Source organism: Emydura macquarii, unplaced genomic scaffold, assembly GCF_026122565.2.
Source record: "Emydura macquarii macquarii isolate MOO-44397 ecotype Brisbane River unplaced genomic scaffold, CSIRO-AGI_Emac_v2 contig_2890, whole genome shotgun sequence".
NCBI lineage: Eukaryota > Metazoa > Chordata > Testudines > Chelidae > Emydura > Emydura macquarii.
Window position 1 is genome coordinate 2,388,323 of NW_027133027.1, and position 72,089 is coordinate 2,460,411.

General features: G+C 41.0%; 1 protein-coding gene across 2 annotated transcripts; it reads left to right on the forward strand.

Annotated features, from left to right (window-relative positions):
• Positions 1-28,545: 28,545 nt before the first annotated feature.
• Positions 28,546-56,142, forward strand: TMEM170B (transmembrane protein 170B). Of its 2 annotated transcripts, XR_010923728.1 has the most exons (4): positions 28,546-29,216; positions 43,921-44,091; positions 51,873-52,281; positions 52,830-56,142. XR_010923728.1 is itself a non-coding variant. In XM_067568337.1 (3 exons), exons 1-3 carry the CDS (start codon positions 29,120-29,122, stop codon positions 52,001-52,003), a joined length of 399 nt encoding a protein of 132 aa, XP_067424438.1. In that variant the 5' UTR covers positions 28,546-29,119; the 3' UTR covers positions 52,004-56,142. The 2 variants fall into 2 exon arrangements, 1 of the variants encoding a protein (XP_067424438.1); XM_067568337.1 differs by having other exon boundaries at positions 51,873-56,142.
• Positions 56,143-72,089: the final 15,947 nt, after the last annotated feature.

Below are 72,089 nucleotides of genomic sequence, written 5' to 3' on the forward strand. Positions count from 1 at the left end.
TAGTGAGTTAGAATTTCAAAAGCACTAAAACCTAGGGACACAACTGATGTTGCATGTGTAAATTCTAACACCTATGTGCACAAATTCACATGCAAGAGTTTAGGTTTGAATAATGGGCTGAGACCTCCGACCCCAAATTAGCAAGTCAGAAAGGTCTTTTTTTCCCCAAATTCTCAATGCCATTACAAAAATATCCTAACTTAGTTCACAAATTATGTTGGTGAAGATTTCAGCTAGCACTTTAACATCTGCAATCACAAACTAATCCTGACAGCAACCCTGGACCTGAGGTATGTTACAGATGGGAACCAGACAGTTTAAGTCACTTGTCCAAGGCCACACAGTGAGTCAGTGGCAGGCCAGGAACTGATTCCATGAGTTCCTTGATCCCAATCTCATATCTATTATGAGCAATCCATGACTTGTCACCATAAAAATAATTCTCTTCTCTACAGTCTGCTTTTAAAATTCAAGGCTTGATGATCGACTGGCTCACCCTGTGGTGACTGGAGTCCATCATGCATGTGTTTTCCTTCACAATCTTTATACTGGTAGTCTGGGAATATAAAAATATTCTAGAGGTTAAAATCTTCCATGGTAGCATTATCCATGAAGTTCACACTTTACAAAGGAGAATTAGGAAGAGAGTGTGTGAGTGAGGCCTGGTCTACACTTACCATGAAATTTTGTGGCAGTCAACAGTAGAAACACAAGCTACATAGAGTAGCTTGTGTATCTCCCATTGAGTTCCTAAATTCTAAATAGCGTGGCGTCCCCACCACGCTGTGCTGACAGGAAATGCCTTCTCGTCGACGCAGTGTTACTCTTTTTCCGGGGGTGGATTTATTCGGTCAACTTCTGGATTGACTGAGTGGGTCTCCACTTCCGCTCAATCGATCCTGGAGAATCGATCTGGCGGCATCAAATTTGCCGCCGTAAGTATAGACATAGCCTGAATGTGAGCTGTATAAAAATTAGAGATACAGGGCTCTTCCTTTTTCTCCATAGATGAGCATGTGACATGTGGAAGCCATCAAATAGATTTTATGTTTGCACTACCTCATCCCTTGTCAGTCTCCTACCATCCCAAACTTTTACATTCAACTCCTCTGATAGTTAAGCTGCCTTGCACAGCATTGTGTGATTTTCCCCACCGCCATCACCACCTCTCCCTCTCACCCGCCCCACACATAGAAGTAAGAACAATGTACAAGAGCTGTCTTTGAGGAGAAGCATTTACTTAACTAGTCCTTTTGATTGTGAGGTTCTTTTAATCTCCTTAGCCACTTACAGAGGCTACCTCCCTGGGTTTTTTTTCCCCTTGAAGTGTTGAACGATGTGACCCATGATGGAAATCACAGACGTAGGTTGGTTTAACAACCTCTTTCCCCCAGGTATATGGTTACTTCAGTTAGGAAGTTGTTTTGTCACTTTAATGTAACAGGTGGTGAGTGCCAATAACCTTGATTTAAAAAAGTGATGTTGGCTTTAAACATGATTTAATTTACTGGATTTTGTTTAGTAAAAGATTAGATGTGTATATTCCCTTCTGAATCAACCATAATTTAACTGAAAGCTGGAGTTTTAATATCCAGCTACTAGAACCTGAGGGGAGATCCAAAAACAAAAGGTTGACACTCTGAATTTCCCACCTGCCGCTGAGTCTCCTGGTGTATTTTTCTATGTGATCTTTAACTAAGTTCTTAGATTAGATTCCTCGGCTGTGGGTCTTCCTTTCGACTGGCTTTTGATATTTTTACTCACACTGAGCAGAACATAGCTCTGAGAGCAGTCCCAGTGGAGTCAATGAAATAATAGAAGTCAATGGGGCTCACTGCAGAGTAAGGCATTACTCCATGTGAACAAGGATTGCAGAATCAAGCCCTATATGTCTGAAACAGGGCTAAGCATATAGCTGATGTTTAACAAATAATAGTGATCTGTCAGTCAAAATTAGGAAAAAAATATGGGGAAGTACCGTTACAGGGCTCAGCTGATGTGATTAGTTCTCATTCACATGAATAGCCCCACTGACTCCATTTCAGACTCTCTTTGACTTCAATGGGACTAAACCAGTGAGTAAATGTGTAATCACTTGAGTTAGGGGACTTGTAGGTTATGGCCTTTAGGTTCAAGAAGAAGCCCATGCTCAAATGCCTATGACCCTCTTCCTCATCCAAAACTAAGACTTTCATTGAGCAGTGCATATCTAAAATGCTGATTAATTAGTATGCTAATGAGTTAAATTAAGTCTATATCTAATTTATTTATTGAACTTTTTTTGCTGGTGAAAGTAGGCAATACTTCACTGAAGTCAGTGTACTTGCATCTTTTGACACCAGCAGAAAAACTGACCATTTCTCTTTCAAATACTGCACCTGATTTGCCTCTCATTTGCCTTGTATTTATGCAGGTGTAACTCCAATGTCTTCAGTGGAGTTCCCTCTGATTTACTCTATATAAAGAGAATTGCTTCCATTGTGTATGTTTTACTTGAGTAGCTTTCAGAAGTTAGTCAATGGGCCTCATTTGCCAATCGCACCAATGTAAACTGAGGTGACATCAAAGGAGTTACACTGAGGTAAAAATGATGAGTGGTGAACCAGGCCCTGCTTTCATGGCCTGATCATATCCTCCCTTACACTGGTGCAAATCCATTGAAATCAGTAGAGTTACCCTTACTTTAAAGCAGGGTCACTGTGAGACTAGAATCAGGCCCTTCAGCCGCTTTCTGAATAGAACAAAAACAGGGGAGAAAGGTGGTTGGGAGGGAGGGGGAGGTGTAAGCAACACCCTATGGTTGGAGCAGAAAGTGCAGCAGCAGCTGCAGTACATCACAGAGATTGGCTGCTGACAGAGCAAAGAACTGACACGTTCTTTAGATCAAAGGATCAATCACAGGAGAATTTACTCAGGCCCGGGGGCCACCATCGCAGTTTGTTTCCATTGTGCAGCTTAGATGATATTTTTAAACAGCAGAGTTTGGACAGGAGTTTTATAGGGGTTGGGAGGAAGGGCAGGAGTGAGTTGGGTATTTGAGCATGGACTCCTTCTTTGACCCCAACCAAAGATTCTCATCTCTTGAAACTTGAATACTCAATCTATTCATTCAATATTATGCTATTCAGAGTGGGCAAAAACATCATCCAACCTCTTCATTGCAGTTTCTCTTGCTAAAGATCCCTAACCCCACACACCAGCAGCTGCTGTGTTACTGTACATTAGCCCCATGGCTAAAAGAATTTGACAGCCTCTGCTCGGAGTATAATCCCAGTGCACTGATGGCCGGTGGTGTGGTAGGTATCCCCTCAATATTACCAGGGGGTTATAGCACCTCTTAGCAGCACACCTGGAGCTTGGAATATGAAAGTCCTTAAGATGGTTTCAAATCTTGATTTCTGGGTATCATTGACTCATAGACTTTAAGGTCAGAAGGGACCATTGTGATCATCTAGTCTGACCTCCTGCACAATGCAGGCCACAGAACCTCACCCACCTACTCCTGTAATAGACCCCCTAACCTATGCCTGAGTTACTGAAATCCTCAAATAATGGTTTAAAGACTTCAAGGTACAGAGAATGCACCAGAGAATTCACCAGCAAGTGACCTGTGCCCTATGCTGCAGAGGAAGGCGAAACCCTCCCAGGATCTCTGCCAATCTGCCTTGAGGGAAAATTCCTTCCTGACCCCAAATATGGTGATCAGCTAAACCCTGAGCATGTGGGCAAGACTCACCAGGAAGCCAGAGTTGCTACAGAGAATTATTTCCGGGTTTCTGCCTGGGGTATCATTGGGTTGTGAATTTCAGGGGAAATATGTTGTTTGCTTCCCAAAATCCATTCCAGATGACAGTTCCGGCCTCATATCCCCTGCTTTTAGAAGAATTGCAAAGATCACTTTGAGAGATCCAATTTCTTAATTTCCTCCCTTCCCAAAGATACCCTTACCACTCTTTCCCCTTCTCTTCATTCTTTTGAAGCGTTCAGTTCTGTGAGGTGCTGAGCTTCATCAACTCCCATGGGAGTTGAGAGCACTTAGCTCTGTGTAGGAAGTGCTTAGCAACTTTGAAGATCAGCCCCTAAAAAATAAAAGACCTACACTATTATCACCATTTCCAGCCTCATCACATGGCAAGTGGGTATTATATTTGAACATCTCTAGAACCATCTCACCAGCCAGACATTTGGATGAATAGTGGGAGTTTGGATGTTGGAATAACTTCAGTGTGCTCTTCATGCGGTGGACCTTAAACTAGGTCTGATAGGGAAAAGAAACAAAAGCCACAGGTAAGTCCAGAAAAATGGAGACCTGGATGAACAGTCAGAATCTGGAGGGAACATGGGCAATCATAGCAGGGACAAAGGAGAGATGAGGAAATACAGAGGGGAAATCTAATGAACATCTTAGATGTCTATATACTAATGCAAGAAGTATGGGGAATAAACAGGAAGAATTAGAAATGTTAGTGAATGTGGTGGGGCATCTGCCCCACACAGGCCACTAAGGGGTTAATAGAGCTCCAGAGAGGCTGTGCAGAAGGCAGCCAATTAGAGATGGGCTGAGAGGAGTAGCCAATCAGGGCCCAGCAGACCCATATAAGAATTGCTGCAGTGGACAGCAAAGCAGACAATCACTTCCTGGAGCTTGAGGAGAGAGGCCTACTTGTCTTGCAGGCTGAAGATAGCTGGCACCTGGGACAGAGCAATACTGCAGGCAGGGATGCTAAAAACAACTCCTGCATAGCTGCAAGGATTTTCAGGCTGAAGCCCTGAGGCCAGGGTGGAGAAGATGATGAGGGCTACAGGGAGGTAGCCCAGGGAAATGGACTGAGGAAATGGAGGAGACACAGCAAGTGGCTGCTTTCTGTAGGGTTGCTGGGTCAGGGCCTGGAGTAGTGGATGGCCCTGGGTCTCCCTCCTACCCTGCCACTGGGGAAGCGTCCAGACAATAGACTGCAGTTGCTACTGAGGTAAGTGGCTGGACAAGGCTTGCAGAAGCAGCCCCTGGAAGGGGAGAGCACAGATTGATTCTAAGGAATGGTAGGAGGGAAAAGAGCAGAACAAAGACAAGACTTCAAGAAAGCAGTTTAAGGGAAAAAAAGACTCTAGAAAAGTTGGCATTTTTAAGGCACAAGAGCAAACTCTACCAATGGAAATCTAAGAAGTCTGGTAAGAGACTACCCTGGCTTAACCAAGAGATTTTCAATGAATTGAAATGCAAAAAAATTGCACAAAAAAGTGGAAACTAGTTCAAATTTTGAAGGGCAAATACTATTTAAAAAAAAAAAAAAGCAGCATTTAGGGACAAAGTTCAAAAGCCAAGACTAAAATGAGATTAAACTTGCTAGGAAAATTAAAAGTAACAATAAAACATTTCATAAATATATTGGAAGCAAGAGGAAGACGAAGGTCAGAATAGGCTCATTACACAGTGAGGCGGGAAAGACAATAACAGAAAACTCATCAATGGCTGAAGGATTATTTGCCTTTTTTGTTTGTTTTCATCAAAAAGGTTAGCAGTGATCAGACAACTATCATGGTGAACATCAATGTAAATGATGGCTGGGACTATGCAAGGCTAAAGTAGGGAAAGAATGAGAGTTACCTTGACAAGTTTAGATGTCTTCAAGTTGGCAAGGCCTGATGAAATACATCCTAGAATACTTAAGGAACTGGCTGAAGACATCTCTGAGCCATTAGCAATTATCTTTGAGAACTCGTAGAGGATGGGAGAGATCCCAGAAAACTGGAAAAGGGCAAATATAGCCCTTACCTATAAAAAGGGGAATAAGAACAATCCATGGAATTATAGACCAGTCAGTTGATCTTTGGTACCCAGATGGAGCAAATAATAAACTTGTAAGCACTTAGAAGATAAGGTGATAAGCAGTCAACATGGATTTGTCAAGAATAAATCATGTCAAACCAACCTAATAACCTTCTTTAACAGGGTAACAAGCTTTATGAATAGGGGGAAGTAGTAGATGTGACGTATCTCCACTTTAAAAAGATTTTGATACTGTCTCACATGACCTTCTCCTAAGCAAACAAGGGAAATATAGCCTAGATGAACCTGCTACAAGATGGTGTGCACAACTAGTTGGAAAGCCATATTTAGTAGTCATCAATGGTTCACAGTCAAGCTGGAAGGGCATGTTGAGTGAGGTCCCTCAGATCTGTCCTGGGTCCAGTTCTAGTCAATGTTGTCATAAATGAGTTGGATAATAGCACAGAGAGTACACTTATAAAGTTTGTGGATGATACCAAGCTGAGAGAGGTTGCAAGAGCTTTGGAGGACAGGATTAGAGTTCAAAATGATCGTGACAAATTAGAAAAATGGTCTGAAATAAAGAGAGAGGATAAGGACAAGTGCAAAGTACTGCACTTAGAAAGGAATAATCAATTACACGAATACAAAATGAGAGACTGCCTACGGAAGGTTATAGTGGATCACAAATTAAATATGAATCAATGTAATATTCTTGCAAAGAAAGCAAACATCGTTCTGAGATGTATTAGCAAGAGTGTTGTAAACAAGACATGAGAAGTAATTCATCCACTCTACTCAGTACTGATAAGGCCTCAGCTGGAGTATTGTGTCCAGGTCTGGGCACCACACTTCAGGAAAGATGTGGACAAATTGGAGAAAGTCCAGAGGAGAAAAACAAAAGTGATTAAATGTCTAGAAAACATGACCTATACGGAAAGATTGAAAACAAAAAATTACATTTTAGTCTGTAGAAGAGAAGACTGAGGGGGTACACATGAAAACAGTTTTTAACAACATTTTACATATTTATAAAGAGGAGGGTGATAAATTGTTCTCCTTATCTACTGAGGCCAAGACAAGAAGTAATAAGTTTAAATTGCAACCAGGGAGATTTAGGTTGGACATTAGGAAAAACTGCTTAACTGGAAGGGTAGTTAAGCACCCGGACAAGTTACCTAGGGATGTTTTGGAATCTCCGTCACTGGAGGTTTTTAAGAACAAGTTAGACAAACACTTGTCAGGGATGTTCTAGATCAGGGGTTCTCAAACTGGGGGTTGTGAGGTTCTTATGGTTGTGACTGACAGCCAGAGCCCTTAAGAGCTGGGTGGCTGGAGAGCAGCAGCTGCTGCCTGGGTGCTCTGAAGGCAGAACTGCCTCCAGCAGCAGAGCAGAAGTAAGGGTGGCATGACATGAGGGGGTCATCACTTTTTTGGGGGGAGGGGTCATCACAGCCTGAAATATTTTCAAAGGGGGTCCCAGCAAAAAAAATTTGAGAACCCCTGTTCAAGATAATACTTAGTCCTGCTTCAATGCAGGGGACTGGACTAGATAACCTATAAAGTACCTTCCAGTCCTACATTTCTATGACTCTACAATTCATAATTACTATACCAGTTAAATGGTTGCATCTGAACATGTAAATATTCCAATTGCTCTAAAGTATAAATCTTTGGAATAAAATATCCCATCTGTAGTTTTTGTAGGTCAGTTAGATACATTTATAAAGAGCTTTGATAGTCTTTGTGATTGAAAAGTACTGTACAAAATGGGAGGTAGGTACATAGTAGTAGTAGCATTTATTTTAATTAGAGTAACACTCTCCACTTAGGCTTTGTGGGAGACATTGCAGGACAGAAAGCAATCTGACCTCCAAGTGAATTTACATGTCAGAAATGGGTGTTCTTAGAAAGCAGCAGTCAGCAATGCCTAAGATATCCAGGAGATCAGATGTTACTGGTCTGTGAAATCAAGTCACACTGGACCCACCCAGCGAGTTGAAAATATTAGTGGCATTCCCAACTAAAACACTGCATTGTGAACCAACTGCTGGCACTAACACATGAAGATAACCCACTACTTTCCCAGCAAGCACATTTTAACTATATCTGCATCAATACATTGCTAATCAATTAAAGGCATTGTTTCTTTAACAGCATTTACAGTGGACTGCTCTTCTAGAAAAGTATGGAGAGAGTTGCTCAAATATATTTCTGTCCATGTCTTGTTACTTTATTCACAGAGGTTCCTGTAAAAGTTTCATTGATATCTGCAGTGACAAATTAAAATGCAAAATAAAATTGTTCCTTAGCCAAAGTCCAAGCTGCTGTAAGTGGGTGCAGTCTAAATGCCCTTCTGAGTAGTAACACAGAATACATAAGGCAGCAAGTATACATTTCTTAACCCACCAATTGTCTCTGCAGCAAAATGTGTGCCTTAAAATGGAGATTTCCTAGTTCTGAGGTTGTACATGCTAAGGTCAAGAAAGGAGCCAAAAGGAGTCAGTCAGATTAAAAAATGGTTTGGAATAGACACACCACTGCACTCTGTGGCATCACCTGAGAAATGGACATCATGGAACAAATCTGGAGTGCAAGTTGAAGGTGCCGTCAGGTCATTCAGAAGTTACAGCTTTGCAGGGGACAAGGGGAAAATGGGTTGCTGTTGGGCAAATATATTTTTGTCCCGTTGTTAATCAGACTACTGCTAAAATGCAGAGTACAGATACTATGTTACCAGTAACCATTTCAGTGCTAATTCTGTCATAGAACTGTTACTCAATCTTGCTGACACCTCCCCCCAGCAAAGAGTACTACTTTTATGTGAAGTTATTTTGGAGCTTGCCAACAGCCCTTCTACATGTTCCTAAATTTGCTATAGTGAAACCCATGCAAATGTACAACCTGGCCCCAAGAGTAACTATGCTCGTATATAATAGAGCAGTTTCATTTTTCTTCAAGCAGTTTTCACGTACCGTGATATTCACCCTCTCCAGAGAATACACCTGAAACCTATGCACCACTTATGTGTCATTTCAGCCCTATCCTGAAGGCTTGCCTGGAACTTATGAGATGCATACCCCTGAGGTGGGCGCTCTGTCTGAGGTGAATTTCACACTTCGTGTTTACACGACAGTGTTTTATTTAGAAATACAAACAAGGTGATGAAAATTGACTTTGAACATGACCAGACCCTCAAACAGATATCAGTAAGGTCAGTTTTATATTTCTTACCTGGCTACATTCAAAGCAACCAACTCTATAGAAAATAATTACTTCCATCCATTTAAAAGGGGAGCCCAAAGCACTTATGAGCATCCTGTAGAAAGAAAAGGGGGTCACTAAAACCTCTCTGCCTACCTGTTCAGACAGAATCTACATGTGCCGATGTTCTCTTTTGTTGAGTGCACTCATCTGGCAGCCCAGGAAAAACTGATGTAGAAATAAAAACAGACACTGGCAAATTAATAGCCAGATTCTGCCACATTTACTTACATTGAGCAGTTCCTTACTTCACAAGTACTGTCACTGAATCTAATGGGACTCTTTACACGGTGAGGTATAAATGGGGGCAAGATCTGGCCCTTCCTCTTAAACAATAGTCTTGTGTTTCATTTTGCCACACAGGGCATTTAGGCTGCTACCCACAAGAGATCAAACTAAATACATACAGAGATGCTCATAACTATAACAAACCTGAAGCTCGTACTGAACAAAGCTTACGGTGACTTCCTGGTAAATTCCATTAGTTCAAGTGTTGAAGTAAGTTGCTGCTTGGCTCAGAAGAGTGTAGAGTTCCTAATCCTAGAGAGAGATCTTCAGCTAGTGTAAATTGTTCTAGCACCACATGGAGCTCCAGTCTCCCTGTTTTCACCAGCTGAGGATCTATCACTATATCTCTGTTAAGTATCTACCTAATATTTTGTTCTTACCATGTTTGGGTCTGGTTAGTGCATGACTTTAGCAAATACTTCCTCAAGTCTGGGGCAGTAATAGTCAGTGCGGTATATTAAAAAGAAGCATGAAGAGGTCAGAGTTTAAACATTTCTAAATGAAATTCTAATACAGCATTATTATAATCCTCATTCTCATAAAATACTGCATATGAAAACTGAAAAGCCTCATAACTTTTAAGACTGGCCTAGCACCAAAAGTCAGGCGATTCTTTCATTAAATGCTACTTAATGTTCACAGTGTTTGGTACGCCGGACATCCATACAGCAGTGTTAGTTCAACCAAGATCATGCTGTTATTCTAAGTGAAGGGTGAAAAAATTAAGCTTGACCTGGATTATAAAACATTGACTTTAAAGGTCTGTTGCTTCCTGTAAAGAGAGTGTTTTTGTAATTTAAAGAAATCTAATCTACTGAAGGTGCCCTGCTGGGTCTGCAGCTGACATGTTTGTCTGAGCTTTAACAGATTCAACAGGGCTAGCATGATTAAAGTAACTTACAACCAACTGTCTTTTTGGAATACAACTGTGGAAAGGACTCATGGAGGTGAAGATCACAGCTCTGTGGGGATTTTGGTCTTGCAAGCTTTGTCAGAATTAAAATAAAAGTACAAATGTTTGTTAAATTATAGCTGAAAAGATAAGTGCTAAACAGATTGCATTTTCAATAATTTTGTTACCTGTGAAATCATACAGCTATGTGCCTTAAGAGTGGTACTTTCAGAAGAGGGTTGAGACTCATCAGCAAAGCAGTGTGAGGAAGTTTGATCATGATCTGCTGATGAACAGATACCAAAATCCCCACTCCTAAATTGTCATTGTGTTGCTGTCACACTTTTTTAGATAAAGAAACTCCTGGTCCATGTGGCAATATGTGGGGGAATTATAATGATTTCACATGCTAATTGAGCAATTGCACAAGCAAATTGATAGGTGCTTACATTTCCATTTGCACCCACTATCACCTCCTTTTGACACAGAAGGGAAGTTGTGCGCTTGCAAATGTAGTCATGCATATTTTTGCCCATAGATCTTGGGGTTATTTTATTTTTTAAAGGAACTCTTAAAAAGAAAAAGAATGCAAAATATATCTCCATGTTTTTCAAGAAATTGTTTGGTCTTGGAAAATTATCTCTTTTCTTATTATCGATAACTCAACGATTCACTCCCCACCCCCAGTGAGTGAAATTCACCACTGCTCACAGTGCCAGCACAAGTCTGTGCCATAAACCACTAAAATCCAAATACAGCTCTCAAAACAAGGGTTAAATGAAGAATTAAGGGGTGCATGGCTAGCACAGTGCTCAAGGGTGAATTTCACCCAGCATGAATACATTCAAACTGCAGAATTAGTGCAGGCCCATTAATGTGAAAACCATACTCCCGTAAGAATGAACACTTGAAAAAGTATTGAAATTGAAAAGCATGGATAAAAGTATAGCCAGATCAGAAGAGTCATTAGAAATCTGTAGAAACATCATAAGGTACCCACTAAATTATGTTTAACTTTGTTTTAACTATCGCACAGGAATACTCATGTTTCGCTAAACTTTCTTTTTTAAAAATATGCCTGTTTAAATACTCATGATGTATTTTGGGGAAACTTTTGTCCCTGAACATCTAGGGCCAGATTAACTGAAGCTGGCCCAGACAATTGTTTAAAAAAGTTCAGCACAGTCCAGGGCCAACGCAGGTGGTGTCACTTTGCAGTTATCAAGTTACCAGTGTTGGAGGAGGAGTACCCATCTTTAAATTATAGCCAGTGCTTCACGAAAGCCCTGGCAGAGGAGGCTGTGAAGATAGGGCAGAATCAACGCACCTTGGCCACAACCCCTTTGAACAGCACTGGCTTTGCTTGGTAGATGGAGGGTTGTAGCCATTTCCTGTCTTTGTAACTTCCTCCCCAGATAGGTATTTTGCCTAGCAGGCTCTGTGCCTGACTTTATGTTGGCATAACCCAGACTGAATTCAGGCCCCAGCCAGTAAACTCTTAGTATTATTTACCAATGTGCTACTCACATCATCTATTAAAATATCTATTTTTATGGGAGCTTCACTGGCCTTCCACCATATTATAATTTGAGAGGGGAAAAAAGATATTTTAGATAATGGAATGACATTAGAGTACAATAATAATAATAATTAATAATTCTCTTCCCAAAGCATTCCAGTATACCACAGTACACCCACTAAAAAGGTAACCATTATGAAAAAAACTGACTCTTGCATCATTCTCGTTTGTGTTGCAAAGCCATCAAATTCTTTTTTTAAGCCTTAAGGTGAACAGAGGAATATGTACAGAGACTGAAAGATCAATCCATTATGTAATTGCCGGCTCGGGACTCAGTCTGACAAGGGATAAGTGGTGAGACGTTTTCTCTTTGTAATCTGTTTAAGTAAATGAAATTTAATCTGTTCTTGGCCAGTTTGTGGTTTTAAGATGAAGTAATGAAATCCTGGGAGAGACCAGTTGTATATATTCCTTGGAAAATATCTGCTTCTATTCTTCTCTTGTGTTAGCCCTCCACTATCAAATGGCTTATTCCCTTCTTTAGTTAATCTTTTTCAGATCTGCAATGCACATACACATGCATTCCTGTTATCTCAACTCTCAGAAATGATTTGAGGGTAAGACTGCAAATATCTAGTCTCCACCAATCGCACTGCAACTGATGTCATAACTATTCTAGAGGAAAATTTACTTGGTGAGTTTCAGCCTTATTTTCTATTCTTAAGTTGTTCATGGCCACTTCATTTTTTACAAATGTATTTGTTATTGAAAATTATTCAACAAACACTTTATGCAAACATATTTCAGCCAATGATTTGTTTGTGAACTGTTGTACTCTTCATGTGTTATTACCTTAATCACATGGTGGTGTTTTTGTTCCCTGACTGAATGAGCATAATGTAAGAAAGTGTGTGTGGGATGGTCATGGTCACGTTACTAAGCCTAGGATTCTCTCTGGTACAGGGTCAAAGCACTTTGTGGAGTTAAGAAGAACTGAAATAGCTGGATTATGGAATTTTTGGACATTTTAAGCCTTTTCTTTTCCAGGCCACTTTGAGTCAGACCTTACCTGAGATGACATTGCCAGAAAAATCAGGCTATTGTAATGTTACAGGCTGTGGTCTAAAATATAATTTGGTCTCTTCTGTTACATTTATACAAAGTAATTGCTTGTGCAGTTCCAATCATGAAAGGTGAGAACTGATCCTTGTCTGATTTATTTAATTGCCTCTGGGGCCAGGGATCTTAGCAGTGAAAGATAAAGTCACTAACTTGTCCATCTCATTTAGTTGAAGTAATAATCTACACAAAGAAGTTACTGTGAAAAGCTCAACAACTATTCTGTGTTAACACCCAGATTCTCAAAGGAAATCCATGGAAGTTGGAAGCCTAAATTCCTTTGAAGATCTGGGCCTAACTCCCAATGTGGACACTCTTGCATACTAACAGTGCCTTTGTGTGCAACAAGCGTGGTCTTAGTGCAAAATAAGAGTGGATAGTTAATGCAGAGTATCTATTCCACAATAACCATTTCACGCTAACTATTCCTGGTTTTTGCCTTTCATGTAGACAAGCCCTGAGTTAATGCCAAGGCTCGGACCTGCAGATCTTTTCTGCAAAGTAAGGTGGTGATTTCTTGCTGCAGGTCATGTTATGTTCTAGGGCTGAGTGGAGGCTGTCTGGGTTTAGTGAGCAGTTCATTGTCTGGAGGAGTTCTGTGGGATATGTTTTGCTGCTTCTTGGACAGAGGTGAAGAAGACACACTTTGCTCCCTTAGAGCAGGGACCTAGGTTTAAATATTCCTCATACATCTGAACACATTTCCCGGCATCATTCATCAAATTTTCTTCTTTACCAAGTTTTCTGTCTAAAATCATCCAAACAGCATGGTGAGCTATGAAGGCAGTGGGACAGAGCATTTCAGCACAAAGGTGCCAACAGCAGACATCTGGGCATGACTGTAGCCCTTTACTAGGTCTTCCACTCCTTTCATTCTGGTGGAGTCTGCAAGTCAAGTACATCCAATGTTGTTACTACTCATGGCATTAAATCACATGCAACATTACGGGCAGTTGTCTACCTGCAAAGATATCAGCTTAGGTCACAAATCAATAAAAAAGCTGCCTTTAAAATAGTTATATGTTTGACAATACTTTGCACCTCTGTAGTGCCTTCCATTTGAATCTCTTGATGTGTTTTCAAATATGAATGAGTTAGTATTACTTTTGAGGCTTATCTCCATTTTGCAAATAGGGAAACTAGTACAGAGATGCTGAGAGTCAGATTTTCATACCTTTATTCACACTGAGTAATAACTTAGAGACCCACTAAAGTCAACAGGGCCACTCATAGAGGAAGATACTAGGCAAGTGAATTAAGGGCATCAGAATCTGGCCCTGTGTGACTTGCCCAGCAACACACAGCAAGTCTGTGGCTAATCTAGAAATAGATCTCAGATCTCCTGACCCTCAATTTTGTGCTTTAATAATCATTCCAGCCTTCCTCTCTTTAAAAAAAGAATATTATTATTTAAATGTGTATTTATGCTGTCAGACTTCTTCAAGATTTTACACTGCCTTACATTTCATGCAAACAGTATTATCATAATTGTCTAAGGCCTGGTCTAAACACAGTTTTTGTATTGATATAACTATTTCAGTTAGGGAAGAGGAGGGGTATCTTCTTGGGATTCCCCCATTCCCCCCGCCAAACCCCCCCCCCCCCCAAAAAAAAAAAAAAAAAAAAAGTGGTTCAACTTTCCTAGTGTGGATACAGTTATACTCGTGTATGGATGCCTTGTACTATAAACTTATGAGAATAAGCTATCCTGATATAAGCATACAGGTGTAACTGCATCCATACCAGATGTGTGGTCCACTTGTCTATATCAGTTTCAAACTAATTTAGGCTTTGTCTACACAAGCAAATTGCATTGGTATAACTTAAGGTGTGAATTTAAACTGATATGGTTAAAATGGTGCAAAAGAATGTCTCGATGCTCTTATTTTGATATAAGAATGGATTGTTTTGGTTTATTTTAAGTTGATTAGGAACAGGTTTATGTAAACCAAAATAAGCCTCTTTTATACTGAAATATGAGTGTTTGCACATCCTTTTCAACAGATTTAACTATATTGATTTACAGATGGATTTAAATTAAACTGGTGCAACAAGCCCATAGCAAAGCAGTACAAAAACTGTGTGTTGACAAGCCCTTAAGTGATTACACTACATCACATAGGTGCTCTTGGAAATCCCATCCTTTGGGTATGTTTACATTGCAGACTGAAGTTGATTTACTTTAAATCGACTTTTCACTCGCCGAATTTTAGAAGTCACAGGAGCGTGATCACACCACGCTCCTTGTGCTGGGCTTTTGATTCCCCATTTGCCACGCTTGGGTTGACATTCAAAGCAGTGCACCGTGGGTAGCTATCCCACAGTGCAACTAGTCACAGAGGCTTTTGGGAAGCTTGTGGTCCTCCCATGATGCAATGTGCTCCCTCTCCCTCCCTTCTTGTCCCAAACAAATGCAGGGAGAATGGATACCCCTCTCTCCTGCACACTGCTCTCCTCATTCTCATCCTCCTCATCCACAGAGTCCTCCTCTTTCATCCTGGACTGGGATTCTTCGGAGGTATCGATGCTGCATGGTGGCACAGTGGTGGGGTCACCACCAAGAATTGCATGCAGCTCCTCATAAAAGCGGCATGCTTTGGGCAAGGAGCCAGAATGGCTGTTGGCTTCCCTAGTTTTCTGCTTGCCTCAGTTCTTTGATCTTAACATGGCACTGCTGCACGTCCCTATTTGTGCCCCTTCTCCAACATGCCGTGAAATATCTTCTCATATATATCTAAATTTCTTTTGCTGACTCGGAGCTGAGCCAGATAGACTCTTCGCCCCACAGTTTGATGAGATTCAAGACCTCTGGTCAACTCCAAGCTGGAGTGCATTTGGGCCGTGCAGTTGCCATGAGCAGTTCAGCTACAAAGCTTTCTCCACACAGTCTAAACTGGAAATGGAAATTCAAAATTTCCTGGGACTTGAGGGGAGGAGCCATTTCCTGTTTAAGTGGCCATGTTACAGCAGAGCGTGAATGTCCATGCGGTCACAACGGGGCATTATGGGATACCTTCCGGAGGCCAAGGGTGTCGATTTTACGTTGCGCTCTGCCTACGCCAGTGTTTCTCAATTGGTGTTCGGGTTCCGCAGAAACACTGTTAGGGTTCCGCGAGCAGCTGTTCTCCACGCCGCTGCGAGCAGCTGTTCTCTGCGCTGCCAAAAAAGGGAAGATGTCCCGGATTTTTCGGTGTAGGGTATCGAGTGTAAGTGTAAGTGTAATTGAATTGAGAAACGCTGACCTAGTTGTTGGTATATAATTTTTTTTTTGGCCCCACATGTAAAAATACTGTTAAGAGCTTGGGGGGTTCCGCAATTATTTATCGAGTTCAAAAGGGTTCCGTGGCCAAATTTAATTGAGAAACACTGGCCTACACTGATGCAAATTCGACCCATGGAATTCGAATTCAGTGCTACGCCACTTGCAGAGGTGGTTTTATTAGCTTGACTTTTACCACACTTTAAATCGACGGAACTTACTTGCCAGTGGAGACGCTTACTTTAGAGGGTCGACGTAAGTGGTGTTACGTTGACCTCCATTGCCAGTGTAGACCAGGCCTGAGTCATATTAGTTAATCTAAAGAGCCTGATAAAAATTTTGGCTCCTCTTTCATTAAGGGTACTTAGCCTATCAAATTACAGTACATTTCCCACCCCCACCTCCTCAGTCACACAATCACTGTCTACAGTCAAAAGTAGGTTTTAGATACTCTCATCCCAATGCATCTATAATTCAAATCCATAATGTAAACACATTGGATAACTGTTTTCTAGAAGTATCTACCTAAATCAATTAAGATGGACAAAAAGGAAAAGATTAGATCATACCTGCAGGAAGAAAGGAAAGAAGGAATGAGGAATTCAGAGGCATGTTAAAACAATTTTTGAAAATGTCAGGAATTCAAATGGAAACTTACCACAGTCTGAGCTCAGTAAAATATGTTAAATATGGCTCCAAAAGGTTTTATCTTATCAGTAAATTAAAATCAAGACATGAGTCACAGAGATTTTAGAACATCATGGGATTCAGGGGAAAAATGAAATCAAGAAAGATGAAGAGAAGATGACAACACAATTAGACTTAATATCTTCTAAATCTAGGAGAGAACACCATAAAAGCATTTAATCTGAAACTGACTGGAGTGGTAAACTGGATGACTACAAGTTATTTATATCAGCATTGCAAACATGTTTGGGAAATTAAAAGCAACTGCCCAAGAATAGAGGAAATCAGACTGTGACCCAGAGGGAAAAATTCTGCACCAATAATTACTAGTGTGTTACAAAGAACTTGTTAATACTAGTGAGTATCTGGAAGATAATCAGATAAAACTATGATGAGATCAGATTGCAAATGTATTATTCTGCCATTTAGTGCTGGATGCAAAGCCCGCTGAAATCAATTAAGTCTCCTACTGACTTCAGTGGACTTTGGATCAGGCCATTTGGCTGTAGAAGGCTGGCAGAAGCATGGAAAAAAGGTCAAGAAATGAGGGAGAAACAGAACAAGCTGGAGAAATAGCAGGCTAAATTAACAGTATTGAAAGTACAGCAATCTGTAACATAGTCATTTTTCAAGCAAGTTGGGCTAGAAATATTATGGAGGCTACATACTCAACTTATCAACTTTGTGATGCTCAAGTGTCATTTGCTGTATGCTCAAGAACAGCAGTCATTGAGCTTTGATGACAGACAAGCTAGCACAAGCTGTTTGTGAGAGAACTAAGGGGAATGGAAATAGGGAACCAATAACTAAGTCCTCTATTCAAGAAAACACTCTATTCAAGAAAATATCCCTGTTCTAGAAAGCATGTAAGCATATGCTTAACTTTAAGTACATGCATACGTTCTATTGACATCAGTTGGACTTAAATATGTGCTTAAAGTTAAGCACATATTTGTGTTTTCTTGAACATGGATGCTTTCCTGAATGGGAGACCTAGTTGTTGTAATATATATTTTAAAAAAAGTTCCATTGTCTAGCACTTATGATGCAAAAAGAACTCTATATACCCTAGACCAGAATGTGTATGTGAAAGATAAAGGGAAAATATTTAATGGAAGGAACAGATTTCACTTCCAAAGTTCCAACGGCTATTTACAGGCAGGGATTTTTTTTTTAAAAGGGTGTTTAGAAATTGAACAATAGGTTGACAGTGTCTTTGTTAGCTAATGTCCTAAACATATGAGAAATCCCAATTGACTACCATGTATCATTTTGTTGACATAGATGTATTATTGTAAGAAAATCAGTTTGGTACATTATTAAGAAAATCTTAAATTGTGGAAAGATGACCCAGCTCTGAGTGTACTGAATGGAAGACCAAAGGCACAGGAATTTGTCCCCAGTTAATACACAATGTATAGATCCTGGGAGAACAAAAGAATTATGGATCATCCATAATTCAGCAAATTATGGAACAGGAAACTAAAGAAATTTAGTTGTCCCCTCAAGTCCATTATATATTTAATGGGAAATATTAAGATGAATTTTTGTGTCCAGTTAGAATAAACTAGGGATTAGTGCAGATAAATTAGTTGAAATAATAGAAATATTATATCTCAGATAGAAAAGAGACTGCTCAGTGGTAGCAATAAGGAAGAAATAAACACATTTAAAGTGGCATGGATAATACCAACGCAAGGGCTAGATTAGAACCTGGTCACACAATAGGTGAGGAGGGTGCAAGGCACCTTCTCTCATGTATGCACCATGCAATGGTTGATCAAAATGGGCACCCTTTTGCTCTCCTGAGTGGTGAAACCATATTTTTTAATCTGACCTTTTTGGGGTGGCACAAATATCCAAGTTAAAATGCATCTTAATTCCTCAATTCAGGAAACCATTTCCATTCAGTACAATACTGAAGCACATGCTTAAATCCCACTAAAGTCAAATGGACTTAAGCACCTGTTGAAAGTTAAGCATGTGCTTATGTGTTTTCCTGAATAAGGTTCCTAATGACTCCTCTCTCAGAATGATATAGGTAATTTGCTGCACACGTAGCAACTGAACCTTCATTCTTTTATGCACTCAATCCTTCTGGTGAAGTCAATGGGCCTTGCAATGAACAGATGGACATGTAACATGGTTTTTTTTAAAAATGCATTAAAAAGCTTTAAAATTCTAAGGGAAGCACGTATGCACAAATATTATAAATATTTTGCCCTCTATAAAGATGGAAGAATGACATTAAAAATAAGAACACTTTCCCACTCAAAAATGAATTCCAGGAGGATGTTATCTATAGTTATAGGGATCCTATTTAAAAGCAGTATCTGGGCATATGTGTGTATGGAAATGATTAATAGAAAGAGCTCCATCTACTGGCATATAAGAAACAGTCCTCTAATATATATGTTCCACTAATACAGTTTTCTAAGCTTGCAAGCCATTTGATTCTGGGTTTTTTGTTTTTGTGCAACCGATGAAGTTATCAGGCTGGGAAGAATTCCCCTATATAACTCATGATATTGTTTCTCTTCTTTCTTCTCCTGAATTACTGTCAAGACCTCTTCCTCCATTGGGACCGAGGGGCTGAGATCATTTTTTAGCTTTTGGAGAACTGAGATTAAAAGGGAAAATAACTTGTGACCTGACTCTCAAATCACAGCTGACAGTAACCACAAATACTCTGATTGCATATAGGGCATATAGTGATAGTCTTGCACTGGGCCACCCTCACAAACGGGATGTAAATCTATTACTGATAGTCAATTTTCTGACAGATGTTTATGGGACATTCAGTTGTTAACTGTATTTGCGTTAGGTTGTCTTGTCAGCATGTTGAATACCAGGCTAGAAGATGACCAAATACTACCTATATGCTCAAGTTGCCCTAAAGTCCTCCAGTTCAAACAAAGCTATGGGCTGTCCTCAATAGATCCTCATCTGTTTTGAACCTCAATCCATATACCTTCGCTGTAGCAGGAAAGCTCATTAGTAGAGCTGGAGGAGGATAAGACTTCTTTTTTGTGAAGGATTTTAAGATATTGAAATCTGGCTTCATTTCAATAGAAATGAAACCTGAAAATTTTGAAATCCTCTGACGGAAAACTCTGGGGGAAAAAAATAATTTTGGATCAATTGAAACATTTTGTTTAGACTTAAAATATTGTTTTGATTTCAACTTTTGTATTTTATATTATAAAATATAATACAAAATTTAAATAATTTAAAACCAAAAGTAGTATTTCAAAACAAAAAATCAGCAAGTTTTGTTCAAAAAATGTCAAAACGGAATGTGTCAGCATTGTTGGAACTTTGTGAAGCTTTTTTCCAAAATGAAAAATTGTCAAAATCAGCAGAAATTTTAGAAGCATTTTGATTGCCATGGAACTATATTTTTCCAATGGAAAAGATGTTTCTATTTAGTAGTTCTATCGTAAATTGAAATAATTATGGAGGTTCTAAACAGCTTAGCCTGACATTTCCCAATTGTTTACTGTACAGAAGGTCATTTTTAATATTTCGAGAACATTGCAAAAAAAATCATTGAGCCATTTCTCCAGTTTTAAGGTGACTTTCACTCTATAAATAAAATAATAATTATTTTATATAAATAATTTGACTTAATTTTATATTAATAATCTTTTTATAGAGACAATGTGGATGAGGTAATATCTTTTATTGGACCAACTTCTGTTGGTGAAAGAGACAAGCTTTTGAGCTACATAAAGGTCTTCTTCAGCTCGAAAACTTGTCTCTTTCACCAACAGAAGTTAGTCCAATAAAACATATTAATCTCACTCATCTCATCTCATTTTCTGGGACCAACATAATTCTTTTATAGTGATTTGTATCCTTCAGAGAAGATTATCATTAATCCCATCTACAGATGGTGAAACTGAGGCACAGACAGTAAGCGGTGAGGGGAGTCTGATCTCTTGGAATAAAAGTCTGCCACTTTGTCAGTGCAGGAATTGTCTGACATCATCAATGGCATGCATGCACATATGATGACAGAAATGGGCTTTAAATGAATAATTAATACAACTATGTGCAGCAAACATTTCGTCATTTTATGTAGCCCTTTTTTCTATGCCAGAACTGTGTCCAAAAAGATAATCATTCCCTCCAGTTGGTTATTTGAAATTTAATGAATGTTTTATATATCTTACTTCAGACTATGGATTGCTCACGATCCATGCTCTCAGAATAATCCTTCAGACAGTGAGTATTTGAAGTACTGTATGAGTTAATCTGATGACACAAAGGCCAGGAGATTTTTTTCTGCTCCCTGGTTGGATGAGTGTAACTCTTGCAATGAGGTTCCCAGTGCAAATATTTGCAATTACCAGTCTAAAGATTGCTGTCAGTGAACATTCTGCAACATTTACTCTTTGGGCAAGTACTCCTGTCCAACAAAGTTGTTTGCTAAGGTATTTGTGGAAAGTGAACATAAATGGGTTGCAAACCCCCAGTAAAAGTGAATTTGCTTAAAAATATATAAATAATGTTTTGCAGTCTTTGCCCAATTCTAATAATGAGCACAGTTCACCTCAGTACTCTGGTTTGGTGGTTCTTTGTTTGTTTGATGTGCCTCAATTAATTGACTAAAGTCTCTATATCTTTGCTTAGGGTCAGGTTCTTTTTCTTTTTAACAGTCTCAAATGGAATAAGGTCTCTGGACAATTCCTGGAATCGACCACCAGAGGGCACTATACAAACATTCTCCCTCATCTCTCCATAGAGCTGAAGATGTTACTTTTGGGCTTTTACTGCTGATTTAAGTTACAATGTGTAAGAAGATATAGACTAGTGTTTCTGAAATAGATGGGGAAGTTTGCCTTTCCTATTGATAACATCAGTTATTTTTCATATTGCTTTCTTGGAAAAAGCTTGTTGTTACTGGTACTGTAAACTCAAACAGTAAGCAAGTCCCTGGTATATTCAATTATAAAATAAATGATGACTTGAATATAGAAAGAAGAAATATTTCTTCTACCAGAGTTTCTTTTCCACATGGATCTTTGAAGATAATTTTTGACACCTTCTGCTTGTTCAAACCACAACCTAAAAAAGCCTAGAACTTTCTCAACAACTATAGTTACCACTGGAGACGAGGCGGAGAGGCAATACCTTTTGCTGGACTAACTGTTGTCGGTGAAAGGAACAAGCTTTCAAGCTACACAAAGCTCTTCTTCAGCTGCTTGATCACAGTGCAGCAAAGCAACGTGGGGATCAATAGAGTTCATGAGGAGGAAGGATGAACCATGGTAGATGCCGTAATGGTCGAGTGATGAGAGGAGAGCAATGAGGTCCAGGAGAGAGACGGCTGCACAGAGAAGCAAAGTTGATGAGACCTCCTAGGTGGCATATGACTCTCCATCCTTTTATGTTTAATGCAATCTGAGCCCAGGTGGTGGAACAGGGTGGATAATTCCTTGACATGGCCGTCATAGGGAGGAGGAAGGGAGTTAACAAAGCTCCCTTGTGTGTGTTCAAGGCCTTCTCCTATAGATTGTTCCTCAATCTGGGGAGCTACTTTGGCACAGTGGCTGGGCTTCTCTGCTCTTTCACTCCTGAAACAGACAGCACTAAAGATTCTCCCTTGCATCACAGCTTGATGTCCTGGACAGCTTCATTGTGTTTGACTCTTAAACACATTCATTTCACACTAAAGCTAATTGAAAATTTTCTGACAGAACAATTTTCCCATGGAAAAAATTCTGATTCAACAGAATTGAAATATTTTGCAGGAACGTGTCTATTCTGCCTACCTTTAGAAGAGTTCCAGCGGGGTAGCTATGTTAGTCTGTTTTCAGCAAAACAACAAGAGTGCTGTGGCACCTTAAAGACTAACAAATTTATTTGGGCATAAGCTTTTGTGGGCAGAAACCCCCTTTGTCAGATGTATGAAGTGGAAACTTCAGGTAGGTCTCTAACTGAAGTTTCCACTTCATGCATCTGGCAAGGTGGATTTCTGCCCATGAAAGCTTATGCCCAAATAAATTTGTTAGAGATCTACCTGAAGTTTCCACTTCATACATCTGACAAAGTGGGTTTCTGCCCACAAAAGCTTATGCCCAAATAAATTTGTTAGTCTTTAAGGTGCCACAGCACCCTCGTTGTTTAACTTTAGATGGAAACTGACAGTTTGGCTACCTGATGGGCTCTACAGCTGCCAGGCATCCCCCTCTGGAGCCAGCAAGGCAGCTAGAACACCAGCTTGTTGGCTCAGAATTTTTTGAAAAATTCCATTTTGGTTCTTCTGAAGTGGAATTTTTGAAAATGTCCATCCCATGAAAAACTTCACATTTCTGACTTTTTTTTGTTCTGATTCAGAATTTTTTTTAAATGCATTTTTTTTCTGCAGGATGGAAAGTCCAGTTCCTGCACAGCTCTATTTCTCACACACACTAAGTCAGAGGTTTTTATGCAGATGACGAGTAGGCAGAGGCCTGGAGAGAAAATTCACCCTCAAGTCTGGAGGCAGGGTATGGAGCTGCAGTACAACATCCAGCAGCTCTACTGCAGCCTGTGGGCTAGAATAATGTCCCCATGGCTTGTAGGGGGGCATAGGACCACTGGAGCCTCCTAATTATAGATCCCCTAGCTAATGAGCATTGCTACCTTCTACAACATGCAGGGGGTGCAGATTTGTCTCTATGCTGCCCTTGGCTCCACCCCCGCCCCAATGTGGAACATAAGTAGTATGGAGGGCTTTACACAAGGCCTTGGCACAAGATGATAGATCCACAAAAGGGACTTTGGCTTAGCATTGCAACACTGAACTTCAGGCACATGGCTGCCTAATGGAATTCATGGCCCCAAGTTAGGCACCCATGCTCCCTGGGGAACAGCTGGAGAGAATCAGAAGCCTGAGAATGGGATCCACAGAAGCCAGCACCCTGAATAGGGAGTCACCTAAACTAGCCAATAAGAAATGCCAAGGAAAGAGGTGTGGCCTAAGTCTGGCCCAGAAAGAGGTACCTATCTCTGCTTGGGATCTACAGGCCTGAACCCTCTCATGGTGTTAGACTCTGAATCTTTTTCTCACACAAAAAAAGGAGGTTTATAGTCATTCAACCTGGGATGTGAATTTGGGTCTCCTGCATCATAGGTAAGTACCCTTACAACGAGGCTACACTCATTCTAACATGCTTTCTGTCCCTATGAAAATTTAAATATTTATACAAAGTGGAACACCTTCAACAGGAGAGATTGAGAGCAACATCCCAGAATATTCCATAGCCCAAGGATTAGGACATTTTCTGTGGGTTCAAATGCCTGCTCTGGGACAGAGTGCTGGGTGAGAATAGCCTGAGTCAGCCCTCTGCCCCTGGATCCTAATTAAGGGGGAATGGGATCCAGTTGAGGGAGCCTGCAGTGACTGGGCTAATGGGGAGCAGCTGCAGTGCTCATTAGCTGGGCATTATAAAGGACACCAGGAAGGCACAAAAAGGGGGACAGCCCAGCTAGAGAGGGAGAAGCCATAGTAGGAGGATAAGCTTCCCTTGGGTCTGTGGCTAAGACTGTGAGGCTCCAGAGGCTGTGAAGCTGGACCTGATGTAAATAGTTGGTAAATAAAGAGCACTAGTGTGGCAAATAAAGAGCACTAGTGTGAACACAAAGCACAGGTCTCCAAGTGGTGTTTGAGAGCAGAGGTTTGGAGCAGCAAGGGGGACCCTGTACAAAACTGCTACATACTCTAATTCAGGCAGGGTCTCCCATGTCCTGGGTGAGTGGCATAACCTTTCATGCTGAAAGGTGAACTATCAGACTCAAGGGAGGTTACTAGGGGAGTTCCTCAAGGACTGATGTTGAGATCTAGTCTATTTAACTGTTTTATTCATCACCTTGGTGCTAAATGTTGTAGTAGCTTACTAAAATGTACAGATGACACAAAGTTGGGAGGTATTGCTAATAGGGAGGAGGACTGGACTATATAAGAAAACCTAGATGACCTTGAAAATTGGAGTAATAGAAAGAGGATGAAATTTAATAGTGTGAAGTGCAAGGTCATACACTTAAACTAACAATGAGAATTTTTGCTATAATTGGGGGACATATCAGTTGGAATCATAGAATATTAGAGTTGGAAGGGACCTCAGGAGGTCATCTAGTCCAACCCCCTGCTCAAAGCAGGACTAACCTCAGCTATATCATCCCAACCAGGGCTTTGTCAAGCCTCAGCTTAAAAACCTCTAAGGATGGAGATTCCACCACCTCCCTAGGTAACCCATTCCAGTGCTTCACCACCCTCCTAGTAAAAAACTTTTTCCTAATGTCCAACCTAGACCTCCCGCCCTGCAACTTGAGACCGTTGCTCCTTGTTCTGTCATCTGCCACCACCGAGAACAGCCTAGCCCCATCCTCCCTGGAACCCCCTTTCAGGTAGTTAAAGGCTGCTGTCAAATCCCCCTCATTCTTCTCTTTTGCAGACTAAACAAGCCCAGTTCCCTCAGCCTCTCCTCATAAGTCCTGTGCTCCAGCCCCCTAATCATTTTGGTTGCCCTCCGCTGCACTCTCTCTAACTTGTCCACATCCTTTTTGTAGTGGGGGGCCCAAAACTGGACACAATATTCTAAATGCGGCCTCACCAATGCCGAATAGAGGGGAATAATCACTTCCCGTGACCTGCTGGCAATGCCCCTCCTAATGCAGCCCAATATACCATTAGCCTTCTTGACAACCAGGGCACACTGCTGACTCATATCCAGCTTTTTATCCACCGTTACCCCCAGGTCCTTTTCTGCAGAGCTGCTGCCCAGCTCGTCAGTCCCCAGTCTATAGCTGTGCATGGGATTCTTCCTTCCTAAGTGGAGGACTCTGCACTTGTCCTTGTTGAACCTCATTAGGTTTCTTTTGGCCCAATCCTCCAGTTTGTTTAGGTCACTCTGTATCCTATCCCTACCCTCCAGGGTATCTACCACTCCCGCAGCTTAGTGTCGTCCGCAAACTTGCTGAGGGTACAATCTACCCCATCCTCCAGATCATTAATAAAAATGTTGAACAAAACCGGCCCCAGGACTGACCCTTGGGGAACTCCGCTTGTGACCGGTTGCCAGCTAGACATGGAGCCATTGGTCACTACTCGTTGAGCCCTATGCTCTAGCCAGTTCTCTATCCATTCTATAGTCCATTCATCCAACCCATACTTCTTTAACTTGCTGATAAGAATACTGTGTGAGACAGTATCAAAAGCTTTGCTAAAGTCAAGGTATATCACATCCACCACCTTCCCTACATCCACAGAGCCAGTCACCTCATCATAGAAAGCAATCAGGTTGGTCAGGCATGACTTTCCCTTAGTGAATCCGTATTGACTGTTCCTGATCACCTTCCTCTCCTCCAAGTGCCTTAAAATGGATTCCTTAAGGACCTGCTCCATGATTTTTCCAGGGATTGAGGTGAGGCTGACCGGTCTGTAGTTCCCTGGATCCTCTTTCCTCCCTTTCTTGAAGATGACAGTGACAGAGGAAGAGAAGTGAAGAGAAGAGGAGAGAGAAGTGACAGAGGAAGAGAAGGACTCGGGTGTAGCGATTTATCACAGGATTACTGAGCTGCCAATGGCATGCAGATGTGAAAAAAAGCTAATGCAGTCCTACCTTGCATCAGGTGAGGCATTTTCAGTAGAGACAGAGAAGACTTAATGCCTTTATACAAGGCAGTAGTGAGACCTCCTCTGGAATACTTTTTGCAATTTTAGTCTCCCGTGTTTAAGAAAGATGAATTCAAACTGGAACAAGTGCAGTGAAGGGCTACTAAGCTGATCAGAGGAATGGAAAATCTACCTTATGAGAGGAGACTCAAAGAGCTTGGTTTGTTTAGCCTAACCAAAAGAAGGCTGAGGGAAGATTCGGTTGCTCTCTATAAATACATCAGTGGGATAAATAATAATTCCTCCCCCTCCCTGCTAAATGCCAACAATGACATAAGAATAAATGGATATAAACTGGCCATGAAGAAGGTTGGGCTTGAAATTAGACAAGGTTTTCTGACCATCAGAGGAGTGAAGTTATGGAACAGCCTTCCATGGGGCATAGTAGGGGTAAAAAACTTAACTGGCTTCAAAACTGTGGTAGACAGTATGATGTAGCTGATCTGCAACTGCTAGTAGCAAGTATCTCCAATGGCTGCTGATGGGACACTAGATGAGGAGGTTTCTGAGTTACTACAGATAATTCTTTCCTGGGTGTCTGGCTGCTGGGTCTTGCCCATATTTGGGGATGGGAAGGGAATTTCCCTGGGTCAGATTGGTAAATACCCTGTGGTTTGTTTTTTTTTTTTTTTTTTAATTGGTTTGGTTGTTTTTTCCTCCTCTGCAGCAAGGGCCATGGGTCACTTGCAGGTTTGAACTAGTGTAAATGGGGGATTGTCTGTAATTTGAAATCTTTAAATCATGATTTGAGGACTTCAGTAACTCAGCCAGAGGTGATGGGCCTGTTACAGGAGGGGGTAAGTGAGGTTCTGTGGCCTGCAATGTGCAGGAGGTCAGACTAGATGATCAAGATGGTCCCTTCTGGTTTTAAAGTCTGTCTATGGCCATGTCTACAATAGCAAGCTTACAACAGCACTGCTAAACTGATGCAGCTGCGCTGCTGTAAGATTGCTTGTATACCTGCTGTATGCCAATGGGACATCATAAAACCACCTCAATGGACCACTGGTAACTATCACTGGGAGAAGCTCTCCCACCAATGTAGTGCTGTGCACATTATCACTTACACCAACAAATTATGTTGCTCGGGGTGTTTTTTCACACCCCTGAGTGACACAAATTTTGCTGACATAAAGTGGTAGCATAGAAATAGCCTTAAAGTTAATATTTTTTACCCCAAGCATCGGGGGGCAGGTGGTAGTTTGAGACTACAGGGTAATCATCTGGGGGTTAATATGGGAGTACTAGAGCCATAGAGATGTCAGAGGTGGTGTTATTTTGAGCACTAGCTGTTACTAATGTGGACAACTGCAGGGGAAGCTCATTCTTTTGTGAATTTTATTCTGGTATTGCTTAGATTAATGATGGTAAGCACTATAGAGGATAGACCCAAAGCCATCAAATTAAATAATAGCGAAAGCTTGTGCCACATTAGTGGTCATGCTTTATACAAAGGAGGGCGTGTACATCTTGACTTCTCTGTTGCTGAACAAGCTGCTGCCCTTGTACCAGCATTAGAATGCCCTTAGTTCATTTTTAAATACAATTTAACTCTTTTCTCCTGCAATGCCTAGTGCGGGGCAATGCTGAGCCCTGGAAGTGAGGGACTTGCTCTTCTTTAAGTCAGTGGAAGTTTTGCTACTGACTTCAAGATGAGGGTGGGTGTGGGCACTGTAATGCGGGCCCAGCTTGGAAAGAGGGATGCGAGGGGGCTAGGTACCATCACTTCAGTGATGGGCAGGTGTGTGGGCACCACTGGGGCAGGCACTGTCCCCTGGAGGCAGTGGTGCGGGTAGGGGAGCTGCAGGCTGGCTCCCCCCAGCGAGGGAGCGGTAGGCTTGTGCGCACAGGTGACAGAGCTGCTTGCTGCAGGAAGGGGGGAGGTGGGTGCCTGCAGGCCTGGGGCAGGGCCCCTTCGCCATGAAACCACAACCGCGCTCTACAGCGGGCAGTAGCTGAGCAGGTCACTGGCAAGGGTCGCTCCCTCCTCCCCTTCGGAGTGCGCCTGGGCGCGCGCGCGCGCGCGCGCACTCAAGAGGCTCGCCCCCGAGCGGCTGGAGTCCGTAGCACGGCGTGCTCGCGCCCCTCCTCCGACGCCGGCTCGCGCCGCAGGGCTGGCGCCTCGCGCGCGCATGCGCGCACCGACTTTTCCCCGGCGAGCGGTTGGAGCGGAGCCGGTTGCTCGCTCCGCGCGTGTCTCGCGGGCGCCGCCCCGCCCCGCCCCCACCCCACCGCTCCGGCGATGCGGGCGGCCGGGGCGATGGAGAGGAGACTGAGGAAGGAGGCGGGGGCCCGGCCCCCCACCGCCCCTCGCCGGCCGCCCAACGGCAGCGGCTCCGGCTCGGAGCCCCGCCGCCCCCTCCCCGGTCCCTGAGGGGAGGCCCCGGGCCGGGCCAGCGGCCCCTCCCGCCACACCTCGCCCCTCCGTCCTCAATGTCTCCCCCGCCGCGGGGAGGTTGCTGCCGCCGCCGCCGCCTCGGAGTCCAGCCGCTCCGGCCCCTTCTCCGCAGCCGCCCCTTCGCCGTCGCCCCCTCCGGCCCGCCGCAGCCGCCGCCCGGGCGCGAGAGGATCCCGGCCTCACCCCTGTCACCGCGGCCCGGCCGCCGCCAGCCCCGGGCGGGCGAGGAGCGGCGGCGGAGGCGGCGCAGAGAGCGGCGGGGAAGATGAAGGCGGAAGCGGCGGACAACTCCATGATCAACCTGTCGGTGCAGCAAGTGCTGAGCCTGTGGGCGCACGGCACCGTGCTGCGGAGCCTCACCGGTAACCAGCTCCGGGGGCGACGGCGGGGGCGCGGTGCGCGTTGCTCTGGCCGGGATGAGAGCGGTGGGCGTTCACAGGGGTGATGCAGGGCAAAGGGCGTGACTCCGAAGTGGGGTCGGAGCGAGGTTCGTGTTAAAGACCGCAGCGGAGCTCGCTTAGGTGTCCGTGGGGTCCCACCCGGCTGGCGGAGCAGAGGGGGGCTTTCACTCGTGCTCAGTGAGGCCTGGGCTGGCCGGGGCTTGGCTCTTCGGGGACGAAAGGGCCGGGTGTGCTGGTGGGGGCTGGCAACCGCACACTGAGCCAGGAGGAGTTGGTGGGTTGCGGTGGGCCCGTTCAGCCACTCCACCTGCGCTTGCTGCCAGGTGGGAAGGGGGGGTTGAAGAGGGAAGAGGGGGCAGCCCGGGAGCTGGCTGACTCTGGAGGAGAGACCTCGTGTCTCTGCTCGCCGAGGAAAGGACCTGCTCGGAACCGCTGCAGAGAAGGACGCCGACTGCCTGCCTTCCTTCCCTGGCGGAAAGTGGGCCTGGCCCAATACTCCTGAGTTTGTTTTGGGGACTCCTTGCTTTACTACAAGAAAGACTACTGGGCTGTCTGTCCCAATGTGTGTGGGGAACTGCCTCAATAAACTCTGGCCTTTTGCATCTTAATGGGCTCTTCCTGCTTGTTTGTCTTGGATACTGAAGAGCGCACTGTTACCCAGTTTACATGGGATATAGGGGCACATCAATTGATTGTGCTTCTACTTAAAATTGGCCCTGATACGCGAAGTGTTGATGGGCAGAAATTTTGTAGTGATGAAACTATTATTGGGCAAGTACTTCCTATATAAGTAGGTTTGGACTAAGAGGGAGAGGAGTCTGGATTTCTACTGTACTATATATTATCCAGAACTGAGAGATTAATATTAGTAAACTGTTTTTGAAGTTGTCTGCTCCTCTCTCCTGTCACCACCTCTTCCCCATCAATGTACTTGTGACTTGGGCTGCGAGGTATATGCTTTTCTTTTAAATGTTGAGATTTTATTATCTCATAAAATAAGCATGCAAAGCTTGAAAAATCTACTTGATTATGGTGTATTACCAAAAGTTGTTAAAGGAAAGAACAAGGAAGTTGAATAAAGCGAGGAAGTAGAAAGAAGTCATAATAGAAGCAGGAGACATACTTAATTTTTAAATGCAGCAAACTGAGAAGTTGATTGACAATATTAAATAGTATGTAATCAGTATATTTCTCTTGTTTATAACTCACAGGGGGGCATGACTTTGGAGAGAAGGGTAACATAGGACTTTCAGCTTGACTAGTAGCTTTTTTTCCTTGGAGTACTGGGCTTCAAGTAAAAGTTTCCAAACCTTGGAAGCCTGTATACGTGTAATAATAATTGAAAAAAAAATGCACTGAACACATGGAAACATAACTAGTGAGAGAGTGAATTATATTTATTGAAATCCTACGTTCCTAGATGTCTTTAAGGGAAAAGGATGCCAGAGTATGATGGACACTTCTCTGTGGCAGATTTCCTCTTAAGAATTAATCATTAATCCTAAGGGTTTTTCTTACCTGACCATCACACAGCCAAGTAGATTCCTGTATTAATCATTCAGCGTACAAGGATGGTGGAGGAGTTGCAGTTTGTCCTGAAGTTTTTTTTTCCCCCCCCCTCCAATCCTCCTCCAAACCCTGCTTTTCTTCAGTTTGTTGTTGTGGGATCTGGTGTCTGCTGGATGCCCAATGTGCATCAAGCCTGGAGGGGCTTTGGAAGAAAGCTAAATACTTATACAGTGCTACTATAGCATATAGTTTCTAACCTTTGAAGACTGGATGCTAAAAGACGCCAGAGTGTATTACCAAATGTAACTGATGCAGGAGAAAGTTTATAGTCTTCCACAAGTTTTTGTTGTGCTTATTGTATCCATTCTATTCACTTAGTCTTTGTGATTCTGAGTTAATTGCTGAGTAGTAAGTAATGAATTATTGTTTATGGTTGTATAAAATTTAGTGAAGGGGTGTGTAATTTATTTTTAGAGACCAGAGAGGGATGAGATGCACTTTGCCAGTGAGTTTCACACATTTGCTGACAGCAGAAGGAAGTTGAGATTTGGGATACCTGATTTTGATTCTAGGTCTCGGAGGGAAGTGTGTTCTCTAGTGATTATAGACCTGCACCTGTTCTTTCTTCCATCTCCATCCCAAAGCCTGTCTGGATTTTTTTTTCTTTTTAAATGACTGGATTTCAGTTGGCAACATCTCTGTGTTTCTTCCTAAACTTCCATTGCTATACTTGATCTTAAAAAATATGTCCAACCAGTCAGCTCAAGACTACAGGTGAACCAGCTAAATCAAAATTTCTGAACGTGGATGTCTAAAACATAGGCAGCTAAATAAGTAATGTTTTTTTTTTTCCTTCTTTTTTCCTCCCCCCTCCCTTGAGATATTGTGTCCTCAACTTGTGAGTGCTCAGCATCTATGGAAAATCAGGCCTTTTACTTAGATATGTTACTTTAGATCAGGGGTGGCCAACTCGCGAGCCGCATGCGGCTCTTTGCTCATACAAATGTGGCTCTTTGCATGCGGCTCTTTGCCTTGTATGGGGCGCCAAAGTGAAATTGACAAGCTGCCGCCGAAATTGACGGATCAGCGGGAGTTTTCGGGGGAGGGTAAGGTAAATGTGGCTCTTTGCCTTATTTATAGTGTTTTTTTGGTTCTTCGTCTGTGACTGGTTGGCCACCGCTGCTTTAGATGCTCAAGTTGGAAAGTTTTGGCTGGAGTGTGTCTTCAAAGCCTTTCGAAACAGCATGTTCTTCAAACTATTTTACATCTTGTCAACTTCTGGTTCAAATAGGATTGCCTTCCCCGTTAGTGAAGGACTGCTTTACCCAGCCAAGAGCCTGTGGCAGATACCAGCTGTAACAATGCCCTCTGCAAAACAAATTGAGAAGTATCATGTACCTCTCTGAGTTTGAGCATTTGTGTTACCCCAACCGGGACTCCTTAGTAGTGTCTGCACTACCAGAAAAGTCAAAGTTGAGTAAGAGTACGGCCAAGGGCATAGTCATACACTCTGCTTCCCTGCAGTTGTGTGTGGCTAACTGCTAAGGCCTTAGTGCTCACTTATGATTTTTTAACATGGGACAGGGTGACTCCCTTCCTCGCAAAGCTCCAGCATGACAGTGGAGAGGAAACTTTGAAGACCTAGTTAAGGAAGTCCAGTTAGTGGCCACGACAGCCCTACAGGCCACAATGGATGCCTCAGACACTGCGGCCGGGTCTATGGCCACTATGGTGACAGTGTACCAGGTGTCTTGGCTCCAGGGATCTTTACAGAGGTGCAGGCTATGGCTGAGGATTTGCCCTTTGAGGGCTTAGTCCTGTTGAATGAGTGGACAGACAGTGCTCTGCACTCTTTGAAGGACTCAGGCCAGCCTCTGTTCTTTGTGGATTTACACCCCCACCACTATACTTCAAGCCATAGTGCCCTCAGCCCTATTCATGACAGCAGGCACTGTCTTGCCATCCTCAGCAACCTGAATATCATACCAAGAAGCAACCATGCCAGGAAGATCCAGCAGAGAATGCCAGCCTTCTGCAGCAGTGCAACCCACACAATGTCAGTAATTTTGATGGGACTATTGGGAGCCACTCTGGACGCAGTCTAGAGAGCATGACCTTTGGAAGTTGCCTCACCTTATTCCACTGCATGTCACCTACCATGACATTTGACAAATGGCTTGGAGATCACTGCCCATGGCTACCCCATTTCATTCTTTACCTTCTTCAAGGACCCTTCTTATGGTAGCTGGTTACGTGCAGAAGTCACCTTGTTACTTCATTTAGAAGCCATAGAAGAAGCTTCACCAGGATTGAAAGGAAGAGTCTTCTACTCATGGTATTTCTTCATTCTCAAGAAGAAAGGGTGAGTTTTTTCGTATCCTGTCCCAGATTTGAGGAGACTCAACAAATACATATGCCATCTTGGGATAAGGATGCTAGCACTTGAATCTATCTTTCTATCTCTCCAACCTCAAGACTCTTTTGTGTCTCTTGACTTGCAGGATGTATATTACCCTATAATAATCTATCTAGCCTACAGAAAATACCTGAGATTCACAGTGGGGCCCTGCCATTAGTAATATAGAGATCTGCCATTTGGACTCTACAACAGATAAATGCTAGTCTATGGTGGCAATGCATTTAAGGAGGCAGGGAATCCAGGTCTATTCATACTTAGATAATTGGCTGATCCCAAAAAGAAACTGCAATGGTGTTCTTTCTCTGTTCTCTCAACTAGGAGTTCTTTGGAGCTGATTGATTCCTGATCATCAAGAGCCTGCCTCCCAGAGAACAGGTTCAAGTCTCTCTAGTTGACAAATGACACAAGATCAAATCCTGTAGGGACAGTCCGAATGCGTCTTGAACTCCTAAGCTACATGTCACGAATGTACATGCAGCCTTTACGTAAGCTAGAGAGTCCTGCGAGAGCTTGTGGTGGTGAGACTGAGTGAATATATGGAAAGGGGTGCCATTCTCAGCTCCGTTCCTGATGAAGACACTTATCACAGATGTTTCATGGGCAGGTTGAGGTGCTGACCTGAACCATCGGCAGATGCAAGGAACATGGTCTCTGGGATTATCTGAAATCACATAAATATCCTGGAACGGAGGGCCATCAGGCTGGCCTGCATAGCATTCCTCTCTGTTCTGCAGAACCCCATAGTGCAAGTCTTGATGAACAATACATCTGTGATGTACTGCATGAACAGGGAGCTGCTTGATCATTCCCATTTTGCCAGTAAAGCCATCATGCTTTGGATGTGGTGCCATCAGCATGGGACAGCTCTGTTGCTGACCGCTAGGAGGTGTAGTGCTAGCAATCTGTCAGACTTTTTGAACAGGCATACTCAAGCCAGTAACTAACAACGAATGGCCACTCTAGAAGTCCATCGCGGAGCTGATATTTGATCAGTGGGATATTCCCATGATAGACTTGTATGCTGCAATGCACAACACCAAATGCCTGAGCTGCTTCTCCGAAGAGGCCTGAATTTGCCAGATGCCTTACTCTTTTGATGCTCTCAATGACTCTGTGCTTTTCCACTGATTCCTTTGATCCTCAGAATCTTACTCAAGATCAGGCAGCACAAAACTGTAATAGTCCCTTATTGGTAAAGACAATTTTGGCTCTCTTGTCTTTTATAGATGTCCAGTCAGCCTCCCATATGCTTCCCTACTTACCCAAACATAATATGTCTGAAACAATGTCAGGCACTGCATCCAGACCCACAGTTGTTGCACCTGACAGTTTGGATGTTGGTTGGTTGAGCACTGCTGACAGAGACTGCTCCCTGTAAGTTCAGGAAATCCTCATACAAAGCAGGAAACCTTCTAACGCTCATGGAGTCTCCCTTTGAATCACTGTTTAAATGCCCAGTAATCTTAACATCAAGACTGTCTTCTCATGGTGGACATGGTGATGCTGAAACCCCACCCTAAATTCTACCCAAAGGTGACCTTGAAAGTCCATCTAAACCAATCAGTTACTTTGCCAGTCTTCTCCTGGCATCGAGTGCAGCTTCAGGAAGAAAAGAAACTGCATACTTTGGACATGTCCGGAACTTTGCTCTGTTACCTTCACCAGGACTAAGCTTTTCAGGCTGTCTCTATATCTTTTCATGGCCATATCCAGTTCCTCAAAAGGTCAAGCCAGCTCATCCTAGTGAATGTCCAAGTGGCTCACATAGTTTTGGAGAGTAGTTCTTGCACCACTGTTTGACTGATACAACTGAAACTCCTCATTCGGTTCAGGGTGGAGGGTACTTGACAGTCACCTACAGCGTGATCCACGTTGAAATGAAGAGAGACTGGTTTCTTATCCTGCAATAACTGTGGTTTTTTGAGATGGATCCCATGAATTGCCCTCTATCTCCACTTTGAGTCCTCAACGAGTTGGGGTTTGAATTGGGAGGGTTTGGAAAAGGTTTCTTGTAACTGAGCATACATGACAAAATTTGTTTAATATCGCATGTAATAAATCTTTTAAATATGGTTGATAGAGAAGAGCCACTATACAGCCCAAAATATTTTTCAAGTGGCAAAACTAACCTGTTTTCATATTTTGCATCAGGGAGGAGCAGTTTGAAATCATGATTTAGATCAAGGATTTAATCACTTGATTTAAAGATTTTTTTTAAATAAGTTGAAGTTTTGTAAAATTAATTAAAAAATTTGTGCTATTGCAACTTTAAAATGTATACTGAATTAAATTATAATGCTGGTTTAAAAAAAAAAAAAAAAAAAAAAGCCACTGGTAAGCTACTGGTATAGTAATTTGTTTTAATTTTATATAATTATAGGCAAAAAGCAAAATAATGAAAATTAAGGCCCTGATCTTGCAAATACTGAAATGAATATATAACTTCACTCAGATGAACAGTTCAATTTACTTCATTAGGTCTTGTGCAGTGTTGCCAGCCTCAACAATGCAAAAACACCATTTAGGCTTTATAAAATCATGATTGTTTTGGTAATGAGATTTTTTTTTTTTTTAAATGAGACAATTGGGGTTTTATTTTTCTCCTGGCTTTCAGACTTTTAGTGTTCACATTTTCAGTCTTTCTTCAACAACCATGAGGATTAAAAACTTTTTCAAAGTGACAGCTATACTGTCACACAATCATAGCATTCCAAGAGCTGTGGCTTTAAGTAAAACACTAAATAGCATGAGCTTTGTGATAAAATTGCAAAAGTTGACAGCATTACATGTGCCTAGTAGTATAAATGTTTCTAGTAGTAGGGGGATAAAATTGTATTATTAAACTTTTTAGGGACATAGTGTCACTAGTTTAAACCAAAATTGCTTCAGTGTTCACAATAAAAAGTTATTTAGATTTTTCAATTACTTAGACTTTCAGTATATTAACAACTAGTGTGAACTTTTTTTATACAAAGGCCAAAAATGAGAGCTTCAAGTTAGGCTTGTAAATCCACATTTAGGCATCTATAGCGTGGGATTTTTAAAAACTCCAAAATAACAGCACCAGTTCGATTTACTTCAGACTCTGTACTTTGATGGTGTTAAGCCTAGTCAAAGCATTTGTGCTTTCTTGACTTGTGAAAGTTGAATATATTGGAAGATGGTGGTATTTGCTAACATGGCATAGACTTTTTGCTTACAATTCGTGTTGTTTGCATTCATGATAGTATCATAGTAAGGATGTTAATGAGGCCCCAGGCTTTTCTTTTTCAACATAGATGAGCATTTAAGTGTGAATATTTTTAGCAGGAAAACTTCCTATATAAAATCTGAAATTCTGCTAAAGGAAATTTTAAAAAACAAGTATGAAACATTCACATTGGCAATTGGACACTATGAAATGGGAGTTTTAAAAAAATCTAGCAATGTTTAAATAAAAAATCAAATTTTCTGATTTTATTTATTTTAATCATGATTCTTATTCATCTTGTTTTATGTATGTAGAGTTTGGTATGATCTGGAAAATCTATCAAATTATTTTTTCAAATTCAGTTTCTAATATCGCCATGATTTATTTATTTATTCCTGTGGGAGGGTTTTCTGGTGACCAAAGGAAAATTCAATAGGTTTAATCTAACAATAGCCTGGAAGACAATAGACCCCTGAAACTAAGGCTGAGTGAGTTTATCAGGGTCTTTTATTTTTTCCCTCTATATGACAGACTACTAATTCTTATTACTTTAAAAATAAGTGCTTGTCATGTAATTAGATTTAAAAAAATAAAAAGCTTTAATGAGTACTAAAAGGAAAATAATAAATTAAGGATCACAATGCAAATGTGTTATGGGTAAGGTTAAGATTTTGTCACAGTTATTTTTCGTAAAAGTCATGGACACTATACAGAAATTCATAGAAGCCTGTGACCTCTCTGACTTTTACTAAAAATAAAAGGGTGGCAGCTGGGAGCTACCGAGGAAGCAGGAAAAGGTGCAGCAACTGGGAGGAGGGGGTGCAGTAGCGGGGGTAGGGGCGCTTGCCACAGCTGGGAGCAGAGGGTTTCCCCCACTGTGGCTGGAAGCTGCGGCTGAGACCCTTGGCAATGGCTGAGAGCTCCGATGCCCTCTGCCGTTGGCCACCATGGGTGATGGGGACCCCGGAGCTTAGAGCTGCCGAGGGTGGCAGGGGGATCCTGGCATTCTGACATCCCCCCACGGCCTGTGGCTTGGAGCTGTGGGGCCCAGCACCCACGTTATCTCAGGGCTTCAAGCTCTGGGGTCCCCCCTTGTGGCTGGGGGTTGCAGGGTCCCTCCTACCAGCCACCATGGCTGGGGGTTGTGGGGTCCCCCCCACTTCCCGCCACCGCAGGTGGTAGGGACCCCAGAGCTCAGAGCAGCAGCAGATGGCAGAGGGACCCCATCGCCTGCACCACCTTGAGGCTCTGGGGTCCCCCCTGCAGTGACTCGAGGCTGTGGGGCTCCCTGTGGTGACTGAGAGCTCCCAGGACCCTCGCTGTCAGCCACCATGGCTGGTAGAGACCCCAGAGCTCAGAGCCACTGCAGGTGGTGGAAGGACCCTGGGGCTTCAAGGTCCCCCACAACTCAGAGCCGGCGCTTGTGCTGCACTTCCTGGTGGACAATAGCAGGGATCCCTGCCACCTACAGCAGCTGGAAGCTGTGGGGTCTCTGCCACCTGCGCTGCTGGGGATCCCACCACTTGCTCTGGAGGACAGCAGTGGGGCCCCTGAAGCCTGCAGTGGCTCAGAGCTGGGGGTTCCTTGCTGCAGCTGGGAACTGCTGCCTCTCTTCTCCCCCCACCCCCTGAACTTTGGGACCCTTGCCGCCTGTGGTGACTGAGAACCCCGCGGTCCCCAGAAACTGAAAAGGATAATTTCACAGAGGACTCTGGAACTCACGGAATCTGTGACTTCCGTTACCTCTGTTATAAAATCTTATCCTTAATGACTGGTAGGTACTGATGTCTTCCATTCATTGTGGCATTCTCAGTATCAAGTCTTTAAGGCACTAGGAGTTTTAATTGTTTCTACAGTACCAGTCACCTGTATTATCCATGGTAAAAATTCCACCTGTGATATGACCACTACCCCATCTGAGTGCTCAGCCCATCAGTAGAACCCATTGGGGTTCACAATGAGCTCTTACCTGGCACTCCAGCTAGCCCTTCTTAACCTTTGGAGGGAGAGGATTGTATCCTTTCTCTTCCTCTGTCTCAGATAACAGCAGGGAGATGTCAACACATATTTCCCAAAGTCTAGCCAGTGGTTCTCAACTTATATATCATTGTGGGACGCATGCAGTTCTACCTCTATTGCCCTGAGGATGTCATATGGGCCACAGCAGTGTGCTGATTGAGCCGCAAGCGGCCCCATGACTGTGGGTTGAGAATCACTGGTCTAAGCCATTTGACTCCTATCTTCCAGAGAAGGGAGTCAGGAGCACATGGTTACTACCCTAGGCCTAGAAACTCCTAAAAGGCACATGGCTCCATGGTACCCATCCACTAGCTCCCTGCTACATACCTGTATCAGTACCCTGTGCCCAATGGGGAGGGCAAGTGCGAAGTTAGTCCCCATTGTTATGTTTCTTACCCTTGGATGTATATATATACCTCCTATCTGTGATTTCCATTTCATGCATCTGACAAAGTGGGTTGCAGCCCACAAAAACTTATTCCCACAGAAATTTGTTAGTCTTTAAGGTGCTACAGGACTCTCGTTGTGTTTGCTGTATACAGACTTAACACGGCTACCCCTTGGGAACTGATGACTATGAAACCTTTCAAGAGGTGCTCTGTTGCATGACAGACACAAAAGTCAAGTAGAAGCTTTCTGAGAGAGAGCTCATAAATACCTTGACATATTGCATATTACTTCTCCAGGACATAGTGTGATGCCAAAAAATAAGAATATACGTCAGCCAGTTGTCACGCTGTCGAGAGTGGCTCTTAACTGCGAGTGGTGTGTCTGCCCTTTAGTTAGGCAAACTGGTGGTGTGTTCTATAATTAGATTTCACCAAACCAGTGACAAATGTGAACTCCTGGATCACAGTAACAGTCTCACCCTGGAGTCCCTTTGGGCACTCTAGTTTGTCTTGCCATGGAGGCAAGGTGGAGGTAGTGAGAAATGGTCAAACGAAAAATCACAGAATATTCAGGTCACTTGCCCCTGATCAAACGGCACTTCTCAAACTTCCTTGCATTGCAACCCCCTTCTGATGACACAAATTAGTACAAAATCCCGCCAAGGGAGACCAAAGCTCGAGTCTCTCCACCCTGGCCGAGGTAACCGAAGCAGAAGCTCAAGCCCCACTGTCCCGGGCAGGGGGGCCAAAGCCCAAGGGTTTCAGCCCTCAGACTTCAGCTTCAGCCCCGGGCCCTAGCAAGTCTAACACCAGCCTTGGCGACCCCATTAAAATGGGGTTGTGACTCACTTTGGGGTCCTGACCCACACTTTGAGAATCACTGACCTATATCTTACACCAAAGACAAGGCTTGTAGCCAATCCAACAATAAACTAACTTAAAGGGTTATTAACTAGGAAAAAGAAATGAGTTATTCACAGGTTAAAGAAAACAAAAATATGCACAAAAATAAGTTGCAATCTAAATCCTAAGAGTGACAGGGTTGTAATGATCTGTCAATTCAAAATGTCTTTCAGGGCAGGCCCAAGGGTAACCCTGGGGGATCTCTGGCATCAGTTTAGCATCTCTGGTCCTGTGAGAATTCAAAAAGCAAAGAGATCGAAAATTTTGCTGTCTGTTTTATTTTATTCATTCAGTCTCCAGGTCCATAAGATGGCTTTCCTTGCACATAATATTTCCGAGGTGTGATAGGGCCATTTACCAATCCTTTGTATTGTGATGTTCCTTGATTGCCTGTCTGATTTTGATGGTTCTTGTGGAAGGGTGTAGGGAAATGCTTTCCCCATCTGCATTCACAACTTTGGAGTGCACATTTTCAAAGCTATAAAGCAAAACTTTCATGTTTCCATATAGCATGGAATACAGACATGATAAATAAAATTAACACAGGCAGCAACTACAAACCTTCTACAGAGTCTAAACACTAAATACATTCTTATAAGAGTAATACCTATTTTGAGCAATACTAACACATAAGTGAGCTTCACAGCCCACATGCCACTTCCCCATCCATATTCGGGGACCTTTTCCGCTACAGCATGCTATATCAAGAAGTGGAATTATTTCTAAGTCTTGGAACAGTTGAAGAAGTCCCTCAAGATTTCAGGGGAAACTGGTTTTATTACTATTACTTATGAATTCCTAAGAAGAAAGGGGTTTGGCACTCAATTACAGACTTGCAACAGCTGAACATCATCCACATGTTAAGGATGATAACTGTGTTCTCTATAATTCCCTAGATGGATCCACAGAATGGGTATTCAGGTCTTGCCCCAAGGGTGTTTATCTAATGCCTGGTGGTAATGGCAGCATACCTGAGAAAACAAGTAATCCAAGTTTTTCCTTACCTAGACAGCCGTTCAGGTTATGACAGACAACATCACAGTAATGATTTATATCAACAAGCAAGAGGAGCAAGATCCTTCCCCACTGTCAGGAAGCTGTACATCTGAAATTTCTTCCTTCAGCATGAAATTGTTCCAATAACCTTCTGCTTACCAGGCCTACAGAATGTTCTGGGAGACCACTTCAGCAAGCAGTTGGCAAGCAACTGCTTACCAATGGCAATGCAACTGCAATGGTTAGTTAAAGACAGTCATAGAGGTCTTTGGTCACCAGGTAGACCTGTTTGCAATGAAAGAAAACAAGAAATGCTTCTGATTCTACTCTGAAGTGGGGAGTATCCTCTACCACCTTTTTTTGGAATCATAGTGTAATACTATTGATATGGGGTGGCCCCTTAAGTCCCTACATGTTCCCCTTTCCATCTATCCTTCAAAACACCTTTTTGATAGCAAGAACATCCACTAGAGAGATGGAGAAATACAGGTACTCATGGCGCAACTTTTGTACATTGTATCTCAGAGACAAGGTGACCTTGAGACTTCAAGATCCAAGGGTTTTTTTTTTTTTTGCCAAAGGTAGTGTCTGATTTCCATCTTAACCAAGTAATATAGCTGCCAGTCATCTTTCCCAGGCCATATTACAAGGGAAAACTAAACTTCATCCCTTAAATGTGTTAGGCCATTAGCCTTCTGTCTAGAGAGGACAAAGCCTTTCAGGAAGTCCCCTAGGTTAGGGTAAAGGATTAGTATCTGCATAGCTATAGCCCATCTAGTTGGATTTCTGTATGTGATAGCTAATGTAGACCCACCTTTGAGTGTTAAAGCCCACTTCACCTGGGCTCAAGCAGCTCCTGCAGCTTGTTTGAGAATTGTTGCAATCTCTGAAATTTGTTGGGCAGCAATATGAGGTTTGGTACATGCTCTTAATGCTATTCTAAAGTAGAGCCATGAAGATTTGATGCTCATTTTGGCAGAACTGTCTTACAATCTTTCACCTCCTATGATTTAGGTGACTGCTTGTGAAGCACCAAGAATGGAAAATATGTGTATGGACAAGCACTTAAAAATAAATGGGTACTTACAGTAACTGTGGTTCTTTGAGATATTGTCCATATATATTTTTAAATTAGCTCTCCTTCCCTTCTACTACAGAATCCTTTAATACCTGGATTCTGCATTGGCAAAAGAACTGAGAGATGGTTGGGATTGCCTCCATTTTTATGCTCTTGGTTGGGTGGTACAAGGACATGTGGGATGCATGTGCAACTTCAGGGGACACTGCTGGCCAAAAGAATCCAAACTTGAGCACATGGGGTGCATGCATACCAAGAGCAGAACAGTTTTCTCTTTCAAGACTGTGGACGCTATCGACACTTACACCTTATTCTGTTGTCATTGATATCAATATTATATTAATACACTATCTTGGTGGTAACAATTCTGAGTTCGCAGTGTGGAATAGCATATCTCAAATAGCTTGTCTCTTCACACTCAGAATTCAAGGGCAAAACCTTCTGGGAATGTTTCTTGATCATCCGTGTTTAGACTATTGATTCTAAATCCTCCCACTGTCAGATCCTGTTTCTTTTGTAGTTTCTTGGCCATGGAATTGGAGTAGAGGAAAGTTGGTAGCCCAACTTGAAAATAACTTTCGGAATGTAAACTAATGTAGTAGTATCAGGCTGAAACTGCAGGAGCAATTTTAATGGGCCACAGAAATGGGGATTGATTTAATCATTTTCTGAAACAGCTGAAGTCTGTTTCGTTCTTGGCTATGCTTGCAGTTAAACTGTGTTCAGCACTGGTTCCGCTGGACCCTACCATCAGCAAGGGGTAAATTTTATAATGAAGAGAAGGCTTTAAAGAGGGAACCTTGAATGGATTCAGTTAAAGACAAAGCACATTTTACAGTGGATCATAAGCGGGACCTGTGTGCTTTATGTGTACTCGATCCATATTTTGCAGGAAGATTTCCTGATTTCTGATGTGTACTATTCTGTGTTATATTGAAAACATTCACTTAAGACTTGTATTGAAATTAATATAAAATAAATACCGGGAAATATGGTACTATTCATTTTGATGATTAATACAATCAATTCAATTTTATTGGTTTGTTTTTTTTCACAACTACAGTAAGTGTCATTTGGCAGTCTTAAAAAAAAACAAACAAAAACAACAACAAAAAAAAACTTTATGCTATCCCCAACTTTCCACTGTTTGTTTTTAATGCATAACTACATTTTTTAAGTTGAGGTAAAAGCTAGAAGTTTTGGCATGCAAATAAGGTATGGATAAGACTTAGCACCCCTAAGGAGTCAGGAGGAGACCTGTGGGTTTGAGGCATGTAGCACTGGAGTGAATGGGAGCATTTTTAAATGGCTTTTCTGATTTGTTAGTAGTTCTCTCACTTCCAAGTATCTTCAATGAGCCTTACTGCTTCTTTACTTTCAAAGTAGCAATAACATTTGTCTGACATTTTAGACTGGGACCTGTTTTTATTCCAGCACATGTGTTAAACCATGTACATTGCCTCTGAGGAACATCAGTTTTAGTAGTGACCTAACTGTGACAACGTAGTATAGGCATATTTTGATGAAATAGTAGAAATTACTAGACTGATATTGTTGATTAATTGCAAAGAAGCAACTAGAAATATAAAAACCATTTGTAACTTGGCCCTTTATAAACATTAGGTTTTTGGGTTTTTTTACTTAGCTAAAATTCAGCTCCTTGGGGGCTCATTTGTTCATTAGAACTCTCCATTTAAGTTTATGGGTCTGTGTGGAGCTAGCCTTCATCTTAATTTTCCCCATTGAAATCAATAAATTTTACATCTTTTTAAGCTTCCTTGTTAAAATAAAATATTTTTGATCAGCTAGTTTTCATGTGGCAGTTAAATATTCTACAGTAGATGTTGTATGTCAGTGTGAAAGTACAAAGACATTTGTTTTCTGAAACAGCTCAAGGGAAACTGAGTGCTTCAGAGGTACTGTTTTAATGAAGGTGGACCAAAATTTTACTTGGAGTTTTTTGGGTATGGTCGGGGGAGTGTCCTTTAAGATGGGCTGCCAAATAAGTAGTGTCTTGAGCATGTGCCACTATCTTCAGATTGGTTTCTTCTGAAGATAGAAATCAGTATTGTTTTTTTCTTGAAAATATACAGTATTTCTAAACATTTCTTTATAATTAGCACATCCGAAATATTAACTTTATTTGACTGCTTTCTTTTCAGAGATGTGGTACTGGGTTTTCCTGTGGGCACTCTTCTCCTCTCTCTTTGTCCATGGTGCTGTGGGAGTGTTAATGTTTGTGATGCTGCAGAGGCATAGGCAGGGGAGACTAATCTCTGTCATTGTGGTCAGCATTGGATTTCTGGGTTCTGTAACTGGAGCAATGATAACCAGTAAGTCTCTTTTGCTTTTTACATATAGTTTTACATCTTATTTTCAAAAGAGAATTATTTCTTAGCTATTCTGGTAACAGTTCATACAATTTGTTACCTTAACCGTGTAGTTTTTCCTATGAGAATGCCAACTCGGTTGCTCCTTCTATGGTGTAAAGATAAAGGCAGTACAGAACTGTCAGGAGCAGAGGACCTCTCAAATCTCTGCCTCCTCATATTTGGAAACCATGGGGAGATCTCAGTACTGGAAAGGATGTCATTCCATTCTTTACTGAGACTGGAAGCAACAGCTCTCCAGTTTCCTGGAGTTCTGTGATAAGTGTTTCTGGCTATTAAGAGGAAATCATGTATTCTTAGTCTCAGAGTGGTTTCCTTTCTATTTGGCTTGCCACAGTGGCGCTCTGCTGGTCTGGTCCTAATTCCTGGTGGTTAGCCCACCAACAACCTCAATGTGTTGGATCCCAGCCTTAAGCCAGTTTATGCTCTGACAGGAAACAACTGCCCTCTAGGAGTTAGACCTCTGAGCAATCAGATGCAGATTAAACAGACAAAAACAATGAGAGTTGTGTAGCACTTTAAAGACTAACAAATTTAATTTCTGCAGGCATAAGCTTTCGTGGGCTGTAACCCACTTCATCAGATGTAAGGAATAGAAATCAGCTAGGGGTGTATATATATACACATCTAAAGTTAAGGAACAACAATGGGGAAGTTAGGTATGAGCAAAGTCCATTCAGTTAGAGTAGTTGAGGCCTATTCGCAACCATTGATTAGGAGGTGAGAACGTGCGAACAGTGACAATTACTTCTTGTAATGAGACAACCATTCCAAGTCCCTATTTAGACCCAGTTTGATTGTGTCAAGTTTGCAGATGAGTTCCAATTCTGCAGTTTCTCTTTGAAGTCTGTTTTTGAAGTTTTTTTGTAGAATATAGCAACTTTCAAATCAGCTACAGAGTGTCCTGGGAGGTTGAAGTGCTCTCCGATTGGTTTATGGATGTTACCATTTCTTATGTCTGATTTGTGTCCATTTATTCTTTTGCGTAGTGACAGTCCGGTTTGGCCAATGTACATGGCAGAGGGGCATTGCTGGCATAACATTGTGCAGAAGAAGAATTCTACATGGACTCCTCCTGATGGTCGAAACAACAGACTAGATTTTTACATAGAGTGTTTCTGCCGATATGCACAAGCCGAGATTGTCAACAAGCAACACTGCTTGCCCCATAACCTCAGCCATGCAGAACGCAACTCCATGCACAGCCTCAATAATAACTCTAACATTATAATCAAAGAGGCAGACAAAGGAGGTGCTGTTGTCGTCATGAATAGATTTGATTACGAACGGGAGGCTACCAGATAACTCTCCAACACCACATTCTACAAGCCACTACTGTCCGATCCCACTGAAGAATACCAAAAGAAACTACACCATCTACTTAAGAAACTCCCTAAAGAAACACAGGAACAAATCTACACAGACACACACCCTGAGCCCCAACCAGGGTTATTCTATCTGCTACTCAAAATCCACAAACCTGGGAATCCTGGATGCCCCATCATCTCAGGCATTGGCACTCTCACAGCAGGACTGTCAGGCTATATGGACTCTCTCCTCAGGCTCTATGCCACCAGCACTCCTAGCGATCTTTGTGATACCACTGACTTCCTGAGAAAACTACAATCCATCAGAAAACACCATCCTAGCCACTATGGATGTAGAAACTCTCTACACCAACATTCCACACGAAGATGGACTACAGGCCATCAGGAACATTTTCCCTGATGATGATATGTCACACCTGGTAGCTGAACTTTGTGACTTTGTCCTGACACACAACTACTTCAGATTTGGACCCAATCTATACCTTCAAGTCAGTGGAACAGTTATGGGCACCCACATGGCCCCTAAGTATGCCAACATTTTTATGGCTGACCTAGAACAATGCTTCCTCAACACTCGTCCCCAAGCACCTCTCCTTTACCTTCGCTACGCTGATGACATTTTCATCATCTGGACCCATAGGAAAGAGTCCCTCGAAGAAGTCCACCGGGATTTCAATAATTTCCACCCCACCATCACCTCAGCCTGGACCAGTCCACACAAGAAATCCACTTCCTGGACACTACAATACAAATAAAGGACGGTCACATTAATACCCCCCTATACCGAAAACCAACTGACCACAATACATATCTTCATGCCTCCAGCTTCCACCCTGGACACATTACACGATCCATTGTCTACAGCCAAGCCTTAAGATACAACTGGATTTGCTCCGATCCCTCGGACAGAGACAAACACCTACAGGATCTCCATAAAACCTTAAAACTACAATACCCACCTGGAGAGGTGAAGAAACAAATTGACAGAGCTAGACGGGTACCCAGAAGTCACCTTCTACAGAACAGACCCAACAAAGAACACAACAGAACACCACTGGTCATCACCTACAGTCCCCAACTAAAATCTCTCCAACACATCATTAAGGATCTACAACCTATCCTACCAGATGATCCCTCACTCGCTCAAGCTGTGGGAGGCAGTCCTATCCTTGCTTACAGACAGCCCCCCAACCTGAAGCAAATACTCACAGCAACTGTACACCATACAAGAAGATCACTAACCCAGGTACATACCCCTGCAACAAAGCCCATTGCCAGCTCTGCCCACACATCGACTCTAGTGACACCATCACAGGTCCTAACCACATCAGCCACGCCATCAGCTCATTCACCTGCACATCTACTAATATTATATATGCCATCATGTGCCAGCAATGCCCCTCTGCCATGTACATTGGCCAAACCGGACTGTCACTACGCAAAAGAATAAATGGACACAAATCAGACATAAGAAATGGTAACATCCATAAACCAATCGGAGAGCACTTCAACCTCCCAGGACACTCTGTAGCTGATTTGAAAGTTGCTATATTCTACAAAAAAACTTCAAAAAAACAGACTTCAAAGAGAAACTGCAGAATTGGAACTCATCTGCAAACTTGACGCAATCAAACTGGGTCTAAATAGGGACTTGGAATGGTTGTCTCATTACAAGAAGTAATTGTCACTGTTCGCACGTTCTCACCTCCTAATCAATGGTTGCGAATAGGCCTCAACTACTCTAACTGATGGACTTTGCTCATACCTAACTTCCCCATTGTTGTTCCTTAATTTTAGATGTGTATATATATACACCCCCTAGCTGATTTCTATTCCTTACATCTGATGAAGTGGGTTACAGCCCACGAAAGCTTATGCCTGCAGAAATTAAATTTGTTAGTCTTTAAAGTGCTACAGAACTCTCGTTGTTTTTGCTCTATACAGACTAACACTGCTACCTCTCTGGAACATTAAACAGACAGGCACTTCTCTGACAGGGTGGGAAATCCTCTCTTCTAAAGAAAAAAACCTCTCCACTCACTTATCACTCAATCCTTAGACAAGGCATTTGTTCCTCATTTGGGTCCATGTGAGAATTGCATGGATATAATTAAATCAGTTTAGAAATGATTTAGCTAAATTGGTGCAAACCCTTTATGTAAACCTCTTATTTTGGTTTGACTTAATTATTCATTTAGCTTACATCAAATCCTAGCTTAAACTAAATCAAAAAGATACTCCTTTAAGCAAAATAAATGTCCGGACAAGGAGATGGCACCAACTTATCTAAATCAGTTTCTAAACAGATAAGGTCTAAGAGTTTGTGTAAAGCCCAAAAAGCAAAAGGGGCAGAAACTTGTATCTCCTTCATTAAAACAATGTTCATATAAGGAGTTTTCCAGCATCAGAGTGGATTGGTTGAACAAAACCACAATAGACTAAGGAAGTAAACTCAACCAAGAAGTCTTCAGTATTGTCAATAGGATGGGCTAATTTAGATCAAGTCTCTTTGCAAACTGGATAAACTGAAGTTAAAAGGTTCTTGTTAAGGTGTAGGGACCAGAAAACTAAGGCTATTGACTCTACCTGAGCTATGGGCAAAACATCATCCCAATTCCTTTCTTCCCATTTCACTCCGTCCAAGGATTGGGCAGGAAACCAGCTGAGAGAACATTGACATTTCTGGCTATATGGCATTCCCTGGTACTCTGTATCAGCTTCAGCAACATAGTTTTGTTCTTGACAGTTAATCTTCAAACAACTATAAAAGTACAAGCCTTTTAAAACCTCCTCTTTCCCCAGCATCCTTCCTGTCTCAGGCAAGAATGGCATGTTTTAGGATGACCCTAGTTCAAACTTTGCTGTCAAGTAAAAGCAAAAAAGTAGTCTCATAAACTATACACACTCTGCACGTACACTGGCAGTGATACCTGATATGTATCTGCCACCTCTCTCAGGAAGTTACTAGCTACCATAATTATTGCAAACATTTAAATTTGCATGCTTTAAAAGGGTATTTTCATTGCAGTTTACGTCCCAATCCAGAATTGCCATTGTTTTAGAATTATCTAGATGGCTCTTATTGTGAGTCATGTTTACTAAGGCGGTTTTTTTAAATGTACAGCAACAGTTGAAGCTGGAGAGATGTGATACTGGGGCTGGAACTTAAAGGTGTTCTGTTTTTTTATTAAAACCGATTCACTTCCTTTATGCATAAAAGGAGGAGCAACCCAGTTGTTTGTCTGGCAGTTCTGTCTTGTCTTGTGGGAAAAAATTTTAACAGGTAGGCAAAATTGTTTTTGTGTAAATAATGCATATTTTTCTGTTCCTGAACTTGTTGGAATTCTCAAGCTTTCATTTCCAAGGGCTGGCTTAGAAGTCTGCATCATAGGCTGATAATTAAGATACTTGAGAGGCAAAATAATAATTTTATTAGCAGGTATTGTCTATTTTGGCAAGTGCCAGAGAACACTTTTTAACCTGCACAGAAGGATGTAGTAAAATTGTGAAGATCAGCTGTGGCCATGAAATTATATTTTCCCCCCCTTTTTAATAGTTACTGCATTGCAAATTGTGATGTGAATTGAGGTATTCTATCCTTTCCTTTTTGTTTGTTATTTCCAGGTGATAAGACCAACTTGTCTCCATTTTACATTCAGCATCTCCTGCATCTGTTATGTATTTGGGAAACATACAATTTCTTTTTTTAAATAAGCTATTCTAATTGGACAAATGGGAAATCCTGTCCCACTAATTGGCTGGAAGTCCAGAATCTCTATGCCAGGAGAGAGAACATTTTTAAATGCACTACATGCAAATGTTGAGAGAGCATGCAGGGTGTCTAATGAATTTAGTATTTGTAAATAAGAAGCTATAAGAAATTGATTAAACAGCATTGGACACTGTCATTCGTATTTGTTTTCTTGCCACAGTGTTCTTGATGCAGGAATTTTGGTTACATATATTCCTCAGATGTTCTTATTTTCTCCCTTCACTTTTTTTCCCTTACTTATTTGCTGCTCACTTTTCTATTTATTGTGTTGGCAGCCTTCAACCAGTGTGTTTTTGGTTCCATTCCAATAGTGCTGTGTTATAAAACGCAAGTTGTTTAACCCATCTTAATTTTACAATTCGATCAAAATAGATTAAAAGTTTCTCAAACTACCCAAGTTTGAGAATTTTACAGCAGTGACTTCCCCCCTCAATATTGGAAGTCTTTCCAGAGCTCTTTAATCTCTGTCTCAGCTATTGAGACACTAGAATTTGAGTCTATTTTGTAGGGAGACTATTTGTTAAAACTCAACAGGTGGATTTCAGTTTGGGGTGCATTCACCTACAGAAATTATCTCCAGTGCAGAGATAAGGGCTCTGTCTAAAGAACCTGTTTTGATTTTGACAGTGGATAGGCAAAACACATTTAGGAAAGATTTCATGCAAAGTGGTTGATTGAAATAATATAAATGTGGTCTTTCTGGTGTGATATTCTAGATGGCAGCACAGAATAGTTTTTTCCTGAGAATAAAAAAAATCCCTTTTTACCTAACCAACACCAGCAATACCTGCCTAGAGTGTATTTTTTTGACCATAGTACTTTGTCATTTGGATTGGGGCATTCACTATGGTTCATATGAAAACAAGATTTTCTGTTTTTGGAAGGTGCCAAATTAGATACATAATTAGACATATTTATCCTGATTTATATATACTTGCTGAAAATCAGTTCAACATTAAGTCATGTTTTCCCTTAATGTTAACATTCCTTGCTTCTGTTTACTTCAGCAGACCATCCAATGGATACGTTGACCCTACAAAGGGCTCTTCTCATGTTTAAACTAAATCCATTTCATTAAGATCATATAATGTCCATATGTTTTCCCTATATTCTGGAGTCTGAATAGGTTGTTTGTCTTTTCCTTGTAACCATTAAGTACTTAACAGTAATAAAATGGCACCTAAATTTTCCATACTAAATGCGTACCATTCCACCAACCTTTTTATTCCTCTAAGAAACTTCTTTTAATGCTGAAATGGGGTGAGTTGCCCTCCATATGTTTTCTGTATCATGGCAACTAAGGTGCAATGAAATTGGATTCCTATGATCCAAATCACACTAACACATGGGATATGAAATAAAAAGAAGTCCTTCTTACCAGAACTGTTGCATGCTCTTACCATCTTCTACTGACAGACTACAAAGCTACAAGTAAACATGGCCCAGTTTCATTGGAAACAGAAAGATCTAGCATTATTTTGGAAGGCAAAGATTAAATGTTATACAGCAAAACCTAATATTTCCGATTCATAGCTTCATCACCTGTATAACAGTGGATGTTATTTCCAACTGTTGTTGATTGCTAATAATGTTGCTTTTACTCACATTTCATCACTTGTGAATTAGACAGCAAGATTTGTTCTGTGATCTTGATTTGTGAAACATCACATAGTGTGAATGTGATGTGATATTTAGTATGAGGAAGCTGGTGGGAAGGAGTTATTAGCAGAAATCTTATTAAACTAAAAAACAGAATACTGTAAATTATCGAGAACCTGTTCTCTTAATGCAATACAGATTTTTGATAAAAGTTTTTCTTGCACTACTGTTTGTGGGCTATTTCCTTGCCATTCAACTTTGTACAGAACATTTAAATTGATATTTCTTTTCCATTATTCTCCAGGGTGATATTGCAAGGTTTTACTGGTACTATGCTTTTTTATGTACCTCTAATATAACTTTTAAAGATTTTAACACTGGTAAGCCAGAATGATACTGACTTGCTATGATGAAATTGAGTTTAGTCTCACTAGAAAATAGTTTGAAGAAACCAGTTGAAATGCTGAATATTGTTGAGTGATGTAAATATTTTACTGTAATGAGCTTTGCAAAATTCAAATGTTTTTGATGAAATGAATAACATGTTTTCTTCATTATAAGCATTGTTATAAGGTAGATGCAAGTAGACTGTGTCAGCTGGTAAATTTTCTTGACCGTTTTGCAAGGCTTTTTTACAATAGTATAGAACAGAGAAGAGCATAAAAAAGAGAAATACCATGAAAACATCTGGAGAAACTGCAACATTTTATAAATTAAAAGATAAATACATAAAATAGATGTATAAGTATATTTACTGTTTGAAAGTTGGGAATATATTTGTGCGGGTGTGGGTGTGTGTAAAACGAAGATAGTTCAGCTGGGAAACCACACTTAATTGCCTATCATGATAACTAGAGAAATACAGCAGATTGGCATTAATAATTCTGCAATATTGGAGTAAATAGATTTTGTTTGATAACAGTTTGGTAATAGCATATGTTGAGACCCAATATTAAATGTCTTAAACCTCAGCTTTGATCTTTTGTTTGTGTAATAATTTCACATGTTTTTTCTTATGATTCTAGGTGCAGCAGTAGCTGGAATTTACAGAGTAGCAGGGAAGAACATGGCTCCTTTGGAAGCACTGGTATTTGGAGTTGGACAGACAGTATTGACATTGATTATCTCATTTTCAAGGATTCTTGCTACACTTTGAGACTTCTGTGAAAATAGTTCATGTAAGGAAACCTTTTCTCTGCAGAGAAGCTTCCTGAAAGTGGCTTCTGTGACTGGTGGACGTGAATTAGTGCAACAGGAAGCATGTGGGATGTGCACTTCAAATCTAGAGGTTCAGTCAAGTGGGAAAGGACTGCCCTCTAGTGTCCAAACTGTGTTGTACTACTGCACTGCACCTTATGCGCCTCAGTTACAGACAAGGTGCAATTAATGAATGTGAAGCTGCAAGATAAAGCACCTTGAATAGCTGCCAATCAGGTTAATACTTGATGATGAGATCATTGTTGTGATAAAATACAGGGACATTTCTGAAGAATTGGTACATGTGCCAAACTTGAAGTTTAATTTTTTATCTATTGATAGTGTGAACATTTGAAATTGTAGTAATAGAAAATGCTGTGAACATATTCCATATAAATTCAGGTAAACTAGTAAGGTACTTGGATTTGTTTAACTGAATCCCACTCAGTGCTGAGTGTGACCCCATTCAGCATGTGAAGTAACTACTTGGTTTTTAAACTGTATATGAGTATTACTTGAATTTAGGACTGCAGCAACTCTGTTCATAAAATTAATGTGATTAGCGCTATATGTAGGAGATCTTTAATGAAGCAATTCTGAGAGGTTCACCACCTATAGAAATGAGATGTAATGGTGTTATTTCTACATACTTGGTATTTTATCAGTCCAAAAATCAGTAGTTCATGCAGACTGTGGGCAGGGCAAACTAAGTACAATCTGTTATGTGTACGCACAAATGAAATTTAAATTATTCCTTTACTCAAATTATTTTGTTTGAAATATAGGTATTCATTAACCCTTCTGAAAAAGGTACTTGCTGATTATCTTCAAGGAAAGAAATTGTTTCCAGTGTGATGTCAGAAAAGTTACTTGTTGCAATTAAATCTTTTCAGTGATATTTAAAAAACAATTCTGAAACATAATGTTTGGCCTAATGTAGGCTGTGAAAAAGAATCAAAAGACAAGTAAAGAAACTACAAAGAAAATGGAAAAGGATTAAAAACATATTTTATGAATGGTACGTGATTGTGCCAGTATTTTGCTGAACAAAAATGGTAAGTTTATTGTTAAGACCTGGTTCATTAGTATCCAAACTTGGCAATAGTGTAATGCATGTACTTCCCCATTTCTGAACACATTTTATCCTTGGGATGATTAGATATGTGGTGCTTTCAGATATTTAGCTTTCAATAGACTTGTGTTATTTCTAGTTTAAAAGGAACAGTGGTGTTTGTGCATGTAAAATGCACATGTAAAATGTTTTGAAGTTAATAGAAATTTAAAAATATAGGAATGCAGACTTCCGGAGGGCAGTAAGGTCTCTGTGAAGAAAAAGAGAATCCTTCATATCCTGGTTCAGCACTTTACAACAGTTGAATAAATGTGTGCGTAGAGAGGGGAGGGCTGATGCACCAGTGTTGTTGCTGTCATGATGTCCAAGATTATTCTAGGCCTGCTGAAACAGTAGTACTTGCAGCACAATCTAGAGGACACTCACAGTGGTTACTTAAAAATTACTTTGCTCACTGCTTCAAAATACAATAAACTAAAATCTTTTTTTACCATTATTTTCCTACATATACATTGCTTTATCACAGCTTTATGCATAATTGGTAGGCTGCTGGCATTAATACCCTTTCTTCTTTGAAAACACTTTTTTTGGTTTGGAAAATGTGCAGAGCTATGTGGACTTTCCAAACATAGGAAGGAACACAAGTCAAAATAGAAGTATTTAAACCTTGACAGTGTTCATTTAAGTATTTTATCTTTATTTGCATTATTATGACTGTCTTCAAATGTTAATTCACTTTTTTTTGTTTTTTCTTTCCACCTGATACTTATCATAACAAGATGATACAGTTTAGTAGATACAGAGCCTATTTTCCAGGACAACATTAAATTACTTCATATCTGTAAATAATTATTTAAATTTCTCTCCATTATCGTAATTTATGAAAAAATTGATTGCAGGTAGTCAAGTCACTGTCTTAAAAAAAATCTTAGTATAAATAAAATAACTGAAGGTCTCATACTCCTTTTCATTTAATGTGCCTTGGAGAGAGAGATTTTAGGGGAAGGAATTTAAATCATTTTACTGTCCTCTTACTGCTTGTTGTAATGTTGCTGTTACTGACAAATTTGGTTATCTGATTCAGTGGTCTAGTCAACAGAACTACTGGGGGGAGTAATGAATTCTTAAGATGTGACAAAATCAGGAACCACATTTTATCTGGATCTAAAAATTCCTTTCCTGAAGCATGGTCTTCAGTAACTTGAATAATTTCAAGACTTTTTAGCTTACAGTAGAAAGCTGCATCTCAGTCTTCAGATTTTGTTGAGCGTCTAATTCTGACTTGCTGTTCTATTCATAACATTGTCATCTTATGATAATTTAACATCTTCAGTCTGACTGTAGTAAGCCACTGACTACAAAGGAGGCCATTACTAAGTTCAGAAGTTTGAATGAAAATGAAAATTTCACTGAGTGGTGAACTGTGCTTTTCACCTCAATTGAGGTGCCAGTGAAGTGTTCGCTAATGTGTGCCTCATTATGATATAGGTCAGTATTTTTCATATGAGGGAAACTGCTGCACTATTAGGACCAGATGTTGATTGATCTTTAGCTCCAGCCTGCATTAGGTTTAAAAAAATTGCATATAGAATTGTCACCCTCTAAAGTATGGTCTGAGTTGCTCAGTTGTCTATATGTACTATATGATGTTAATATTTAGCAATAGTAGGCAGTAGTCAAACTATTCATTATAATGTCCACATGACTTACCAGATGTCGACAGGACAAAACTATCTGCTCTGAGGGAGAATTCTTGTTAACTGTTTTCCTGTGTGGGGACGAGAAGCTTGTCACAAAGTATTCTTGGTAATGACATTAACTTATTGCCTTTCCACATTAAAATACAGTATTTGAATGAACAAGGAGTACCAGTGTAGCCTTATGTGTTTGAAAGAGGTGTACATCAGTTTCAGCACTGAAGTTTTATTCCAATGACTACTTCTGGGAGTTGAATGGTTGCACTTTTAGCCCTTCTAATAAAAAATGGTTGTAATCAAAATGAAATGTATACATGTAATAATTGGGAATGGTCTTTTAATAATCCATTTTGTGAAAATTGTATTCTAGAATTTACACACACTAGTAATCCACACAATCTACCAAAAAGAGTAAATTTATTTAGTGTTATTTCTTTTATTGTAATAGTACTGTATAGTGCAGTATTTCAACACAAAAGCATCTTTTGTGTTAATGGCACTAGATGGATGCACTTGGTGGTTATTGTTCACTATAGTAGCATAGAAGTGCAATATATCTACACAGTTCTAGTCTTTGGAAAAATGACTGAATATGTTAATTGATGTGAAGAAACTTCAACCACTTGTAATTTTAAGATAGAGGCTCTTTTGGTTTTTCAAGATTTAAATACCACCTATATTTGATTATTAGCCATGCATCACTATAAAAAAACAGAACTCTGTTTTGGGATAGGTAGAACAGCTGTATTATATGAAAAAATATTTCAAATCATTTTAATTGTTGGTGATAATCTTATTATGTTTGTTTAGCTGATTTCTTATGTACCATGGTTAGCAATGTAATTCTGGGTATACTCTTCAGTTGTTTACAGCAACAGATGACAGTAATTAAACCAGTTTTAATGTATGAACACATGGACCAAAGAGGTCATTTATACTCCTGTCTTTATCTGTAATGTTACGTAGCAGTATAAATATATTTTCATGTTCATTGAATTGATTGTTTTAATCTAAGGGATCTTTGTTAGTTTTGCACTTCGCTATTTATTTGTTTTTTGTTTTTGCATGATCAGTTGATTTTTATTTGAATTACATTTGGTTATTTTTGTTGTATATAGTACCATCTAGTAAAATAGCTTTTGGTATGATTGCTGATTAGAAAATCTGTCCTTACGTTTGTAAACTTTTCTGTTTTTTCACTTGCATGTGTATTTTGATATTTCATTCGCTGAGCATATTTTAATATGTCTTTAATAGATTAAAACTTAATTCTGCATCATTTATATATTAGCTTTATGGCTTTGAACATGGTCATCCAAAGTAGTTTGTGTATAATCCCATCACAATATGATCAGGAAAAAGACTTGAAGTTTTGCTCTTGAGATGTGGTAGCATTTTGGGTTATAATTAAGGATGGGAGAATCTCACTTAAGGTAAAGTAAACTTCCCAAATTGCACCAGAACTCAGAAAAATATATATATGCCCACACACATAGTATGTCAGGTTGTGTTCAGTTGCTGTGCTCATTTTGGAAGTGGAAATAAAGAGAACCTGTTGTTGTGGTATTTTTTTCATGGCCAAAATTAGGAAGTCACGTGTTACAATAAGGCTTGTGGCCTTCAAAGCAAAATACTTGAGATAAAGCAGAAATCTCAGTATGCTTTTCCAAACTACAATGGTAACCAGTCATTACACTTCACCTCAGCGAATCTCCTCTACCTTTATTGTTGATATTAAATACACATAAATATTTTGTTTAATCTGCTGCATTTTAGAGGAGTAGTTCATGGTTTTTTCCTGTTTTCTGCATATATCATCTCTTACCCATGAAACATGTCACTGTGTTTGGTAATCAGTTATTTCCTAGTGAATATGTGACCTGTATTTTAAGAGCCTTAAATAAACTTGCTCAGTTGCAGTGATTGTGGAACATTTAAAAGGCCCCTACAATTCTCCCTTCTCTGATATTTTTGAGAGAGGAAACTTTTTGTTAATTTTTTTAGCTATTTGCTGGTCAAAGGAAAGGGAGCACTTTCATATCCCCTTCTGGTCTCCTAGAGTATGTCTACACAGCAATGTAAGCCTAGGGTTAATGAGACTTGAGTCAGCTGACCCATGTCAGGGAACCCTGGGCTTCAGTGTCTACACTGCATTTGAACCCTAGATTAAGGATATTCTGACGGTGCTCAGACGGTGTGCATACCTATGTCAAAATAATCCTGTCCCAGAATGCCTAGTATGCTCCCCACACCAGTGTCGACACTCTCACCCTACAAATGTGTTGCACTGTGGGGAAAACTCTACTGCCCACCTGTTTCCTAACTGTGATAATGCCATTAATGGGATTCAGGTGCCCATAAGGAGCACTTGAATACATAAACTGTGTAATTAGCTCCTTTGGTAGCTGTCTCAGTAGAATGACTGTAGTGTGAGAAGGCTTTTATTGAACTACCATCTAATCTGAGAATTGGGTTCTCCAGCTCTGGGATGAGTCACACTGGCAGGAAAATGCCCATGTGCACCCGTTCTGAGGATAATTAGAATATCAGTCTCTAGGGCAGGGATGGCCAACCAGTCAGAAATGAAGAGCCGCAAAGAGCCACATTTATCTTACCCAGCTTGTCAATTTCACTTTTCAGTCTCTTACCCTCTGCAGAAAAATAAGTGCTGATTTGTCAATTTCAGCTGCAGCTTGTCAATTTCACTTCTCAATCTGCCGCCAACTGCAGTTGTATCAGCAAAGAGCCGCATGCGGCTCACTAGCCATGGGTTGGCCACCCCTGCTCTAGGGCTATCAAACCATTGAAATGCAACTTTGCAATTCTTAATTTTTGAAATTGGATGCTCAATGAAGCTTTTTTTGTTAGGTTGCTTTTTTTTTTTTTTTGGTCTGTGTTGAAGTTTGACATAAAATGTACTTTTCAGAGGAAAAACGCACTGAGTCTGGCTGCTGCTGGTTACAGAGCGGTGATGTGCATCCCCAGGGCTGAGGTGTGGTGTGCTCAAGGGATCCCTTATCCTTGCCACTGCTGCACCCTGTTGTCAAGGGTAAGGGAAATTTTGGGGTGGCTCCCACTCACTGCCCTCACAGTGCACACTGCCAGGGTGCCTTCTGCACATTCAGCCCCAATGAGGGCAGGGTGGGCCCGGGAGCATAGGACAGAAGAGAGAGGGACCAAGTGGCTGCCCTGCAAGGAGGAGGAGCAGCAGAGCTCCTGGTTCAACAGCCTCCGGAGGGAAAACCCCCAACATCCTGGCAGCCGGGAGCTAACTCCTGCCTGTCAGCTTTGCTCCCTGCTCTGGGCATGCTCTACACAACAGCAAGGAGGAGCCAGAACTGGAGCTGCCGCCATTGGAGGCTGCAGGGAAATTTTGGGCCTGGCTTCAACTTGCTGCCCTGACAGTGCACACTGCCCAGGTGCCCATGCAGCCCCAGGGAGGGCGGAGTGGGCCAGAGAGTGGAGCGGAGACCAAGTGGCTGCCTTACAGGGAAGGGGAACAGCCATGGTGTTGAGGGTTGTCTCTCTTCTGGCTATACTGAGACAGGAGCTCTGCCACTCTCCCTCCCTACAGGATAACTGCTTGGTCCCCATTCCATGCTTTGGTCCCTCCTCCTCTCCCAGGCTGTGTGCGCAGGGACACCTGGGCAGCGTGCACCAAAATCTGGCTTGTGCTGTTGTAATCAGGAATCAGTTCTCTGCAAAAAAGCTTCTGATCAATATCCATTGAAAACCCTGCAAGCAATCTGATAGTGTGCTAGCAGACAATGGGTTAATGCTGTTCTGAGTTGCTGCTGTTTGCGAAGGGAGGTGTGGTGTCCATTTTGTAATAGATTGCATTTTAGATTGTTGGTGTAGAGAGGACTAAGGAAGTTACCTGAAGGAACTCTGAGATACATCCAGAGGATTTCTGGAATCCAAGTCAAGCTGGGGCCGCTTGCACACAGGAAAGCAATAGAGCTTGGATCCTACATCCCAGCTTAACACGGGCTCAGACCTTCAGGCTCTGCAGAGTACTGGGACCCTAGCTTCAAGCCCTAGGTTAACACAATTGGGGTGTGGATGCAAGGGGGGTTAAGCTTGAGCCAGGCACTGGCCTGGACTTACATTGCTGTGTAGACATACGCTTAGTAGGTCAAAATACAGAACAGGAGCCTCAGTTCTGCACTTGCTCAGGCCTGAAATTTTGTCTCAAAATTACAGACTATCTGCTTCCCCAACCTTTGACTACAGGGTATTGGGGAGGAGATATTTGATGAGCCAAAACTTCATCCCCCTTAAGTGTTCAGTCACTGGTCAGATGCAAAATAAAAGGGAAGCCACTCTAGAGACTTAGTTGGAGAAGAGAACACTCCAGAAAATTCCAAATTGGAGAGAAGAGAAATAACTGAACTGTTTAAAGGGACTTTCAACTTGACTCAACTAAAAAAGTAACTACTTTATTTAATTCTAGTTTCTGGTAGAAAAATTTAAGTAATGTGTCCTGAAAATTTAAAATTTCTTTTATATAAGAATTTTCTTCTCTCCTCTTTATAAAGGCTTGTTAAAGGTGAAACTGATTACATGCAGTGCTGTTTAATAGACAAAGTGAATAAAATACATATTTTTACAAATTTTTAGTTACAGCAATTTTAAATGTTGTAAATATGGTAGGTATAGAATTTTCAGACAAACTTCATTTTCAAATTACCTTATTTTAAGATTGGGATGATTTTGTTTCTTTCCATTACAATCTCCATTATATCAACAGTTGAAAGAAACTGACACAAACTTTATCTCCTTCCACATATATTTGTGAAGGTGGAAGATGCCCCTCAGACAAAAATATTAGATCCTGATACAATAAGATTAAGATTTTTCCTAATTCTTCCATGCAGCCGATGTATTGGTTAGTATTTCTCCTGGGCACCCCCCTGCCTCCTACCTATTTTTTGTTAGTCTCTTCTCTTTTTGTATAGCCTATATTGAAGAAACTAAAAATTAGTTGTTTACACGTTTGGACAATAGGTCTATTTCCAGCTTCCAAATTTACCACCTAAAATTAACTTTCCGGATATCCTTACATAGGCTGATCTAACACATTACTACATTAGTTTAGCAGGGACATTTCAAATAATACTGATTTTTGCCAAGGAAATATTATGCATTGCAATTGGAAGGAATCAGTTTTATAATCACCTATTCATATATCTAACAACCTTTTTTTAATTGTAGGAAATGGTTTTGTTTCATATAAAAACTTGAAGTTATAGTTGTAATTACATCTAATATCTGTAGCTAAATCATCTGATCCATTGTATGTGGGCACTTTGGCCAGTCTACTGACTTTAGACTTGTAGTTTCTAGGTTAAAATAAATACAGAAGGTAAGACAAGTGTTCATGAGCTGCTTGAGTATTCTGTTCTTAAATGGAACTGTACATATTTCACTGAATTCTGAAAATAAACTATATTGTGGATGGGAATTGTGAATTTAAATTCCAAAAGTGATCATTTAAAAAAATGTGTCAACTCAGCCATAATAAGTAGGTCTGTTGAGTGAAATTCACTCTTATCTAGGGGCCAGCACAAGGTCAATGCATTGCTAAAATCCCCTTTCTGTCCTCCAAAGTACAGTTTATGTGGGATTCCAGTGGTACGTTGGCCTTGTGCTGGCCTCTGTGATGGATGAATTTTACCCTGTGTATTTAAAATAATTTTGTTTACTTGAGTGACAAAGCTCTTATTCTTCAAGTGGGGTCCCTGGGGGTGCTCCTAGGTTTTGGCATGTCTTCACTTCCTCAATGGGAGATTTCTATCAGCAATGCTCATGCATCGTCCCTCTCTCACGGCACCATTGGCACCTTGTTCAGCATGCACGCAACCTGACCCCCTCAGTTCCTTTTGAACCGTCCACAGTCGGAGATGGAGCTCTCAACAGTTTAGTTGTTAGATAATCTTTTGTAGTATATGTCTCATTTGCTAATTAGTTACTTACCTTTCCCCATTTTCCTACGCTTTTTTTTTTTTTTTTAAATTCCTTATAGATTAGAATAGTTTTCCCCTCGGTGAACCAGCCTGGTTCTCCAGGTTTCAAACAATGTATCTCCTGCAGTAACACAATACCAGCATTGGATGGACACTCAGTGTGTTTGATGTCTGGGAGAGGTGCATGTACCACAAAAGTGCACCCACTGTAAAAACTTAAAATCTAGACTCAGGAGGGACAGGGACCTCCGACTTAAACTAATTCTAACGGAGAAGTTGGTGAGACCCTCTTCAGACCCTGGCCAAGAAACCTCAGTGTCGGGGTCCAAAAGAGCTCATTCCTCAGGAAAATCTTCAAGCAAATGAGCCATGACCTTGCCTCAGAGAGAGCCAGCAAAAACAAAGAGCTCACCAGCAAAATCTTTCTTCTATACCAATTGTGCCATGATTAAGCACACATGAAGCTCTGGGATCCGCACTACCACCCATTCAGTGACACCAAAAGATACACAATACTCCAGTGCAGAGTGGAGGGTCAAAAATAAACTGACTTCCTCCTCCTCCTCCGCTATGGCACTGACAAAACAAACGGCACCAATTAACACAGATCAAGCCGCCTCTGAGCACCCAGACAACAATGAGAAAGAAGGGGTCTTTTCCGCTCAATGCTCCTTGCCTACTAGACAAACTACCGAATCCATGAAATATAGATCCCGCACCAGACACCAGATGTAACCCTGGTATGGACCACCATGGTTGGGACCACCCGTACGTTTCCCAATGCAATGGCCCAATTGGGATGCCTGGTCTGCTTATACAAGATAATATAGCAGATCCCCTAGCTCTTTCAAGGAAAGAATTAGGTCATCATCATGATCAATCTCACCCACTTCGGAACCACCACCTGAAACATCCGAGGAGAGCAAGGAGAATATCGAGCAAGAACCATCACCTCCAGCCCATAACTCACCTTCACTGGATGAGGTAATAATACCACCACCTTCTACAACTGCAGATGACTTCAAGCAGTTCCAGGAATTAGTCAAAAGTATGGCAGAGAAACTGGAAATACCACTTGAAGGGGTTTCTGAAATGCACCACAGACTACTCCCGATCCTTCACATCTCTACTTTGTCAAAAATCACTCTACTGATTAATGATGCAACTTTAGAACCGGCCAACATCTGGCAAACACCAGCAACCATTCCACCTATGTAAGAGGGCAGACAAAAAATATTATGTCCCATTGAAGGGTATGGACTTTCTTTTCTCACACACCCCCCACTCAGCATTCTTGTTGTACAGGTGGTGAACTAACGGGGCAAACAGCCCCAATGTAGATCTATGCCTCAAGGTAAGTAATGGAAAAGGCTAGATCTAGTTGGTCACAAAGTATATTCATCTACTAGTTTGAACTCCATGTAGTGAATTATGCCGCATTACTATCAAATTATGGCCACACAACTATTCTAAGATCATGGATTTTATTAATGACATCCTTGAAAACAGTAGAGAGCAATTCGGAGCACTGGTCAAAGAAGGGAATCTCATGGCTAGAACTGCTCTACAGGTGTCTCTGGACACAGCCAACACAGCTGCAAGATCAACAGCTACAGCAGTGGTCATGCATAGGGCATCGTGGCTCCACTCGGTGGCACTGCCTAAAGAATTACAAGCCATGATAGAGGATCTCCATTTCAACAAGGAAAAACTTTTCGCCACAAAGAGTGATGAGGTCTTGCACACCATGAATGACTCATGGGCCACACTGCATACACTTGGCATATACACACCTGCAACAAGAAGAAAACAACATAGGTATTAGCCATATGAACTCAGGTACCACCAATACACTCAACAACAAAGACATTATGAACCACAATGTAATAAAGACCACAAAGGTGATGGCAAAACCATCAACAAGCTGCGACCTCACAACCATCATCTACTAAGCAACAATTTTGAAAAATCAGTCGAGGTTCCAAACGACCTCCCTCATCAACCAGTGCTGATGACATCAACCATCCACTTGGACATCGACTAAGGCCTTTTAAACACAGATGGGCTTCTGTTACAATAGACAAATGGACATTAGAGATCACACATTCAGGATACATTCACCTGTATCCCTCATATCCAACTCCGTTCCTATCTCTCTTCAGGGACCCCTCTCATGAACACTTAATACGACAGGAGGTCAATCACCTTCTAGCTGCAATAGAACAAGTACCTTGACAACAGAGGAAAGGGGTTTTATTCTCACTACTTTTTAACCCAAAAGAAAAACGGGATGGAGATCCATTTTAGATCTCAGAAGGCTCAACATGTTTGTGAAGATACGATTCAGGATGATCACATTGTCTACCATAATACCAGCACTGAGATGGGGAGACTGGTTTTCACCCCTTGACCTACAAGATGCCTACTTCCATATAACAATCCATCCAGCGCACAGAAGATTTCTCAGATTTACTCTGGGGGAAGAACGCTATCACTACAAAGTGCTACCTTTTGGCCTTTCCACAGCAACAAGGGTATTTTTGAAGATGCTTTCTGTAGTAGCAGCACACCTATGCAAGCAAGGAGTAATAATATTTTCTTACCTAGATGACTGCCTGATAAAAGCACAGAACCAGATGGATGCCATCCAAGTCGCTCAATGGGCAATGTCACTTTTTCAAGATCTAGGACTAAAAATAAACATACAAAAGTCCATTTTGAAATCAGTACAACTGGAATTCATAGGTCCTCACCTAGACTCAGACTCATTAAGAGCCAGAGCATCATTGCTGGAGAAAAGGTTTATCACCCTAACCAATGTAATATCAGTAATAAACAGCCCGATTATTATGGCATGCACATGTCTCCAACTTCTGGGACACATGGCAGCCACTACATTTATAGTGCAACATGCGTGACTACACATGCGCTGACTCCAGGGCTGGCTTACAATAGTCTACAAGCCACACAAACATGGCCTAAACAAACTTATAATGCCAAATCGAACCAGGAACTCCTTACTGTGATAGACACAACTCAACAACACATGTTCAGGGATCCCATTCTCAAAGGAACTTTAATAATGATTATGACAGACATAATAAATCTTCACATAAATCTGTTAGAATTCCACGCAGTACGCAACACATGCGCTTATTTCTTTCCAATCACAAAAAACCAAGGCCATCAGAATAATGACCGACAACATCACATGCAAGTTTTATATAAACTGGCAAGGAGGAGCATGATCCCACTCTCTATGCACCAGAGCGATGAAATTATGGAATTGGTGCATCCAACACAACATCAGTATATCAGCCATGTACTTATCAGGATGCCAGAACATGACAGTGGATATCCTCAGCAGACAATTCAGCCCAAACCATGAATGGGAACTGAATGAGACGGTCCTGCAAGATACACTTCAGCAGTAGACCTCAATCATTGACCTCTTTGCAACAGCACAGAACCACAAATGCCCTCAATTCTGCTTGAGAGCAGGCCTGGGAGTTCAATCAACGGAGGATATCTTTCTCGTCAAATGGGACACAAATCTCCTTTATGAATTCCCATCCATACCGATGATATCCAGAATAATACACAAAATACACATTGACAGAGCAAAGATAATACTGATAGCACGCACTTGGCCCAGACAAACCTGGTATTCCTACCTCCTCCAGATGTCAGTATGCCCACCAATCACTCTCCCACTGCATAACAATCTTCTATCCCAAGACAACAGAAAGATTCTCCACCCGAGTCTGGACAAATTCCACCTGAAGGCCTGGCTCCAACATGGTTCTGTCAGGAAGAACTAGAGCGTTTGGAACAAGTAAAACACATATTACTAAATATCAGGAAACCTACAACACAGAAAATTTACCTTCAAAAGTGGTGTAGGTTCAATATATGGTGCCAAAACAAACAAGTTAATTCAGTAGCCACACCAATCTCATGGGTACTCAAATACATCCTAGAATTAAAAAAATCAGGACTCTCAATGAATTCAATCAAAGTTCACTTGGCAGCCATCACTGCATTCCATCATAAAGTCAATGGCATCACACTGTTTGCACACCCGACAACTAAACAGTTCATCACGGGTATTCAAAACGTCTACCCAGATGTTTGTACAGCCACAACACCATGGGACCTGAACTTAGTCTTACAAGGTCTAACCAAACCTTGGTTCAAACCATTAGTGACATGTTCACTCATGCACCTGTCCATGAAAGTGGCATTTCTAGTGGCCATTACATCAGCTCATCGCATAGGAGAAATGGGGGCCCTCATGGCATATCCACCCTATGCTGTGTTTTTCAAGGACAAGGCAACTTTGAGACCTCATCCTAAATTTGTACCTAAAATAGCATTGTCATTTCATATTAACCAACCGATTCACCTTCCTGTGTTCTTCCCAAAACTGCATGGAAATGTGCAGGATGCCCTATTACACACACTAGATGTTAGACGTACATTTGCATTTTATCTGGACAGAACCGAACCCTTCAGGAAATCTTCGAAACTCTTGGTATCCATCGTGGAACGATCCAAGGGCAAAGCTGTCTCTACACAGAGACTATCAAAATGGCTCTCAGAATTCATTTACTTATATTACCAACAAAAAAGCTTACAAACTTCACAAGGTGTCAGAACACATTGCACCAGAGCAGTTGCTACATCCATAGCATTCCTCAATACTGTACCACTCATAGATATGTGCAGAGCAGCTATGTGGGCTTTGGAACATACGTTCACAAAACATTATGCCATCCATCAGGCGTCAATATGAGACACATCAATAGGCCTAACAGTATTATCATCTATTACATAAGCAACTACAAAGTCCCTTCCATCTGATGAGTGGCACTACTCTAGAGTCACCTAAAGTGGAGCACCCACAGGGACACCACACGAAGAAGAGACGATTACTCACCCTGTGCACTAACTGAGGTTCTTTGAGAGGTGTGTCCCTGGGGGTGCTCCACTACCCACTCTTCTCTCCTCTATTTCAGAGTTCAATGTAAGGACTGTATTGTACAGAAGGAATGGGGGAGGGGGGTCTGGTCGCACACGCGTTGAACAAGGCACCAACAGCATCTGAGACAGGGACGACCCATGTGTGACCCGCATGAGCACTGCTGATAGAAATCTCTGATTAAGGACTTCAGGATGCGCCAACACCTAAAGTGGAGCACCCACAGGGGGACACATTTCAAAGAACCTCAGTTACTGCACAGGGTGAATAACCTTATCTTACCTTTTCACTCTTATTAGAGGTAGAGACCTAACACAACTGTGTGGGGGGAAAAAAGCTAGTTTCTATTCAATCTTGCCTGTCAACATTTTTTTTTAACTAAATTCCACTTGGTTTCTATGCATTGTAACTGCAGACTTTTCTGTGTTGTATGTTTCCTGATATTCCTTACCATTTGTGGTGATTCATGAGCCAGACATACCATGGCTTGATTCCAGATTGTTTGTTTGAAAGTTGAAGCAGTTAAAGCCATCCTTACCCTAGTTTACATGAAAGTTTAATATGTAGTGTAATTACAGAGATGCAACATCAGACATTGCAATGCCATTTTACTTCAGCATACTCTCCAAGTACAGCAGATCTGAAAGTAATTGATTTTAGAGTAGAATTATGTGAGGCTATCTAGAAAAATATTGCTCTTACAAGAAGCTTTTCACCTCAAATGTTCATCTTTCAATTCTTTGATATACTGAAAAAATCTATGATCAGAAGTAGAAAAAATTGTTTATATTTCAGATTAAATCACTAAAACTTCATGAATGTTAACAATTCTCTTTATCAATAATCAAAATGAATCCTTAGCATTTGTTCTTCATACATCTGTACGGTTGGGGAAAGTAATCGATAAGCCAAACTAAATAATGAACAGTTTTTTCAATAAACACTGAAGTTCTACTGACTGATCTAAATAAAGCCCTTTGTTTTGAAAGGTAGTCCCTTGGTTTGATGCTGGTAATTAGTTATAGTCTCAAATAATGTGTCACCTGTTTTCAGAGGAATGTTGGTAATAACTTCAGAGCTGGTGTCTAAACAGAACTTGTTTAACTCTTTGATTAGAATGCTTAGGTTGACAGGTGTTCTTCCCATATAAAAACTGTTAAATTGTATAGTAAAAGTCAAAATACAAGTTTAAAAAAAATGCTTAAGATTTTTCTTGACCCATTAAAGTACATTAATTGTACACATTTCTGATAATCCTTACAATCAGGGATAGTCAATAGGTGGACCAAAGGTCAAAACCGGACCACCAGATGCTTTTGAGAGGACCCTGAAATCTTATTTACTTATCATTATTGTTTTTTCATTTTCTCTGGAGTCTGGACTTTAACTAACCTTAACCAAAAAATTTGGATCTCGACAAAAAAAATGGACTACCCTTGCCTTAGAGTTTTAATGGCAACAATACAGACAATAGTCTATGAAAGGACAGAACTTTTTTTTTTTTTTAACTTCAGAATCCACTAGACTTTTTTTTAAAAAAGCCATTAGGCCTAAGCTAGTTTCCACCATATATGAACATCTTGAATCAGCTGAAAAACATCACATCACTTTGCCCTTACATGATTAGATAAAAGGGAGAAGAATATGATTTCCGAGAGGATTAATACAATGAAAAATCTAATCCTAATAGTCATTGCAGTAGCAAGATGATAAAGTTTGATTTTATTTATTTATTTGTTTAGGCTTTTGGTCAAACATTTAAATAGTACACTGTTCAATTATAGGAAACCTAATAGATGAAGCTTCTCCAGGTATTAGAAAAATGGGGTGGAGAAAATATTTTCATGTAATTCCTGGCTCATACAATGTTCTTATTCTAGAAATAAGGGCCAGATTCTCAGATGACACAAATTTACACTAGCTGAAAATTTGGCCTGAGGTTTATTGTAAAGCTTAAAGATAGCAAGAATAGGGAGAGTTGAGAGGTAATTTAACATATAAATTATTCATGCTCTGTAGAGGACTATATTACGTTGTGTGAAAACAGTATTTTTTAATTTATAGCTATATGTGTGTATGCATTGCATGTTATATAATAGTTTAGCTACAATTTAAGATTAAAATACTTTCATGGATTATGCATAAACTGTAAATATTGTATACTTTTTTAATTTTATAAAAACATTTTTATTTTCCTGTTCATGTACAGACCTCACTATGTACGTACAATAACTTGGACAATAAAAGTTTTTCAGTTAACCTTCTGTCTTTTAATCTTAGTATATCCATACAGATGTTTTTTCTCCGTTGTTTCTGACAGCACACTCACCTCTCGTTTTCTTCAAATGGCAGCAATAAAAGTTGGCATATTACTTGAAATGAAAGCAAAAATTTCTGCATGTATTTCCACTTCATTGCTTCAGCTATTCAGCAGTGATGAACAATTAATATTGCTCTGTCTAGTCATAGATTTCTGGGGTTTTTATGTAGTTTTCATCTTTGTAATATACTAGAGGAAATCTTTGGTAATGACCTATGGACAGTAACTTACAAATGAACCCAGTATGTAGATAATACCCATTGCATAGATTTATATGGTTAAAAGTTTGTAAAACAAAAAACAAAAACTAGTATTTTAATAATCTGTCTGAAACCTGTTTCATTCACTTATAAATAAATTGATCATAAAGCTGTATGTACTGCTTTTTTCTTTGTGAAATAGCATGCCTACATAATGTTTGACAATCAACAATATAAAGGGATCAAAGACAAAATAATCACTTAAATTTTATATCAATCTGTGATTCATATTCTTCCAGACATTAATGTTCTGCTACTTCATGCATCTGATTTCTGCTTTGTAGCTGCAGAGTATCCTCAGCATGAATTAAATCATTCACAGGATTTAAATGTTGTAGTGACTGAGTGCAAGTTATGTTCTGATTCAGCTTCTCTAATCAAATGTTCATGAGCCCATGCTTTATGCACATGGAATTATCATCTAAGGCTTCAGTTTCTGAACTCTTTAAAACTACTGCTCAGGTTTTCACATCTAAATACAAATAATTGGATACTGTAGGCCAATGATTAGCTGGATCCATTGCTGGCTGCATGCACATGCAATAGTGGTAATTGCATACATTTTTGTGTATGCAGTTATATGCACATACTTGGGAAAAATAAAGTAGTCAATCTAATTTAAAAGCTAATTCTGAATTCTCTAGTTGATCCGAGCATTCTGAATGTAAGTAAAAAATTGGTTTAACACACTGCTCAGAAAACACATGCTTACATCAGTATTGCTGAAAACAGGGTTTTGGCATTCTTGAATATTTGTTGACTTGCTAAAATCTGTTTCTTCAGGCGTGGAAAATGATGATGCCTAACCCAGATTTCTGATGTGTGTTTAAAGAAGTCAAGAGAATTTTGTGCCCTTAAATTCAGGAGAATTTCAATCATGATTGACATTTGAAAACATTATTTTTGTCTGCGCATCATGCGTGTGCTATGAACATTGAGTTTAAGTAGATGGGAAAGTTCCATTACTTGTTTTACATGATTCCTCAGTCGGTTTAGGAGTAGGAAAGTTAGTAAGTAGACACGTTTTTAAAAGTTTAATGAATTCTGAAATTAGTGCTTTTGCAATTTAATACCTCATATAAAGCTAAAGTGTTGTATACAATATCAGTGATACTCAGATCTAATTGGTTCAGAAGCCAAATTAGCAACCAACATTATCCTCAAAAGAGCCACAATAGTGTGAATTCATAGTTTCATCAGGACAGGGAAAATATTTAGTGTTTTATATATAAAAATCTCTCAGCAAATAAGTTAATAACTTAATTGGTTAATTACATAGTAAAAGCATCGTGACTGGTTAATAATTAAATCAGTGTTTTAATATCATGTGCTGCAAAGAGCCTCAGGAGACACATTAAAGAGCCATTTGCGGCTCCTGAGCCACAATCTGAGTATCACTGCATAATATGAAAGCTGGGTTATTCAAGTGCTGGTCTCTATTTGTATTCCATTGTCGGTGTGCATGCCTAATCTGAGAGCAGCAAGTTCTTGCAGGTAGTATCTATTGGCCCGCACCTGCACCCCTGCTCTTCTTATGCCCCACTGAGTTTAAGGGATGTGTTAGTTATTGTCTGAGTGTGTGTTCTTCCAGTGTGTATGCTGTCCCAGCTCTGCAGATAACCGAGACACCAAACCACGACTGGATTATCCAATATGACCATAGATTCCTTTCAGCAATGAAGGCACCAGGCCAGGTTTATTGTCAAACGAATATGGTAAAAAGTGCCCTATATGTGCTTCAAGTACACTTAATATATGTATGCCCCTGACAAAGGGCCAGCTCATTAAATGGAAGGGCTTTCTGTTCCTTGCTCGGCCAGACAAAGACACTACCTTTGAGACCCTCCTTTATACACTGATACAAACAAGTTGCATATTGCCTCTCTGATGTGTGAAGTTACCCACCCTCTGATGTGGTAAGATACCACCGTTTACCTTGTACCGAATGGTTTGGCCAAAACATCTTTATCCATCCTATTGTCATGCTGAAGGGTCAGTATTCCCTCGTTATCTTTGGGGTATTGGGATACCTTCCTGGAATGTGCTTGTGTAAGTGTTCAGTACCTAGTGCTTCTTTAGGAATGTATCAGCTCTGTTCTTGCCAGTTACTGTGAGCCTGCCAGCACTGACAGCCTGACTTATAAAGCAAAGTTAGGAGAACAGACCTGACAGTTATTTTAGTCAGGCCTCATACTTGGCCTGTTATTCTAGGCCTCATGTCTCAGGCTCTCACTTTTTACAACAGGGTGAGGTGGATCAACCACCTCTCCAGGTCCTTCTTACTACGGCATGGCCTGAGTCAGAATTCTCCAGTGTTCTAGGTGATCCTTCTCTTCTGTAAATATTCAAGTTAATTATTTAATTTTTTTATTGTTCACGTTTTATAGTTCTCAAGTAAGTGTTGGAATCCGCAGGCTGGATAACCCATCCAGTCTCCCAGTGCAGGACTTAGATTATGCCCAGGACACCAATCTTCAAAAAGTGCATCTCCTGCCCCTGCTCATTTTCAGTCATCAGCAACTACCAGCACTGCCTTTTACTGCTTCGTTGAAGCTCAGATCTTTGTGAAGTGCGGTATCTGCTGCTCTTTTTCCAGTGGAATGTAGCATGTGCAAGAACTTTGACTTCAGAAGTACGTTATGGAGTGTCCAGTGAGGCTGCAGTTAGACCGAACCCAGGGATCCTTCTGCACATTGGTCAGAGTCTGCAAGGAGCATGCCTCCTAGTGCTATGTCCAACTCCGGGGTAGAGGGAAGGACCCTTTCGCTGGGCACTCAAACAAAAAAGCAGATCCCCCTCCTAGACCTTCTGAAAGGAGAGGTCCTTTCCTGACACACTTCCAAATCACGTTGAGCTTTCATGCCCAAGATATGAGGACTTAGGCCCTCCTAAGTTGCATGGGCACATTCAAAAGAATCATAGGAGCAAGGTTTTTTTGGTACTGGCCTCCACATTGACTTCAGTATCTACTGTGGTACCACCTAGAACACTGGGACATGAAGTATTGGGAACCACTAGTAGTGTCAAAAACCAGGAGGTCAGAGGCTCATTCGTTCACTGGAAGTATCATACTGGCCCCATAAAGAACTGCTGTCTACATCTTATTTGGACCAAAGGAGCCTTCTCTGGTGGAACATTGTGACAAGATGCAACCTTCAAACATGCCACCTTATCACTGTGGACAATATCGTCCTCCCAGACCTACAAACTCCCTGGTTTTATGGGGACTGATCTTTACCAGAGAGATACAAATGGTTGCAGGAATCCAGAACTCCTGAAGAAGAGTATTCCCCCTCCCAGTCATTAGCCATGGTTTCCTCTCAATGGAACCAATGGTGCTGTTGCTGGAGTTAGATCTGACCTTTTCATCTTTGGCAGAGTCAGATGTACCAGTGAAATTAGTTTCTCCTTCACCCAGGGAATTCAAGCAAGACAGAATCTTCTGGAACTAGTCTGTCACACAGACAGGAGCTTCCTTCTTGGGACTAGTGGTACCCAGTGCTTTAGGGACCACTCAAACCTGCCTTTGACCCCTCATATGGACCTAATTTATTTATATGCTGGCATGAGGACTCTTACACACACTACTCAGAGTTTGTCCATTCCAGCTGAGAATCTTGCTTCCCTTCTCCTCCACAGGGTCAGTCTACACACCCTGACCCAAAGGAAGAGGGTGAAGACAAGCTGGATTCCCTGGTGCTACTGGTTCCAATGGGGGTTTTGTCCTTGTCACCCAATTAGGCGGTTGC

Excerpts from the sequence above, each read along its gene's own strand:
- TMEM170B (XM_067568337.1), top strand. The coding sequence starts at position 29,120 with ATGAAGGCGGAAGCGGCGGACAACTCCATGATCAACCTGTCGGTGCAG. Across the intron at positions 29,217-43,920 it reads CGTGCTGCGGAGCCTCACCG|AGATGTGGTACTGGGTTTTC; the intron begins GTAACCAGCTCC and ends CTTTCTTTTCAG. Across the intron at positions 44,092-51,872 it reads AACTGGAGCAATGATAACCA|GTGCAGCAGTAGCTGGAATT; the intron begins GTAAGTCTCTTT and ends TTATGATTCTAG.